This window comes from Giraffa tippelskirchi, chromosome 2 (assembly GCF_054371585.1).
Source record: "Giraffa tippelskirchi isolate mGirTip1 chromosome 2, T2T-mGirTip1v1.2.pri, whole genome shotgun sequence".
Lineage (NCBI taxonomy): Eukaryota > Metazoa > Chordata > Mammalia > Artiodactyla > Giraffidae > Giraffa > Giraffa tippelskirchi.
In genome coordinates this window covers 56,327,191-56,399,279 of record NC_137276.1, presented here as the reverse complement: position 1 = coordinate 56,399,279, position 72,089 = coordinate 56,327,191, and the positions used below count along the sequence as shown (strand labels likewise).

Below are 72,089 nucleotides of genomic sequence, written 5' to 3'. Positions count from 1 at the left end.
AGTACATAACATTTTTCAGTCAGTTCAGTTCAGTCTCTCAGTCGTGTCCGACTCTTTGTGACCCCATGAATCCCAGCACGCCAGGCCTCCCTGTCCATCACCAACTCCTGGGGTTTACCCAAACCCACATCCATCGAGTCGGTGATGCCATCCAGCCATCTCATCCTCTGTTGTCCCCTTCTCCTCCTGCCCCCAATCCTTCCCAGCATTAGGGTCTTTTCCAATGAGTCAACTCGTCGCATGACGTGGCCAAAGTACTGGAGTTTCAGCTTCAACATCAGTCCTTCCAATGAATACCCAGGACTGATCTCCTTTAGGATGGACTCACTGGATCTCCTTGCAGTCCAAGGGACTCTCAAGAGTCTTCTCCAACACCACAGTTCAAAAGCATCAATTCTTCGGCACTCAGCTTTCTTCACCGTCCAACTCTCACATCCATACATGACCACTGGAAAAACCATAGCCTTGACTAGATAGACCTTTGTTGGCAAAGTGATGTCTCTGCTTTTAAATATGCTATCTAGGTTAGTCATAACCTTCCTTCCAAGGAGTAAGCGTCTTTTAATTTCATGGCTGAAATCACCATCTGCAGTGATTTTGGAGCCCCCCAAAATAAAGCCTGACACTGTTTCCACTGTTTCCCCATCTATTTCCCATGAAGTGATGGGACCAGATGCCATGATCTTAGTTTTCTGAATGTTGAGCTTTAAGCCAACTTTTTCACTCTCCTTTCACTTTCATCAAGAGGCTCTTTAGTTCTTCTTCACTTTCTGCCATAAGGGTGGTGTCATCTACATATCTGAGGTTATTGATATTTCTCCTGGCAATCTTGATTCCAGCTTGTGCTTCTTCCAGCCCAGCGTTTCTCATCATGTTCTCTGCGTATAAGTTAAATAAGCAGGGTGACAATATACAGCCTTGACGTACTCCTTTTCCTATTTGGAACCAGTCTGTTCTTCCATGTCCAGTTCTAACTGTTGCTTCCTGACCTGCATACAGGTTTCTCAAGAGACAGGTCAGATGGTTTGGTATTCCCATCTCTTTCAGAATTTTCCACAGTTTATTGTGATCCACACAGTCAAAGGCTTTGGCATAGTCAATAAAGCAGAAATAGATGTTTTTCTGGAACTCTCCTGCTTTTTTGATGATCCAGCGGATGTTGGCAATTTGATCTCTGGTTCCTCTGCCTTTTCTAAAACCAGCTTGAACATCTGGAAGTTCACGGTTCACGTATTGCTGAAGCCTGGCTTGGAGAATTTTGAGCATTACTTTACTAGCGTGTGAGGTGAGTGCAATTGTGCGGTAGTTTGAGCATTCTTTGGCATTGCCTTTCTTTGGGATTGGAATGAAAACTGACCTTTTCCAGTCCTGTGGCCACTGCTGAGTTTTCCAGGTTTGCTGGCATATCTAGTGCAACACTTTCACAGCATCATCTTTGAGGATTTGAAATAGCTCAACTGGAATTCCATCACCTCCACTAGCTTTGTTCGTAGTGATGCTTTCTAAGGCCCACTTGACTTCACATTCCAGGATATCTGGCTCTAGGTGAGTGATCACACCATCGTGATGATCTGGGTCGTGAAGATCTTTTTTGTACAGTTCTTCTGTGTATTCTTGCCACCTCTTCTTAATATCTTCTGCTTCTGTTAGGTCCATACCATTTCTGTCCCTTATCGAGCCCATCTTTGCATGAAATGTTCCCTTGGTATCTCTAATTTTCTTGAAGAGATCTCTAGTCTTTCCCATTCTGTTGTCTTCCTCTATTTCTTTGCATTGATCGCTGAGGAAGGCTTTCTCATCTCTCCTAGCTATTCTTTGGAACTCTGCATTCAGATGGGAATATCTTTCCTTTTCTCCTTTGCTTTTTGCTTCTCTTCTTTTCCCAGCTATTTGTAAGGCCTTCTCAGCCATTTTAAATCAGTATATTTCTTTTAGTACTAATAATATGCACTTAAGATTCCTATATTCCATTGTCTGGACACACTATAGGTTATTTATCAATTACCTAAAGAAGGATATCTGGGTTGCTTCCAAGTCTTAGCTATTAAGAATAAGGCTGCTACAAATATTGGTTTATGGGCATACATTTTCAAGTCATTTGGGCATATACCACAAATTGTGGTTGTTGGATCATACGGTAAGTGTATGTTCAGTTTTGCAAGAAACTGCCAAACAAAAAAGTAGCTGTACCATTTTTCACTCCCATCAGTGATGAATAAAAATTCATTTTTTTTTCCTTTTGACATTCACACCAGATTTAAGAATTAAAGTACCTTAATCTATTTAATTGAGTAAGGCTATTTTATTCTATGTTTATGATATGTTTCTTTAGAACTAGCTAAAGATATTTTAGTGGTAAGAATATTTCTCTGAAGTTTCAGACCATGATGATTCCATAGGTGAGGTATGTTTAGCTAATTTGTAATTAATCCTTCATTCCTTCCTATTTCTCAATGAAAATATTCCATTTTCTAAATATTGTTATGTGCTTCTTACAAACTTTGACACATACATAGCTCAATATATAATATGTAATTTTCATTCATATCGGAATATTTTATAATTTTCCTCACTATATATTATTTTCTTAAATGTTATTAAGTAGCTTATGGTTTACTTTCCAAATATATAAAAATATAAGAATGATATATAGAAATAAAATAATTTTAAAATGTATTCATTATTTCATTTATAGACTTTAGAACGTAGTATTATGATGTTAATTATTTGTAACTTATATAAGCACTCTTTGCTGGCTAATATGTCACTGGATACTGTGATTATTCCATTTGTAGTTCTAAAAAATGCTTTTTTTGTTGTTTGTTTAACGAATATTATTGATAGTGTTGTAGACTGCTCCTTGTTTCATAGATACAGGAGACAGTCTACCAAGTTTCGTATCCCACTTGAATCTTTAATTCATGATTAAGTTTCTCATTTATCAGCAGAGATAATAACTATTACAATTTTAGAGGGCTTTCATGGGGAGCAAATCAGTTAGTACATGTTAAATACTGGTAAGTAGTCTTACTTATGATTATTATAAAAAATATTGCTATCCTCCAATAGAAACTAGCTGTTAGTACATATAAGAGTATGCAAGTCATTTATTTTCTTGATAGCAAAAACTGAAAAAAAAATTAGTTTTTTAATTGCAGTCCACACAATTAGATGATTGAATTATTCATAATCTTTGAGTCTCTCCTTTACTATTGATCTAACCAGTTTAATTTTGTTTACTTGTATTTCTGTATGCTATATTAAAATAATATTTTGGAGTTGTGTCTATAGTCATAAAGTACTTAGTATCTCTCCTCTTTGTAGACATTTAGGACATTCATCTAATTTTTTCATATTATATACCATTTGCCATTATACCAAATTGCTGCATATATTTATGAATAGTCTATCAGGATGATTTTTCCTAAGTAGAATTGTTAAGTAAAATTACATGAAAATTTTCAGAGCCTCTGATAAGTATTTCTAAATTGAAGTAAAGTAAGTTTCTAGCAATTAACATTCCTGTCAGCTGTGATTTCTCACAGTGCTCATTTCTCCTCACCTTCCACCTGGTGAATTAGATTTTTTAAATTCTCTTCAAAATCAACAGGCAAAAAATTAGTTTGCATTCTTTCTAAAATTGCGTTTTTGATTGCTAGTGAGTTTGAATATTTATGCCTATGTCCATATGCCATTTGTATTTATTTTGGTAAATGGCTTATTATAGGCTTTGTTAATAATTCCAGTTGCGTTTTCATCTTCTGATTAGTAATTTTAAGAGTACTTTATAAAAACCCCATTCTCTATCAGATATGCTCCATTTATTTATATATTTATTTTCATTTAAAATTTTTCTACATTAAATTTTGAATTTTAGATTTTTTTATTTGGAGTAGCAAGATTTATCATAATGTCTTAATATCTGTTTTTTCTCTAATCTTAGAGGTGCTTGTGATGTAGTGATTTAAGTATACGTCACTTCATTCTTCTTTTGTAAGACTTTAAAAATTGTCTTTTGTAATTTTCTTTTATGCTTTACACAAATTTCTTATATTTGTAACTGTGTGCTTTGTTTTTGTTTTAAAAAAATAATCTTATTTTTAATGAAAACAACTTCCAGAATAATTTCATGTCATTTTTACTAGAGTATACAAAAACTGTTGACCTTCTAATATATATATTTTACCATACCATTTAAAATCATCTAGCAATTTCTAAAAGGGTTCAAATTATTTGATTGGATGTTCCAGAAAAATAGGCACAACTTAGTGACTAAGCAACTACAAAAATATATAATATTATAGCCTCTACATAAAACTAAAATTGAGTTACCTCATTGAAAATTACAATTAAAAAAATTTTTATTTTCCCTCTTTCTGTTACAGAATAAGAGTTCTAAGATCTGTCAAAGTATTAAAAGTTGTTTGGATCATTGAAAAAAAATGGAGATTACAGAACATAACTCCAGAGATTCTGATTCATTGGCTCTGCTGGCATGGCACCCAAGACTCAAGTTTTTGATGCTCCACTAAGGAAGTCACTGAGTTATGCCTTCTAGAACAGTATTATGCAATAGAATTTTCCTTGTTCCTGAATTTAGGCTACTTTCATCTCACCATGGAACACTTTATCTCATGTACTTCATTATCTAAATAAAATTGGTCATTTTTAAAATTAAAAGTCCCACTGAAATACAAATATGATGTTTAAGTATTTGATTAGCATAGCTTATGTAACCTCTCCTTCCAACTGAAAGTTTTATTCATAAAAAATAGAAGATACAAATACAGAAAAAAAAAAAGACTTGTATCAATAAACTACCATAAGAATCTAGATGAAATCATCAATTGCTATAAAAAAATTAACAGAATTGAAATTTTTTCTGATGATGTTTCACTGGTTAAATAGAAATTATATCAAAATTTAGAAAGTAGGAGAAAATGTATCAATGGTTAATTGATATATAACCTCTCTTGCTATCCCAAATCCCTGAAAACAGAAAAGAAAATCACCCAGCTGTGTCTGACTCTTTGCGACCCCATGGACTATACAAGTCCATGGAATTCTCCAGGCCAGAATACTGAAGTGGGTAGCTGTTCCCTTCTCCAGAGGATCTTCCCAACCCAGGGATCGAACCCAGGTCTCCCCCATTGCAGGTGGATTCTTTACTATCTGAGGCACCAGGGAAGTTCACTAAAAAGAGTTTAAAAAGAGGGAAAAAAACATTTATTTCTGAAATACTAAAAATCACCAGTTATATTAGTTCATTGACCTTTAAAGGAATTAATAGATTTTTCACCTTTTTCTCTGATCAATCTGACTAAAATAATTCCCTTTCACTTTCAATAACACAAAAACATGTATGCAAGAGGCATTTAGTATTTATTTAGTGTTAGTATTTATTAGCATTCCATTAATAATCATTCTAGAAGCTTTAGCACAGATTTTTACTTTTCAAGTATTTCAAGGGTAAAGTAGCTTAATTACTTTTATTAAAATCCCATCACTGATATTCAGTTTCTCATGTATCCACACATCAAAACATTTTAAACACATAAAATTAAATTTCTGTTATATTTAAATGTGACTGTTCAAAATAGTAACTACTAACTACTCAGGCTGACTTGATAGATGAGATTTGTTGAAACTCTCTTACATAAAAGCAAAGGTGATTTTTTATTGTTGTTGCTCCCATTGCATTTCTGAGATCTTTTTTATATTCTTCTATGTTGTGCCAGAACTCAAAGGGGCATTAGAAATCATCTTATTCAACTACATAAATTAAATATCAAAGAGCTAGTGACTCAAAGAGCAGAAATGATTTGTCCAGGTCTTTCCAACCAAAAGAGGGAGGCAAAAACCAGAATTCAATCTTCTATCACTCAAATACTTGTTTTTTCCACTATTTAACCATGCCTCCTACAGAAATAGACAAAAAAAAAACAGGAACAAAAAACTTGCTTTAGATCTTGTAATCATAATCTGTGGCATAATATATAATATCTTAATGCATACCAATCAAACAAAAACTCCATCCCTTCAAATATGTTCCTGGTCACCAAATTCTGGACCAAACCATGCATTTGTTTTTCTGACTTCTTAGTGAGAAAGAGCAAGTTCACCACTATGTATTTGCTCAGTGTAATATTTTAACTGATGATATACATGAATTTTCTGATCTCTGGTTCCTCTGCCTTTTCTAAACCCAGTTTGTACATCTGGAAGTTCTTGGTTCACGCACTGCTGAAGACCAGCTAGAAGGACTTTGAGCATTACCTTACTAGCATGTGAAACGAGCACAATTGCACAGTAGTTTGAACATTCTTTGGCATTGCCCTTCTTGGTATTGGAATGAAAACTGACCTTTTCCAGCCCTGTGGCCATTGCTGAGTTTTCCAAATTTGCTGACATATGAGTGCAGCACTCCCTGGTGGCTTAAATGGTAAAAAATCTGCCTGCAGTGTGGGAGATCCGGGTTTGATCCCTGGATCAGGAAGATCCCCTGGAGAAGGAAATGGCAACCCACTCCAGTATTCTTCCCTGGAGAATTCCATGGATGGCGGAATCTGGTAGGCTACAGTCCATGGGGTCACAAAGAGTTGGACATGACTGAGTGTCTTCATCTTCTTTTCTTTGAGTGCAACACTTTAACAGCATCATCTTTTAAGGCTTGAAATAGCTCAGCTGGAATTCTACCACCTCCACTAGTTTTGTTTATGGTAATGTTTCCTACGCCCCACTTGACTTCACACTCCAGGATGTCAGGCTCTAGGTGAGCGATCACATCATCATAGTTATCTGAATAATTAAGACCTTTCATGTAGAGTTCATCTGTGTATTCTTGCCACCTCTTTTTCTTACCTGAGTCGACACCTTCAAATAACTGTCTTATGTGAGTCAAGTGGTTTAGTGGATATAGGATGGGCTTTGGAATGAGTCAAAACTAGATTTTCAGTATTTTATCTGAATCTATACCTATGTGAACTTGGGCAAATTGGGCCCATATAAATCACTGTTTCTTCCTTCCTAATTAGCTAGTCTTTTGGATAAAGTTCAATATATGAATGATGCAAAGAGAGAAATGGGGAGCAGAAGAAATATTGAACTGAAACCAAAAATATGGGTTTCATTAGGGGCTGATAGTGTGACTTTGTATGAGGATCTCCACTCCTCCAAAATAGTTGATTTTTAAGAATCTTGATGGAATCAGATGAGATACTGTGTAAGAAATGATTGAGGTTGCTGCTGCTGCTGCTAAGTCGCTTCAGTCGTGTCCGACTCTGTGCGACCCCATAGACAGGGGGTATAGATAAAAATGGTGGAGTAAGAAGATCCTTAGTTCACTTCTTTCTGTGGACACAAAACAATAGTTCCACATAAAATAGCTATCTCTGAGAATGAACTGAAGACTAGCAGAACAGATTTTCTACAACTAAGGATATATTAAAAAGGCCACATCAAGACATGTAGAAGGGGTAGAGATAGGATCTAGTCAGAACCCACAGGCCTGGTGCAGGGACCTAAAAATCTGAGAGATATCAGAAAAACATATGTCCCTCCTGAGTACTGAAGAGTATGAGCCCTTCTTCAGGCTCCCAGGCCCAGGGGACCTGCACTGGAAAGACAGGCCTCCATAATATCTGGCTTAGAAAACCATTAGGTTTATGTCCTGTAGAGCTGGAGGGCTGTGTGAAATCAAGACTCTCTCCTTGCAGAGCTTTCACACAAACTCAGTTGCTCCAAGTCTCAGTGAAGAGGCAGCAGCTTGGAAAATGCCTGGGTCATATGAGAATAGGATTAATTGATCAATTTTAGGGTATGTGCTGGGGGCAGGGATCTGGTGGAAGTTTCTCTGGGGATAGAAGCATTGGCAGGCACTTTCTTTTTAACTCTATATCTAGTTTGTCTGACACTGGCTGGCACAATTTCTGTCACTTTCCATCAACCTAGCTAGACACCTTGTACCCCGCCCTGGCATTCCCCTAAGGAAGCTCCCTACCCAAACTTTTTGTCCTGACTAGCCCCTCTGAAATTACTTCCATCCTGCCCTACCAGGTGGGCAGCCCCAGAAAGGATTAGCATGATATATTCAACATACTGAAAGTAAGGAACTTAAAACCAAGAAAAACCTACCCAGCAAGGTTTCCATTCAGAATGGAAGGAGAGATATTGTCCCAGACAAGCAAAAGCTAAAGAAGTTTGTCACCACTAAATCAGCCTTACAAGAAATGTTCAGGGACTTATTTAAATGGAAAAGAAAGACTGTAACTAGAAACAAGAAAATTATGAAAGAAAAAATCCCACTGGTAAAGACAAATATACTGAAAATGTAATGGAGCAGTCACCAGTAGAGCAAATATGAAGGTCAAAAGACAAAAGTAGTAAAATTAACTAAATCTACAATAATTAGTTAAGTGATACACAAAATAAAAAGATGTAAAATGTGACATTAAAAACATAAAACTTGGGTGGGAGAGTTAAAATGTAGTGCCTTTAGAATGTGTTCAAACTTAAAAACCCATCAATTTAAAATAGACTGCTAACTACATAGGTTGTTATACATGAACGTTATGGTAATCACAAACCAAAAACCAAAACAGAGACACAAAAAATGCATAGAAAGGAATATAAACCTAACACTAAAGAAAGTCATCAAATAACAGGGGAAGAGAACAAAAAAGGAAAGGAACGGAGAAGAATTAAGGAAACAATCAGAAAACAATGAACAAAATGGCAATAAGTACATACTTATCAATGATTCATTAAATTTAAATAGACTAAATGCTCACATCAAAATGTGGGAATTCTAGTTCTTATCTGAAATTTACATGAACCAAACTGAAGAAATATCTAAAAGCATATGTTATTGAAGCTGAAACAAGAAGAAATAAGGAACAGGATTAGCTTACTATGTATTAAAAAGTTTAAATTATTATTTCAGACAAAATGCCCACACACAAACACACCCTCCTACATACAAGTATAGGGCCTTGGCAGTTTAGTTGGAGATTTGTACCAAATATTTATGAAAAACAAAACCTGCTTTACATAGTTGTTCCAAAAAATAGAATGACAGAACAATCCTTAACCAACAACAACAAAAACACAGCAAAAGATTCACACAGCATAAAATATTCACTCGTATTTTAGGAATTCTACATATTAACATATTTCTAAAAAATTCCTATCATAAATATGCTACAAAAGGGGTGGAAAAATCCAAGACTATAATTTCTATCATATTATATTCTTTATTTCATGTTTAGTCTCCATTTTCTTTAGGTGTTTGTACCTATAAAATGCCCAGGAAAAAGATAAAGGAAGTAACAGTAATTGAGTGCCTTTATGATGCAAATACTGTTGGGTTATTTAAATTCAATATTTTATTTACTTAACACAATATCTCAATGTGGGTATCATTACTTCTTTTAATAATATGAATATTTATGGGTTTTTAATTTACAAAGTATCGTAAAAATGTTCAAAATAATAATAATCTATAAAATTTTGATGCACATTAGTATAATTTAGATTCTGGCATAAAATAATCTTATGTACCTATAAGAGGGGTATTAAAATAGATGGTGATTTTTTACAAATGACATATGCAACGATATTCTTGTAGAAAGAGAAATTTAAATGAGAAAAAGTACAGAATTGTTAAATAGTAGGACTTCCTGCATTGATAAATTAAACTGTGTTCTATAATCAATGTTAGCAATACATTTAAAAAGAAAGTGCAGTGTGTTACTAACCAGGTAGAAGAAAATATCTACAAAAAATATACCTACTACATTGCTTATTAACTAAATTACACAATAAAAATAAAGCAATTACAGCATCTACAACAATTTACCACTGCTTATCTCACAATCATTGGGATTTACTAATAAGTTACACTGAAATCACCAAAGCAAAACCAAATTTTTATACACAAACATAGATCACTTATTCTTTTTAATTTGACAAAGAGGTTGATATACTAGTGTCAAGATTTTACACAGGTGCCTCATATCTTCTACTTCAGATTTAAAAATTACTCAGTCCACAATAGCTGATTGTCACTAAACATTAGTAAAAGCACCATAATTATGATTTTCAAATCCCATTAAAAACATATTATTTCAATCTTGTGAAATTACTGCAAATGTTATAGAGACTCAACCATATGTGTAGAAACGTGTTACACAGAGATGGGTACGGTGACTCATCCATTCCTTCTTTGGCACACCATCACTGGGTACTATTTGTAAGTCAGAAGCAGAGCTGAATACTGGTTTATAAGGGTCTGAGCAGAAGCGAGGCGGCTGCGACGGTCTGCGCAGAAGCGTGGCCGAGAGGGGCTACCCCAGGCCGGAGGCCGGGGTCAGCGGCCGAAAGGAGTTACCCCAGGTCCAAGGAGTGGCGGCTGCGTGGGCACAGGAGGGCCGAGAGGAATTACTCCACATTCAAGGTCAGGAGGGGCCGTCGTGAGTAGATACATCTTGTCCAAGGTAAGGAGCCACGGCTGCACTTTGCTGGAGCAGCCGTGAAGAAATACCCCACGTCCAAGGTAACAGAAACCCAAGTGAGACAGTAGGTGTTGCGAGAGGGCATCAGAGGGCAGATACACTGAAACTATAACAACAGAAAACTAGCTAATTTGATCACACGGACCACAGCCTTGTCTATCTCAAAGAAACTAAGCCATGCCCTGTGGGGCCACCCAAGACGGATGGGTCATGGTGGAGAGGTCTGACAGAATGTGGTCCGCGGGAGAAGGGCATGGCAAACCACTTCAGTATTATTCCCTTGAGAACCCCATAAACAGTATGAAAAAGCGAAAAGATAGGACACTGAATGATGAACTCCCCAGGTCAGTAGGTGCCCAAAATGCCACTGGAGATAAGTGGAGAAATAACTCCAGAAAGAATGATGGGATGGAGCCAAAGCAAAAACTATACCCAGCTGTGGATGTGACTGGTGATAGAAGCAAAGTCAGATGTTGTAAAGAGCAATATTGCATAGGAACCTGGAATGTTAGGTCCATGAATCAAGGCAAATTGGAAGTGGTCAAACAAGAGATGGCAAGAGTGATCGTCGACATTCTAGGAATCAGCGAACTAAGATGGACTATGGGTGAATTTAACTCAGATGACCATTATATCTACTACTGTGGGCAAGAATCCCTTAGAAGAAATGGAGTAACCATCATGGTCAACAAAAGAGTCCCAAAGACAGTACTTGGATGCAATCTCAAAAACGACAGAATGATCTCTGTTCATTTCCAAGGCAAACCATTCAATATCACGGTAATCCAAGTCTATGCCATGAGGAGTAACACTGAAGAAGCTGAACTTGAACGGTCCTATGAAGATCTATAAGACCTTCTAGAACTAACACCCAAAAAAGATGTCCTTTTCATTATAGGGGACTGGAATGCAAAAGTAGGAAGTCAGGAAACACCTGGCGTAACAGGGAAATTTGGCCTTGGAGTACAGAATGAAGCAGGGCAAAGGCTAATAGAGTTTTGCCAAGAGAACGCACTGGTCATAGCACACACTCTCTTCCAACAACACAACAGAAGACTCTACACATGGACATCACCAGATGATCAACACTGAAATCAGACTGATTATATTCTTTGCAGCCAAAGATGGAGAAGCTCTATACAGTCAGCAAAAACAGACCGGGAGCTGACTGTGGCTCAGATCATGAACTCCTTATTGCCAAATTCAGACTTACACTGAAGAAAGTAGGGAAAACCACTAGACCATTCAGGTATGACCTCAATCAAATCCCTTATGATTATACAGTGGAAGTGAGAAATAGATTTAAGGGACTAGATCGGATAGACAGAGTGCCTGATGAACTATGGACAGAGGTTCCTGACATTGTACAGGAGACAGGGATCAAGACCATCCCCATGGAAAAGAAATGCAAAAAAGCAAAATGGCTGTCTGAGGAGGCCTTACAGATAGCTGGGAAGAGAAGAGAAGCAAAAAGCAAAGGAGAAAAGGAAAGATATTCCCATCTGAATGCAGAGTTCCAAAGAATAGCTAGGAGAGATGAGAAAGCCTTCCTCAGTGATCAATGCAAAGAAATAGAGGAAGACAACAGATTGGGAAAGACTAGAGATCTCTTCAAGAAAATTAGAGATACCAAGGGAACATTTCATGCAAAGAAGGGCTCGATACAGGACAGAAATGGTATGGACCTAACAGAAGCAGAAGATATTAAGAAGAGGTGGCAAGAATACACAGAAGAACTGTACAAAAAAGATCTTCACGACCCAGATCATCACGATGGTGTGATCACTCACCTAGAGCCAGATATCCTGGAATGTGAAGTCAAGTGGGCCTTAGAAAGCATCACTACGAACAAAGCTAGTGGAGGTGATGGAATTCCAGTTGAGCTATTTCAAATCCTCAAAGATGATGCTGTGAAAGTGCTGTAGTCAATATGCCAGCAAATTTGGAAAACTCAGCAGTGGCCATAGGACTGGAAAAGGTCAGTTTTCATTCCAATACCAAAGAAAGGCAATGCCAAAGAATGCTCAAACTACCGCACAATTGCACTCATCTCACACGCTAGTAAAGTAATGCTCAAAATTCTCCAAGCCAGGCTTCAGCAATATGTGAACTGTGAACTTTCAGATGTTCAAGATGGTTTCAGAAAAGGCAGAGGAACCAGAGATCAAATTGCCAACATCCGCTGGATCATCGAAAAAGCAAGAGATTTCCACAAAAACATCTATTTCTGTTTTAGTGACTATGCCAAAGCCTTTGACTGTGTGGATCACAATAAACTGTGGAAAATTCTGAAAGAATTGGGAATACCAGACCATCTGACCTGTCTCTTGAGAAACCTGTATGCAGGTCAGGAAGCAACAGTTAGAACTAGACTTGTAACAACAGACTGGTTCCAAATAGGAAAAGGAGTACGTCAAGGCTGCATATTGTCACTCTGCTTATTTAACTTATATGGAGAGTACATCATGAGAAACGCTGGGCTGGAAGAAGCACAAGCTGGAATGAAGATTGCTGGAAGAAATATCAATAACCTCAGATATGCAGATGACACCACCCTTATGGCAGAAAGTGAAGAAGAACTAAAGAGCCTCTTGATGAAAGTGAAAGAGGAGAGTGAAAATGTTGGCTTAAAGCTCAACATTCAGAAAACTAAGATCATGGCATCTGGTCCCATCACTTCATGGGAAATAGATGGGGAAACAGTGGAAACAGTGTTAGGCTTTATTTTTTGGGGCTCCAAAATCACTGCAGATGGTGATTGCAGCCATGAAATTAAAAGACACTTATTCTTTGGAAGGAAGGTTATGACCAAACTAGATAGCATATTTAAAAGCAGAGACATTAGTTTGCCAACAAAGGTCTGTCTAGTCAAGGCTATGGTTTTTCCAGTGGTCATGTATGGATGTGAGAGTTGGATGATGAAGAAAGCTGAGTGCCGAAGAATTGATGCTTTTGAACTGTGGTGTTGGAGAAGACTCTTGAGAGTCGCTTGGACTGCAAGGAGATCCAACCAGTCCATCCTAAAGGAGATTAGTCCTGGGTGTTTAATGGAAGGGCTGATGTTGAAACTGAAACTCCAATATTTTGGCACCTCATGCGACGAGTTGACTCATTGGAAAAGACCCTAATGCTGGGTAGGATTGGGGGCAGGAGGAGAAGGGGACAACAGAGGATGAGATGGTTGAATGGCATCACCGACTCAGTGGACATGGGTTTGGGTAAACTCCAGGAGTTGGTGATGGACAGGGAGGCCTGTCGTGCTGCAATTCATGGGGTCGCAAAGAGTCGGACACGACTGAGCGACTCAACTGAACTGAACTGAAACTATTTTCTGATTATAAATATGACTTGGTTCATATCAGCTGCTCAAAGAATATCTGCTGCTTGAATAACTATACCCCGACATTGTGGTCAGCAAAATAATCCAAATTAGACACTTTCTTAAGCCAATATTTTAACACACACAGAATATACTAACAAGACATATAAATAACATGAGCATAGAACAGAAAAGGATGTAAATAGTTTTGATGGGAATTGTGAAGGTATAAGGGGAAAAAATCAAATACTGTGTTACAGAATTATTCTACTTAATCAATACGAATGTATTAATTCACACATTCACTCCTTTGACAAACACATGCTAAGTATATAAACATAGGCACATAGGCACTATCCTGAATGAGTATAAAGTATGGTGAATATAAAATGATGAGCAATAACATAAATATGTTACCTGACCTAATGGAATGTATAATAAGGAAGGGTATAGCACAACACTGTATATCAATTATACCCCAACAGAAATTTAAGCAACTAGTGAATTTTGATTAACCTAAAAAATAAGGAAGGGTAAAACATGCAAAAATCACTCAAATATATAGTTATAAAATACTAAAATAAGTTAGGGTAGGAGGACAAGGAAGTGAGAAGGCTTAATGGGCTTTGTAGACAAAATGATTGATCTGCCAGGTAATAAAAGTGGAAAAAAACCACGTTTTGAATTCTGGGTTCCTGACCAAGTGTCAGGTTCATCAAGATGAGTAATGGTAGAAAATGTTGGAGAGAGGAGCAGAAATTAAACCATAATTTGTCACATATTCCATATTAAAGTGTTTAATTTGGAAATGAGAGTGAGTTTAAATAATACAACCTTTAAATAGGATTTTTGGAAGAAACCAATAGACCGTGAGAAATATTTAGACATTTAGACCAAGCAACCTCGAAACTTTTTTTCTCTTACACAGACTCTTCTGTCAGTCCATGCAAATTAAAAGGTAAAGCAGACTTTATTTAGAGTTGTCAGTGGTAAAAATAAAGTAGCCAATAACCAAAAGTGTGTCCCATTGATAGGCAGCAGGAATGTTCTGACTTTGGGTCTGATATGATGTATAGCCCAGACTGATAAAACAATACCTAGAATATATTTGTAATGCAGTAAGAATATGGAATATAACTTTTCAAAGTCCTTTACAGTAAATGTAAACAGCTTTGTTGTTTTCATCATGGACCAGCCATTTTCTCTAAGAATAAATGGAAAGCTTCCATTTGTGCTCATAAGTTCAGTTCAGTTCAGTCACTCAGTAGTGTCTAACTTTTTGCAACCCCATGGACTGCAGAATGCCAGGTTTCCCTGTCCATCACCAGTTCCGGGAGCTTACTCAAACTCAAGTACATCAAGTAGGTGATGCTATGCAACCATCAAATCCTCTGTCGTCCCCTTATCCTCCCATCTTCAATCTTTCCCAGTATCAGGGTCTTTTCCAAGCAGTCAGTTCTTTGCATCACGTGGCCAAAGTATTGGAGTCTCAGCTTCAACATCAGTTCTTCCAGTGAATATTCAGGACTGATTTCCTTTAGGATGGACTGATTGGATCTCCTTGCAGTCCAAGGGACTCTCAAGAGTCTTCTCCAACACCACAGTTCAAAAGCATCAATTCTTCGGTGCTCAGCTTTCTTTATAGTCCAACACTCACATCCATACATGACTGGAAAACCATAGCTTTGACTAGATGGACCTTTGCTGGCAAAGTAAAGTCTCTCTTTTTTAATATGCTGTCTAGGCTGGTCATAGCTTTTCTTCCAAGGAGTAAACATCTTTTAATTTCATGGCTGCACTCACCATCTTCAGTGATTTTTGGAGCCCAAGAAAATAAAGTCTTTCACTGTTTCCATTGTTTCCCCATCTATTTACCATGAAGTGATGGATGCCATGATTTTAGTTTTTTGAATGTTGAGTTTTAAGCCAACTTTTTCACTCTCCTCTTTCACTTTCATCAAGAGGCTCTTTAGTTCTTCTTTGCTTTCTGCCATAAGGGTGGTGTCATCTGCCTATCTGAGGTTATTGATATTTCTCCTGGCAATCTTGATTCCAGCTTTTGCTTCATCCAGCCCGGCATTTCGCATGATGTTCTCTGCATATAAGTTAAATAAACAGGGTGACAATATACAGCCTTGACATACTCCTTTCCTGATTTGGAACCAGTTTGTTGTTTCATGTCCAGTTCTATTGTTGCTTCTCTAACTGCATACATATTTCTCAGGAGGCAGGTCAGGTGGCCCAGTATTCCCATCTCTCGAAAAATTTTCCACAGTTTGTTGTGATCCACACAGTCAAAGGCTTTGGTGTAGTCACTAAAGCAGAAGTAGATGTTTTTTTTAAAACTCTCTTGCTTTTTTGATGATCCAACGGATGTTGGCAAATTGATCTCTGATTCCTGCCTTTTCTAAATCCAGCTTGAACATCTGGAATTTCATCGTTCACAAACTATTGAAGCCTGGCTTGGAGGATTTTGAGCATTACTTTGCTAGCGTGAGAGATGAGTGCAATTGTGCAGTAGTTTGAACATTCTCTGGCATGGCTTTCTTTGGAATTGGAATGAAAACTGACCTTTTCCAGTCGTGTGGCCACTGCTGAGTTGTAACTGAGAAGTTTAATTGGATAAGCACAGTACAAGGATCTGCTAAACTTTATTGCTATTCACAGAATTTTCCAACTTGGAAATAACTATAATATAGGCTTTTCTCAGTTGAAGAAAGTGAAGCATGGAGAGTAGAATTAATTTACTCAGAATCAAACAGAGAAAAATGACTGAATCCAGAATATAAGATAGGTCTCCCTACATATCAACTGCCTGTTGGAAATTTAGATCCTGAAAAAATATAAAAATAAACCAAATTTTACTCCTATTTTAGAAACATACATTCGAAGTTCAACTTTCAAGGAACATAAAGAATAACTCTTGTAAAGAAATGATTTGGGAAATAGAAACAGCTTCGGTTCAGGAACCATAAGATCTTTGGTCTTTTTTGTTTCAGTTTATCCCTGTAACACTGGGTACGCTCCTTCAAATGATCCCTACTTTTTGCATGATGGGAATGAGCCATGAAAAAACCAAATATATATATATATATATATATATAGTTGACCTTTGTTGGCAAATCTGACAAAGGTCCAGCTAATCAAAGCTATGGTTTTTCCAGTAGTTATGTATGGATGTGAGAGTTGGAGTATAAAAAAGCTGAGTGCTGAAGAATTGATGCTTTTGAACTGTGGTGTTGGAGAAGACTTTTGAGAGTCCCTTGGACTGCAAGGAGATCAACCAGTCTATCCTAAAGTCTATCCTAAAGGAAATCAGTACTGAATATTCATTGGAAGGGCGGATGCTGAAGCTGAGACTCCAATACTTTGGCCACCTGATGCAAAGAAGTGACTTCTTGGAAAAAACCCTGATGTTGGGAAAGATTGAAGGTGGAAGGAGAAGGGGACGACAGATGATGAGATGGTTGGAAGGCATTACGAACTCAATGGACATGAGTTTGAGTAAGCTCCAGGAGTTGGTGATGGACAGGGAAGCCTAGTGTGCTGCACTCCATGGGATCGCAAAAAGTCAGATATGACTGTGTGACTGAACTGACCTGACAGTTGACCTTTGAACTGTTGAACTTTCGACTGACAGTTGACATAAGCATTAAGATCACCTACCCTCCACAGGGTTGAAAATCTTACATTTGGCTTTCTGTATCCAAGGTTCTAACCCACAGATTCACACAACCATATTGTGCAGTTCTCAATATTTACTATTGAAACAAATTTGTGGATGACTGGACTCAATTCAAACCTATGTTGTTCAAAGGTCAACTGTATACACATATATGTGTGTGTGTGTGTGTGTGTGTGCATCTGTGTACACACACATATATATATTCCTCAAATGGTGTTTAGCTTTATATATATTTTTACATATATGTTTTATATGTGTATATATAGCAATATGTGTAATGCTAAACATCATTTTATGATACTTATATCCACTTAATCATGTACCTACTTATATCATTTAACTTTTATAAAATCATGGCAAATGAAGCACATGTAATGCCAGTGAAATATTTGGAGCACGTGAGTGATAGGATCTCATTGAAGATTAAACATCATGTGGTCTAAGGTGTTGATGATACACTCTGTGTATTGGGGTGATAGCTGGCAAAGACATAATCAAAGTGACAAGTCAGGAAACCAGGGCAATAACCCACTAGACAAACAATGGTCCTTAGATGAATGTGGTAGAGTGAAAGTGGTACCATATTGTTGAAGGGTTCAGGTTTCAATGCTTTGAAAACAATGCTGACAAATGTAGTTCATGGACTGGCAGCATCTCCTTATAGGGTAAACCTCCTTTCTAAGCCTTCTGGTAGCTATGCTAAAATGTGAAGCATGCAGTTTTGGAGTCAAGTGGCCTTGTACCATGTCCAAGCTTCTCCACTCCTCTTGGGGAAACTTAAGTCACTTAGTATCTCTGGTGTTCAGTTATTTCATGTGTAAAAATTGAAAGGTATTTTCAAAATCATAGACTTTTTGTGAATTAAATTAAATTATGTATAAACAAGTGCTTTAAGCCCCTTTTCACAAAAAACAAGCAATAAATAATATTTATTAGGTGTTTAGCGTGCACCAGACAGTGTACACATGCCTCACATATAATTAAATCCTCAAACTCTTCAAGGAAGTTTCTGCAATTATCTATTTTATTCACGATGAACCCAAGGCTTTAAGATTTTAATTAACTTGTCTAAGACCCTATAAATTATATATGGTGTAACTAGAGACATATAACATTCTACACATGGTAAAATTCAATGTTATAGTCCCATTTTATTTAAAATATAAAAATCACTGGAAAAAGCAGTACATTTGAAAGGCAAGAGATATGTAGCCACAAAACAAATACGCAACACCAAGTGTTTCAGAACTAGTCATAGGCTTGAGAAGCCATTTTGTTTCTCAAACTCATGTCTAGTTCTTCACAAAGAAGTTACCAAAGAAATCTTACTGATCCCAAAGTGCATTTTCTGACCATGTTTAAATACATCCAGAAGGAATGTGGACATCATTCAAGCAGCACAAGTAGAGAAAAGTAAGGTCCTTGCCAAGCGTCTTGGAAAGTTAAAGAGTTTTACCCAGCAGAGACTTCTGATAGAAATTAACTGATTATTTTGCAACGTCACTGTTTCTACTCATTCTAGGAAAAGGCATATGAATTCATTCTGAGAAGACAAAGTTCATAGTTTGCATCATTTTCATTCAGAAATGTTTTTAATAATTGTTGTCATTGTTGTTCAGTCACTCAGTCAAGTCTGACTTTACGACCCCATGGAATGCAGCATGCTAGGCTTCCCTGCCCTTCACCATCTCCTAGAGCTTGCTCAAACTGATGTCCATCGAGTCAGTGATACCATCCAACCATCTAGTCCTCTGTCATCCCCTTCTCCTCCTGCCTTCAATCCTTCCCAGCATCAGGGTCTTTTCTAATGAGTCAGCGCTTCGCATCAGGTGGCCAAAGTATTGGCACTTCAGCTTCAGCATCAGTCCTTCCAATGAATATTCAGGATTGATTTCCTTTAGAATTGACTGGTTTGATCTCCTTGCAGTCCAAGGGACTCTCGAGAGTTTTTTAAAATAATAATAAAGAGTAAGGCCTGATAGAGAAGGTCATTAAAACGATGAAGAAGTGAACTTCAATTTGGTTAGGTGGCGCAGTAGTAAAAGCATCTGCCTGCCAAGGCAGGAGACACAAGAGATGAGGGTTTAACTCCTGGGTTGGAAGATTCACCGAAGGAGGAAATAGCAACCTACTCCAGTATTCTTGCCTGAAAAATTCCATGGACAGAGGAGCCTGGCAGGCAACAGCCATGCAGTTGTAAGAGTCAGACACGACTGAGCAACTGAGCACACACAAGAGACAGAGGGTGGATTCAGTGTTGAGCCATAGACAGAGTTCTGGTACATAAGATAGGGAGACAATGCCTTAAATCTACTACAGATATTTTCCATTAAAATCAGTATTTCTTTGAAATTCCATGTGGCAAAACCAATATTGTGAACTAAATCTAAGCTGATGGCAATGCAAGAGGAATACTCCAAGCTGAGGGCTTCAGATCTCGCATAAACAAACAAATCAATAATTTTTTTGTTTTGGTTTCCTCTCTCCCCATCAGTACACATAAAGGAAAGTCTGACCAGAAGAGAAGGCATAAATAGTAGTAAACTTAAAAATAAGTGTATATAAGTGTGCTTGTGTATATACACATGCACATATGCATTTAGATGTATATTTAGTATATATATAATTATATATGCATATACATATTAATATCTAATCATGATTAATATCAATTGTGACATTTATTCATAATTCATAGAGAATTTTGTGTGCAAATACATGGTAACTCACTGAAAAACTGTATTTATGTCAAGAAAAGCAACAACACTTTAATCTAGGGATAAACCTTAGCTTTCTTATGGCAAAGTAAATCAAAAGCTTTGCTTGAGACAATCCTCATAAGTAGCTATTATCATAAACTATGCCGACTTTCTGATAAGGCAGAAAAATGGGGAAAAATAGATAAATGAGAAAGAAACTAAATCTTTCCAAACTCCACAGAAATACTGAAATACTCATTAGAACAACAAAAAAATTAAGACCTCCAATAACCCCAGTGGAAATAAAATGATGAGATAAATTGAATACACATCATGATCTCATTATCTGGCATTGAAAATGTAATCAGCATTGTATGAGCTGTATATATTTTATTTGTAAACAAAGTGAAAATGAAAATCGAGACTGGTTTCTGGACACTGTATGTCAAGGAAATTTTAATAGGTATACAAAAAAATGGAAATAAACACATCTGCCTTCATCTCCTATCTTATGTTATCAAGGTAGATGTTGTCAGAAATAGTCATTTGTACATTCATCTAACAGCTGACTTGCAAATTCCGTGAGAAGAAATACTGTCGGCAGACCCCATGTGCTTGCTGACCACCTCTCATACACACACATACACAGTTCTGTCTGCTGCATAATCAAGGTTAGCCCCGAGAATGCATCCTGCTGAGAGACTCTCCCTGGTCACAGGCAATAGGACTCACTGAGGAAAACAGACGTGCCTTCTTCCTACTACCAGGTGTTCTGCCCATGCAAAAATCTCATCTAGCTACAGGAGAACACTGAGAGAGCATGAAAGAAGTACTTAAATGTCATATTTACTGTCATATATATAGATACAGCACACATAGGTCGATATAAACAGATAAAGATACAGATATGAAAAATATGTACATATTTTTAATTTGAGATATGTCTTAAATACAAGCAAACACAAATATTCATACTGTCCTTAGCGGGAAAGGCCAGATGTTAACCTCTGCTTAACAGATTTTCAGACTATTGGATGCAGATATCCTAGTTGACTCGTCATATTTATGATAGAATTGTCCCCCTCAATTTCTCAAATAAGACTTTTAAAAGACACCTGCAAATTCAGAATAAATATTGTGATTTGGAAACATCACTTTCCTTCCAGAGTCCTGCTGAAATAAACAAAAGGATCATAAAATATGAAACTTTTCATCAGCTACGGATCTGGGCACCACACACACATTGGAAATTTTAAGTCTTTTCTACCTGAAGGAAAAATAAGTTGTGAATAAGAAGAGAACACTCAGCTATTCGATGCAAGTGAAAAGCAATTTCCCTAAGAAGTAAAAAGACATCATTTCCCACAACTACACTATAAATTAGAAATGGAAGGTTGGCACTAATAATACAAGGACCCTTTCAAGGTCTTTGGAGAAAACACTAACACCGTTAGGAACAGGACATGAGATGCCACCAGAGGCCTTTATCAGCTGATTCTTGATGAACACATCTGTGATGACCCCCATCATCCTCACCTGGTATTCATACCCTTGTGTGTTCCTCTCCCATTAAGTGTGGGTGGGATCTGCTACCTGTAAAGATGACAAGATATATGTGATTATGTTACATAAAACTGAAGCACCTGTCTGGTTGGAATCATTCTCTTTCTCTCTGTGGCTGGCAGAAAGGAGGCAGGTAGACATGGTAGGAAACCCTACATGGCAAGGAACTTCAAGGGACCTCTAGAAACTGGGGGTCCAGCTGACAGCCAGCAAAAAACATAAAGTCTCAGTAATGCAGCCACTAGGAACCAAATACTGCAAAGAACCACACAAGAAAAAAGGCAGGTTCTTCCCCAGTCAACATTCATAGACACAGCATTAATGTCACCAGTTTAGGTGGTCATAACAAATAGTTTGAGAACTTGACAGTTCTTGAAACTTCACAGAAAAGGCACAATTGATAGATTAAAAACCACAAATGATTTTGAAATGATACTAAAATTTCCTTGGGCGGTACTGATGCATTTATAAGTAATCTCTATCTCTATTTATCTATATGAATAGAAAAGTTCTGGGAATATATACACTACCAGTTGATTATGCTTCTCTCTGTGGTACGAATGTAAGTGATTTTTCCATTTGCTTTTGTATTTTTTATCAAATTGAAAGGTACATATTTCTTTTGTGGGTTCCCTATCACCCCCTCCCCTTTTTAAAGTTTTTTCCGTTAAAATTCCTTTTTTGTGAAAAAAGGTTTCGTGGGTTTTTACAAATGCATGTGTCATATATCATGGCCTTTTGTAGTCAACACATTCCTATAGCTTCAAGCTCTGACAACCACTTATCTGTTTCCATCCCCTTCGTGTTCATTTTGCCTGAACAGAAATGCCACTGGGATCTGGGCACTGTAACTTAGTAAAAGGCCTTTATGCTTCAACTACGGTGTTCATGAATAAGTAAACTTTTCTTTTAAAGTAGTCTACTTTATAGATGTACCACAGTTTTTTTTAACTCATCTTACTTAGATGGACATCTGAATATTTACTAGCTTCCCTTTTAAAATATTTATTTATTTATTTTAGTTTTGGCTACACTGGGTCTTTGCTGCTGCATGCAGGCTTTCTCTAGTTGTGGCGAGTGGGGGCTACTCTAGTTGCAGTATTTGGGTTTCTCATTGCAGTGGCTTCTCTTATTGTGGAGCACAGGCTCTAGACTAGCTCAGGGGCTTCAGTAGCTGTGGCCTGAGGGCTCTAGAGCACTGGCTCAGTAGTTGTGGTGCACAGGCTTGGTTGCTCTGCTTCATGTGAGATCTTCCGGGGTCAGGGGTTGAACTGGCGTCTCCTGTGTTTGCAGACAAATTCTTTACCACTGAGCCACCAGTAAAGCCTCTATTTACAAGTTCTCTAATTCTGAAGTAATAAGTTACCATTAAACTAATGACAGTTTATTGTGATCCACACAGTCAAAGGCTTTGGCATAGTCAATAAAGCAGAAATAGATGTTTTTCTGGAACTCTCTTGCTTTTTCGATGATCCAGCGGATGTTGGTAATTTGATCTCTGGTTCCTCTGCCTTTTCTAAAACCAGCTTGAACATCTGGAAGTTCACGGTTCACGTACTGCTGAAGCCTGGCTTGGAGAATTTTGAGCATTACTTTACTAGCATGTGAGATGAGTGCATATCGCCTGTTTTTAAAATTCTAAAACGTTCTAATATGTGTGTAGTGGAATCTCACTGTGGTTTTAATTTGCATTATCCTAGTGACTGATGATATTGACTATCTTTTCATGTGCTTATTTCCCAGATATATATACAATAAATGTCTGTTCAAAAGTTGTGAATATTCTTTATTGTGCTGTTGGTTTTGTATATTGAGTTCAGGGAGTTTTTATTTCTTCTCAGTACAAGTAATTCAACAGATAAGTGATTTGTAAACATTTTCATCATTCCATAGGTTGTCTTTTCATTTACATAACAGTGTCTTTCAAAGAGCAAATTTTTTAAAAGTTTGATAGAGTCCAATAAATCAGAATTTTCTTTTATAGATCATGCTTTGATTTCTAAAAATCCTTTAATGAACATTTCAACACAGGTTTCTTCTATGTTTTCTTCAAGGAGATTTATCATTTTACAAGTTATATTTTCATCCATGATCTATTTTCAGATTGTGTTTGTTTTGCATGTAAAGTATGAAACAAATTCACCTTCGGAAAAATCTATCTTTTCTCTACTTAATTACTTTTACACATTTGCCAAAAATCAGTTGAATATATTTATATGGTCTATTTGTAGGCTTTCCATTCTGTCTGATCTACGTGTTTATCCTTTTGGCAATACTACATATACTGTCTTATTTATTGTATTAATAGCTTTACAGTAATTTTTGAAATTGGGTAATGTGGGGCCTATGACTGATATTCTTTTTCAGAATTTGAGATCTCAGAATTGCCTATTTTAATTTCTATTTCTTTCCATAGAAATTCTAGTATTGGCTTTTCAATATCTAGAAAAATTTTGGTGGAGTTTCAGTTGAGCATACCTTGAATCTAGAAATCAAACTTTAACAGATGACACCTCAACAAAATTGAATCTTTCAATTTATAATCTCTTTATTTAGGCCTTTTTTAATTTTTTTTAAACCAGTGTTTTACAGTTTTTCACATAAAAATTATGCAGATAATGTTAGACTGATATATAAACACTTCATTTTTGGTGATATTTTAATGGTATTTTTAAAATCCTAATTTCCATAATTCATCACAGTTCTATAACTGTATGATCGTGTCATATATATTTTCAACAATATTGTTAAATTCCAGGAACTTACTAGTTCGAGACGCTCTTTTATAGATTATTTGGTATTTTCTACTTACACAATCCCATTTTCTGGAAGATTTTTTAAAATTTATTTTTTAATTGAGGTAATATTGGTTTGTAATATTATATCAGTTTTATATGTACAACTTTGTATTTCTACTGTATACCTCTCAGTATGCTCCCCAGCAAAAATTTAGTTTCCATTTGTCACATGTAGTTAATCCCCTTTAGACATTTTGCCCTCCCCCAACCCTTACCCTCCCCCATCCCTTACCCTCCAATAAACACAATACTATTCTCTGTAATTGTGTTTTTGGTTTGGTTTATTTGTTCATTTATTTTGTTTTTTTGTTTCCTTGTTTGTTTTTATTCTACATATGAATGAAATCACATATGCTATTTGTCTTGCTACATATGACTTATTTCACTTAGCATAATGCTCTCAAGATCCATCCATGCTGTTGCAAAGGGCAAGACTTCATCTTATTTATGACTGAGTAGTATTTCAGTGTGTGCATGTGTGTGTGTGCATATGTGTGCATGTGTATAGATTAGATATAGCTATATACCACATCTTCTTTATACATTCATTGGAATATTTTTTGAGTTGGTATTATCTATTTTTTAAGTGTATAGTAGAATTTACCCTGATATTGTGTGGGTGTGGAGGCTATTTTTTTTTAATTTAATGACAAATTTTACTTTATAATATATTGAAAACTATTCAGACTATCTTTATCCTCTTTAATGAGATTTTAAAGAATATTCTGAGACTCAATTAATTCTACTAGTAAATATGTATTATTAATATATTCTGTTCTGTGTTAATACTGATTACTATTTATAACAGGACCAAGGGATAGTCTCTCTCTTCCAAATTTTTCGAATATTTTATTAAAAAAGATCTACTGAAAGTGAAATTTTAGAGTGTGATAAAAAGAATTTTTCAAATATGAGTAATGTATTTGCTAGTATCAATGGCTGAAAGTTTAATTGGACAGTGTATATGTTAGAATCAAAACTGAAACCAATCATCAACATTTGAGCAAAGTTAGACAGAAATTAATAAACACTTGGTGAAAATTACCTTGATAGGAAGAGAATAAAAGTGTGTCTAATATGATACAGAAGAGATTTGGGATTTTTAAAATAGTGGAAAGGAACTGACTAAGCACCAATTTTCCAAGGTCCTGTGCTGTGATCGGCAGTTAAATGCTCAAGCAGAAACAGAAGCATAGTCAAAACGTTACCTCCATTTCACATGAAAAAAAGCAATTTCCTAAGGTACCTAGTAATTTGCCCTAACAACACAAGACCAAATAGCAGAAAAATTGATGTTTTAACATTTCTGTAGGGTTAAACCTTCTGCTCTTTATTTCTATGATACTAGTAGATTGTTTTTAAATGGATAAAATTCATTCACTTCTTAATTCTATTTGCCATTACTAAAAGAGAAGCATATTCACACCACTGTTACTCTACAGAAACTCACTGAAAAATATCTCAAGGTTATATACATGTGGTCAACTCAGCACAGTGACTGTGAGAGGAAGGCACCTTCCTATTTCACATGTGTGCATCCATCATGCATGTGCTATGATGCCAGAGCCAGTTTACGTCCTTCATGTCAAGTAGGAGAATCAAAACATTTCAAACAGGCCAAATTTCATTTCTAATGGTCTCCTGCATTGCAGGCAGATTCTTTACTGCCTGAGCCACCAGGGAAGCCCAATGTATTTCATTACCATGAGTCAAAGTATTGAAGTATTTTGAAGATATTTTAACATTTTTCATTTGTGTTGTGAGTGCCTGTGAATGTTTTGGATTTCCAAGGTGGTGGCTAGTGGTAAAGAACCCATCTGCCAATGTTAAGAGATGCAGGGTAGATCCCTGGGTCAGGAAGATCCCTTGGAGGAGGGCATAGCAACCCACTCCAGTATTCTTGCCTGGAGAATCCCATGGACAGAGGACCCTGGCGGGCTACAGTCCACAGAGTCGCAAAGAGTCGGACACAACTGAAACAAGTTCACACATGCATGCACGCACACAATTATGAGTGTTTCAGGATCTCCACCTTGATTGCTCAGATACAAACCTTAAAAAGAATATTCAGCAATTGATCACTGAAACTGGGTATTACATACTGCTAAAATAACCGAAAATTATAAAAATTGAAGAGGTTACTTCTCTGACTCAGTCTGCATCTTTTTGGGGGTTGTCTGTAGAGATCACTCAGTACTTTCATTCCTAGTGTGCGGGACTGGCTAAGAAAGTAAGTACGGTTCAACAGTTATAGGGGTAAGTTTCCCAAAGAAGTTGAAATAATGTTTCAGAAATGCACATATACACATTCCAGTTATATCAAGCATCTTAATAGCATTTTTGCAACATTCTCTTACTTCCCAATATCAAATGCAAACTTTAATTTCACTTTTTTCAATTTTGAGGTAGGTGTATACCTGTGACTTGGAAAATGACTAAAGAATTCTGAAATGCAGTTGTTCTGATTAATTAAAAGATTTTGCACAGCAAAGGAAACCACTGACAAAACAAAAAGACAACCTACTAAATAGGAGAAAACATTTACAAATGATATGACCAATAAGGGATTCATACAACAGTTCATACAACTCAACAACAACAACACAACAACCAGATTAAAAATGGGCAAAAGAACTGAATAGATATTTTTCCAAAAAGGGCGTACAGATGACTAACAGGCACATGAAAAGGTACTCAACATTGCTAATCATCAGGGAAATGTAAATCAAAACCACAATGAGATATGACCTCACACTTGTCAGGATGCTTATCATCAAAAAGAACACAAGTAACAAATGTTGGTGAGGATGTGGAGAATATAGAGCCTTATGCTGTCAGTGGGGATGTAAATTGATACAGCTACTATGCAAAACAGTATAGACATTTCTCAAAAAAACAAAAAAATAGAACTATCAAATGACTCAAAGATTCTACTGCTGGGTATATATCAAAAACAATAATTCAGAAAGATACATGCTCTCCCATGTTCACAACAGCATTATTTACAACTGCCAAGATATGGAAGCAACCTACGTATCCAGCAACAGATGAATGGACAATGAAGATGTGAGATATATATACATATACACACACACAAAATGGAATACTATCTGCCATAAAAAGAACAAGATTTTTCCATTTGCAGCAACATGAATGAACCTGAACATTATGCTGTGAAATAAGTCAGACAGAGAAAGACAAATATTTGTATGATACTACTTATCTGTGGAACCTAAAAAATATAACAAACTAAGGAATATAACAAAAAAGGAAGCAGACTCAGATATAGAGAACAAACTAGTGGTTATCAGTGTGGGGAGAAGTGGCAATATAGGGATGGGAGAAAGTGAAAGAGAAAGTCACTCAGTCATGTCTGACTCTCTGTGACCCCTTGGATTATACAGTCCATGGACTTCTCCAGGCAAGAATACTGGAGTGAGTATCCGTTCCCTTCTCCAGGGGATCTTCCCAACCCAGGGATCAAACCCAGGTCTCCCACATTGCCGGTAGATTCTTTACTAGCTGAGCCACCAGGGAAGCCCAAGAGTACCAGACTGTGTAGCCTATCCCTTTCTCCAGGGTATCTTCCTGATCCAGGAATCAAACCAGGGTCTCCTGCATTGCAGACAGATTCTTTACCAGCTGAGCTACTAGGGAATCCTGGGATGGCAGAAGTGGGAAATAAAAACTATTAGGTGTAAGATAAGCTCCAGGAAGTATTGCAAAAATAACAATACACACACACAACACAAAGTGCAGTTGTCCAGATTGGCTTGGATTTTTGTGTGCCGTTTATCAGTTGTTTTCATAGACTGTTAAGACATATTGTGGTATAATGGAAAGATTAAGGATTCAACTTCTAATTGCAACTTTTATTAGGTTTGCTTACATGATTGTGCTACATAACTTTTTGAAATTTCTACTTCCTCAAAACCAATTAGTATTTGTTTTTATTGTCACAATAATACTGGGTAAAAAAATCTCAAAGTCTCAGTTTCATATGTTAATAAGCATTTACTTTTTGCTTACAAGCAGTGGGCCATGTTGGCAGTTCTGCTAGTCTGAGCTGGTGTTTATCCACACAGCGGCTGCCTTTTACGTTCTTGGCTGAGTACTATCAGAAGTTCATGGCCTTAGCTGGGACCACTGAGCTGGTTTACTTGGCTCTGTTTTGTGATCTCTTATTCTAGCAGTCTATCTCAGACATAATATGTTGCTTAAGGGATCTGAGAAAGAGTAGAGGCATGCAAGATTCTTTGAAGTCTAGGCTCAGAACAATGTCACTTCTACCACATTCTACTACTCAAACTAAGTTAGAAGTTGGAAGTTTAGCCCAAGGTCAAGGTGTGAGAAAATAAATTCTACAATTCCTGGAGAGGACCAGCAAAATCATGTTACAAAGCTCATGAAAATAGAGATAAACAGATATTTGAGGCAATTTTTGTAATTAAGCTCCTAGCTCAAGAATTATGACAGGAATAATACTGAAGAGAATGGATTAGAATCTAATGAGTTAAACAAATAAGAGGGAGTGAGAGGTAGACCAATTTAGACTACCACAAATAGAATAGTTTTGAGTAGGGAGAAAGAAATATTATGGATGGAATGATGAAAAGCAAGGTGAAAAGTTATTCCACAGCTAGACCCTTTCACAGACTAGATGACAAGAAAAAGAGGAAAAAGTAGAATGAAATAACCAACTTTTGGGAGAGCTACCTCTATGTCTATCAATGTCCTTAGGGGGACTGGCAGCTCAAATAAAATATGAGATGAAGAAAATATTCAGAGAAGAAGCTAAAGTCTTGAATAAGTAAAGAAATAAGTCCTATTCTTAAAAGGAAAAATATTAATCTACAAGTTGAATACAAATTCTAAATTTCCAAACTGAAAGTTCTAAAATCCCAATCCATGGTGATTCTTTAGAAATATGATACATTATAAACTACATATAAACTTGTAAATATACTAAAGTTGACAAAAACTCTTAGAAAATAAATATAATTTATGACCTGAGTCATGATATTATCTTATTTTATAGATACGGAAAGTTGGGTTAAGACATGTTAAGCTGCCTAATTTCATATACTTTGGAAATGATAAAGTTAATAATAAATATTTCTATAAAACTGTAAAACTTTTTTACCGCATTTTAGTTTCGTCTGATAACACCCAGTGAAATGTAATATGTAGAATTTTTCTTTCTTTGAAGCTTGAATTAACTGGTATGGTAAACATGGTAGCATAAAATTAAAGATGCTCCTCCTGGAGCAGAAAAATGTATGTTACTTACTTGTTCCCAAGTATACAAAGCATAAGAAGCAAATACATGGAGCTTTATTTCTTATGTAACAGCTATTATTGCTCATTCAGCCAGTGCGTGGGCAGAAGATGAGTATGGTTGACTCACTGCAAGATAGATTCATAATGGTATGCTCTGCATCTAAAACAAGGGTAAAGTGATGATTTTAAGATTGACTCTGAGTCACAATATAAAGTAATCTCCAGGAGTGCAGAGGGCTTTGAAAATAAAGGTTTTAACACATTAGGAATACTCAGAGGTAAAAAATTGAGCTCTGTGAGGTTAAAATGTTTTTTGCAGAAGTCAATTCATTTCAAACAAACTAAAGGAAAGTCAGCATGTTGAGGTTTGTAAAGCAAGCTTTAATGACTGTTTCAAAGGTGTAAAGTATAAACAAAGAGAAAGTACTGGGTGCAGGTACTAGAAGGCAAAGAGCAGCTTTCTTTGTAATAAATTGGCAGTTCAGATAACCTGTAGCCAAGACTCATCTATGAGATTAAAACATATTGAACACTTACCTAATTAAAGACCAGGACAATTAATTCCTGAAGATTAAAGTGAGTTTATTTGTATGGATACAATGAAGACTAGACAGAGACAACTAATCCTGTTATAAAGCTGTTGAATTTTGTGAGTTATAGTAAAGGCCTAGCTGTGCACTATAACTAGAGAGAATATTTATGACCATGATGTTTATTGATGATATACATGGTCTAGTAAGATGTCCAGAGGAAACACAAACGTCATCAAAGATAGATCAAAATATGAAAAAGAAAGTGGTCAGCAGGAACAAATCTGGCTACAAAGCAATCATTTTTATATATCTTGTCTCCCATTTGTTAATAACTGGGTTTGGAATTCTCATCAATTTTCATGAATAAGACTGGCTTATAATTTTGTTTTCTGATTTCTTCTACATATAAAAAGACATGTGTAGGTCAAAAGGAGAGAATGGCTTTCCTTAAAGGGTTAATTAACAAATAAATAAGTAGGTATCTACCATACAACATTCACAAAATTTCATTAAAAGTCAATAAATACTTACATGTTAACAGGCAAAATTATACTACTTTAGAAGTACAATATAAACATTATCTTTATGATTCTGGAGGAGGGAAGGCCTCCTTAAATAAGACACAAAACCAAATAATAAAGGAAAATAGATAAATTCTACTGCATTAAAATTAAGAATTTGTTTCTTCAAAAATTATAACGATAATGGAAAGTTAAGACACAAACTTGAAAATAAATTTGCAAAATATTTAACATATTACTACCCTGATTATATTGGGAAGACTTTCAGATCAATAAGGAAAAGTAACCAATAAATTCTAAACACAACAGGAAATTAAGAGGAATTTCAAAGATGAAACACAAAAGGGTGTGTGTGTGTGTGTATATATATATATATATATAAATATATATATATATAAAATGATACATAATCTTATTGATAATTAGAAGAATTCAATTAAAATCCAAAGTGAGTTTTCATTTCCACCAATCACACTGACCAAAAATTCAAAAACTGAACCATATCAAGCATTGGCCAGTTTGTGGAACAAGAAGAATTTCCATTTACTCTCAACCCAGAAAAGAGCTTGGTGCTGTCCAGTAAACTTGAATATGCAGAGACCCTATGACCCAGCAATTTTACTGTTACATGTAAGTCCCAAAGAAATTCGTACAGATGGCACACATATGCAAAAATACATCTGCAGTTGTTTGTAATACTAAAAAAATAAAAACAAAACCAAAAAATGGAAGCCACCTGATATTCATTAACAATAAAGTGAATTAATTGTACAGTACAAAATTCAATGAAGATAAGTGTACTACAGTTACATAAATCAATATATCTCTATCTGGAAAACAAAATATCAAATAAAAGAACAAACCAACAAAAAAGTATACATAGTATCATTTCATATGTGAATTCTAGGAAAATGCAAAAATTAAACAATGATATTTTGAATGTTTTTTACAACTCTAAGGAAAATCAGGGAAATCACTAACAAAATCAGAATACTGATTAACTGTGGGATAAAAGAGGATATAATTGGGGAAGGTTACAAGGAGTCCTCTTGTGTTGGAATATTCTACATCTAGGTCCAGGAGAAGAGTACATATTGCTATCTAAAATAAAGATATCCATTATGTATTGCATATTGTATTGTGTTACATACTGTATTACTATCTAAAATAAAATATATTGCTTTAAAAGAAAAAAAACCTTCTATCTGAATCCCCTATTAGAAAGCTAGCTCCTTACAGAAAGGTATTTTTATCTCTCTTTTCAGTGCTATATCCCAAGTACCTAAACAGTACCTAGCATAACATTTATTGATTGAATAATTGAATGAATACTGTGAACAGGGAGGTATCTATACTAGATGAGATCCAATAATTTTTCATATAGCTCAGTCATATGTGAATTAAACTGCTCTAAATATTCAATCGAAAATGAAAGGATTAGTGAGAAGTCAAAAGTTAAATAACTCTTGAAAAAGACATTGACAGCAGGAAATTTTTCCAATTTTTTCCAATTTTCCCTAGAATAAGCTTCCAAAGGATCAAAAACTTGAGGCATAATTAAAGAAAATTTAAAAGATGTTGGTAGATATGAGGTAAGAAATGAAGAGATTGTGTAAAATTACAAGATCTTTAGCTATTAGATTCCTAGATCATCTCCCCTAAAGTATACAGAAATATGTGCCCACTATTTCTCCAACTTTTGCAAGAAATAGATGCTGCTGGGGATTTTTTTCTATAAAAAAAAAATAGATGTATTGGAATTAGGGACACTAGTCACAGCAGAAAACAGAACTGGGTACTCAATTGAAAACAAGGAAATCAAATGTAGATATGCATATTCAACTGTGAAACCTGCAGGACCATTATGGCTTCTGCCTCAGAAAAGCAAACAGCTAGAATTATCAGTGTCCAAACGGAGTTCTATGGGTATCCCAGGAGAAATCCAAGGTGCTCAGAAAAAATAACTCCATATCCTATCAACAAGGTAAACACAGGTACAACAACTTCCAACCAGAACTTTTTATTTTTGCTCTTCTTTTTTAATTTATTTGTTCATTTTTTAATTGGAGGATAATTGCTTAACAATGTCCTGGTTTCTGCCCTATAGCAATGCCTATTATACAGAAAAATAAATATCATATTTTAATGCATATATATGAAAAACTATATGGATGAACCAACCAGCGTTCTAACCAGCAGTGTCACTCTTAACATACAGAGCTAAATACAATGGAGTTTTGAGGAAATAAGCCAAAAATAGAGAGGGTTCAGGAAAACATACAGAGATAAAGGAATTTCAAAAGAATTTATATAAGTGTGGCAGACCTACATTAGGAGGATTTTGAGAGATGAAGTACCAGGGAAAAGTGCATGCAAATTTGACATAACAGGAAGTCAGAACATAAAGTCTAACATTAATTACTTGAGAAATATTAGTAAAAGCACATAAAACATGTACACAGGAAAATGTCAGAAAAATAGCAAATAAAGTTTGAAAGTGTTTATTTCAAAGTAGTTGGATTGTGACATTGAGGAGAGCAAATCCCTGTCATCTCTCTCAGTCTTAATATGATTCAACATTTTAAAAATATTTGCATGTATTATTCTGAAAACTATATATATCCCTGAATAAATATTAAGCTCTGGCTAAAAATATGATGGAATAGTCCTGAGTGGTTAGAGACAAGAAAGATATTTTTCTTGTTTTCGTTGCAAACTTTTTGTGGCCATACAATGCAGATTCCATGTTATAAAAAGTTGGCAGTCTCTTATGGGTGTTCAGGGTCAGAGTCAAGGTAGAAGTAGAAGGGTGGACAGAATTTAGTAGATTAGGATATATAAATGTTACAATAGATGTACCTACACCTGTAGCAAAAACCATATATAAATGTTACAGGATGTCTAGATTTCTAACTTGGACAGCTAAGAAGGTAAGTATGATTGGAATTAATTGAGATGAGAAAAAAAAGAATGAATTACATAAAAAGAATTAGGAGACAGATATCATGGTGTGTGTAAGGAACAGGCACATGACCAGACTAGATCAATAAAATTTAGCATTTGAATTTTGAATGAAGGCATAAAAGAAAAAACTTACAATTAAATTGAATGCACACATGTATTTCCATGATGATTTGTTTTGAAATTATTAATTAATTCTTTCTTGTGGGCTCCCTGGAGATTCTCTGAGCCCCGCCTATGTTTCAGCCTGTTTCTCAGACCTACTATTTGATTCTATGTCAATCAACAATTTCACAGTAACTTATCTTTTTTCCTTGGTCTGTCAACATCCATTCTTATTGCTTTAAATTGAAGAGCATGATAATAATATTATTGTTAATACTAATAATAACAATAGTCTACATTAGTTCAATAATACAAAGGACATTTTGTGACATCTCATAAGGGGTACTTTCAAATGCATTTTGAATTCCTAAAATTCATGCATTTCCAGATTAGAGAAATAGCAAAGGAAACACATATATTTTGGGCACTCACATTTCAGGAAAGAAATTCCCTACTCTTCAATTAAGTTCAACAAGCTCCTACTGGGTGCCTGTTGTGTTCTTAGGCATCAAACTGTGTGGACACCAGACTTGTGTTAAGGGAGAAAAAGGTCTGGATTTGAAATACTCCAGAGGCCAATAACAATTTGCATAAAAACCCTGTTTCAAAGGAGGAAAACAGTTCAACAAGGAAGAATATGTGACATGTAAATATGAATAACAGAATGAATAACCAAGTTAAGGGAAGAGAAGTTACAAGTAGCACTAGAACAGAGACACTAGTATAGCCTAACACATTTTAGTGATACTTAAGAACCAGTCAGTCCTAAAGGAAATCAACCCTGAATATTCACTTGAAGGACTGATGCTGAAGCTGAAGCTCCAATGCTTTGGCCACCTGATGTGGAGAGCCAACTCTGGAAAAGACCCTAATGCTGGTGAGGGAGTCAATTTTTAGGTAGGCTGGTGAGAGACTCAGTTCTTAGGTAGGTTGACAAGAAGGTGGCAGTGGTGATGGTGGTGGAGGAGGAGGAGGAGAAGGAGGTCTGGGGCTCTGAGGAGGAGAAAAAGACAGATTTTTTATTTCTACATTCCTTCATCTTAGTCACATAAAACGTTTTTTTTCTTTAAGCCCAGAGTTAATGATTACACAACAAAACAACTCTCCTTGCTCAAGGACATGTTTTTCCTTAAGCTCTGTAACCAAAACCCTGTTATCTTAAAATGAAAGTTGTGGGAGTGGGTCTAGTAAGATCTTTCTATTGTTAGTTCTAATCCCTTTATCTTAAAATGTAAATCATGGGAGTGGGTCTAATAAGACCTTTACAACCTTGAGACAGTCTTGATTTACTGTAATAATCAACTGAAAAAGTATATAGCTCCCTTGCTAAGACTAGTGAGGGGGACAATCTCCATCCCCCTTTTGATGACTATGTGCTTTTTCACTGTAATAAAACTTCAGCCACATAAGAGCTCTAAGTGGTCCCTGATCTTGAAGCTATAACTGGGAAAGATTGAGGGCAAGTGGAGGAGGCAACAGAGGATGAGAAGGTTGGAGGGCATCACTGACTCAATGACCATGAGTTTGAGCAAACTCAGGGAGATAGTGAAGGACAGGGAAGCCTGGCATGCTGCAGTTCATAGGGTCACAAAGAGTCGGACACGACTTAGCAACTGAACAACAAGAACATCAGGGCAAACGGATTATTTAATATCTACTGTCACCTATGCCACTCCCTGATTGGGATATTTTCTCATTGGTATCATAGTGAAAAGGTATTTTTTGCTGACTCCAAAGATGAAATCATCATTTCTGGAAAGATAAGAAGAAGGGCCTGAAACTAAGAGAAGAATATGTTGTTTGGGATCACTGTGGAGGTGCTTAGAATGGTCAGTAGAGTATATCCTATGATGAGTCATCCAAAGTTCTCCTTCAGATTTTCTTATTTCTTATCCCCAAAGTTCTTCTGAAGGTTGTCACCTAACAATTGAAAGCTAACAATTTCCTTGGAAATTATCTATGACTAAAGAAATCTGCCTCTTTCATGTCACTGCCACTTTCTGGGGCAGTCTTCATACAATGACTGGTCCATACAGGAATTGAAGGTCCAGCCCCCTGTCCACAATACAGGTCAGCTATACAGGTATTCTGGATGTAGACATCTCCGTGGGTTTGAATGAGGCTTTCAATATTCACAGTTCAGCTTCTCCCTCTGCCCAATCCTTTTGTCTTCCTTTCCCGTACATAAAGTTGATTTCAAGAGTGCTCCCTAATGGACATCATGCACACCATCTCAGAATCTGCTTCCTAGAGAATCCAAGCTGCCAGAGATGGGATGCTTCTCCAAATTGGAGAAGACACTTTTCCAAGGTGGTCACTACTATCTTACTAGATGATCAGTACAAACAATACACTGCAGAAATACCCTCACCCACATATCCTCTGTGCTTACCACCAGAACACAACTACCTAGTTTAAGTATTAACTAAGCTGATAATTCACATGCCTGTTGTTTTAAGCACTGCATTCCCTAAACAAGCGAAGCAGTGGAGAACAAAGGCTAGTTATACACAGTTTATGATGCATCAGAAGTGATTACAATTCTGATACAACCAAATGCCCTCCAAATGAACTGGATGCAGTAAGCTGACAGTTTTAGAAAGCTGCTGCTCTCAGAGATTCTCTCAGCTGTTTCTTCAACAAATCTGTCAAAGGTATTAAACTGCCTACAAGTTTGAAACCTTCAAGCAGGTACTGACAGGAACTGGTGAGTTAGAAACAGTTGCCAGGGGAACACCATCTGCTGCCACTTTCCTCACTGCTAATACTTACACAAGAAAGATGAAGGAATCTGGTTTATGAGCCAAGAGCTTGATGGTTTACAGTGCACATTGCACATAATTACAGAGCACCTACAGGGTAACAAAAATCTGTGTTTTTAAACTGTTTGAAGTTCAAGAAGTCTGAGAAAAAAAAACCATACATTATCAAATTGCTCAGGTCCTTCTTCAACTTGATAAAAGGATGCAGTCAATGTGGTCATGATAGATTACTAAAAAGGTGACTATAGACCTAATAAGATGGGTGGTAAAAAAGAAAACGAAGACACAGTAGTAAAATTATATATTAGAAAGAAGTCTAACTGCTGTATCAAAGAGACAACAATGGCATTTAAATGATATAGTAGTTTATTTTGCTCTCACATAACAGTGTGACAAGGCAAGGCTATCAGGGTCTTCCTACTCCGTTTGGTCATTCATGGACTTAGGATTCTTCTTTTTATGCTTTGGCACTTTTCCATGAGTTATATACATTCTTGATAGTTATCCCATGTAAACTTTTGTTTCCTAATTTTAAAATTGAGATAAAGATGCCTCATTAGGATATCATGAAAATTATCAATGATAATTAGTAGAAATAGTCTAAACAAAGTCTATAGCACAGAAAAAACACACAGGTTAATAAATATTCATTTTATTCACACTGAGATAATTATTTAGAGCCTATTTCAAATGCAAACTATTTTACAAAACCTTCTCAGACTTATCTTGGCCAATGTTTTTGGTGCCCTTTTGATTTCCCACAATAATTGGCACAGAGACTTAACTGCATATTGTTGTTTGTATGGTTGTACACAACTGTGATCTCCTGGAAGGCAGAGTGGATGCTTCAGTGGGCATCCTAGTCAAATCCATAGTGAGAACATACAAATATTTACCATAAATAAGTCCAGTAGGAGAGCTAAAGATGATTCAATCTGAATAATTCCTAGGTTGGTGAGAAATACATCAAAATGCAAAACTCATCTTTATATAAAAAGCAAAGCATTTATTGTTTTCACTTGGAAAATCGATTATAGCCACTTGCAATTAAATGGCTATAAGGCAAAAAAAAAAAAAAAGTAAGAATGGCTAATACCAAAGTCTATAAAGGTTTGCAAAACCTTGCTCATTGGCAGTATACAAATAGCAAAATATTCGCTTCTGAAGTGATGGGGTGAGAGATTTGTTTAATGGCAACACTTACTCCCTTGAGTGCAAATGGGTCTCAACAGGAGGCAACCTGTATTTTTAGAGACTGGACCTCTGTTGCCTTAGATGCTCTGCCAATCCCTGTTTGAGAGCTACTCAGGGCCGGAGACCTTTACAAACTAAAAGTGTCATGTATTTTTGGTTTTCTTTACTGCACATTTGTCACAGTACCTGCAAGAGCCACAAGTGGTGAAACTTGTACATTTCCAAGATTTTTGGTTGTTTCCATGTCTTCTTGGCAGAATTTCTATTACCTCTCTGAGCAGCAGGTGAGTTCCCTGGTCTGTAATCATTGCTGTCAGAGCCCCATCAAGTGAGAAAAGTTTCCTTTGCCTATTCACAAGGAAATTCCACTCAATAGCAATGTATTGCTGAAGTCATTTGTTTATAGTGACAATACAGCTTTTCTCAAAGTGTATTGCACTTTGGGTTTTACAAAGACATATTTTCTTTGACTATTTTAAACAAAAACAAGAAAATATTTATTAGCATGACTTATTTCATTATCCTGGTGTTGTTCATATGGATCTTTTGTTATTTTAAGGAATAAAGAATTTTCTTGAGTGTCTTTCTTCCAAGACATTTCATTCTAGGCAAATAAATGAGAACTAAGGTGAGCCGGCAAGAAATAGGCAGGATTGGTGCTGCTGTTCTTCTTTTTAGTCACAAATATTTATATTTATTGTTAAGGTTTAATGTTTTTTAATTAGTTCTAAGGATACAAAAAACAACATAAGAGCTCTTCCTGTTACACAGTATATTATATCATTTCTCAGTAATCTTGCTTAATGTTCCAAATGTTTTTATATCACTTCTAATAAGTGCAGAGAAATAAACTTTCCTTTGGTCTTGAATTGAAATAAATATTTTTTTGAGAATTTAAAATCTGTTTTCAAAGAACAAATAACAAAAATGAGATGATCATTTATCTGGCTTCAGAAAAACAAAATATTACCCAGTGGAATATATTATTCTTTACTAATGCTACAATCTCATAGATAATCTATGGACATCTAGTATTCTGACATAAAGAAGGAAATATTAATTTGGAATTCTTATTAATGAAACATATTTAATAAAATTAAATCCTATTTATTAGATCAATAGATACTTACTGACCATACTCAAGGAAGCCAGAAAAAAAAAAAAATCTGTTTAGAAAGACAGACTCCACTCTTAGCAATATTATCAGTCATTTGATTAATGTATTTTTTAAATCTAAAAATTGGGACTACCTTATGGTGCTTGGGACACAATAAAGCACATAAAATGCAAAGCTTCTGTGACCTCTCCATGTGGAATCAGGGCAAATCACCTTTCTGGCATATGGGTGTATTCATCAAACAGCAATCGTCAATAAGTTTTGATGTCCAGAGTTTGGAATTTCATAGCTTAGATGTGACTGACTAACTCACTGGCCACATGATTGAACTCAGTCTCTACCATCTATCCCTGGAGGTTAGGTTTAGCTCAAAATTCCATCCCCACAACCATACAGTTGATGTTTCTGGTGAACAGACTCCAACTGGAAGTTATCTAGGGGCCCATCATGAGTCACCACATTAGCAAAATCTCTGCTATTATCCCAGGGGCTCATGAATAATGAAGACAATAATTCACTTAAATTTCAGGGGTTTTAGAATTTTCTTCCCAGAAGCCAAGGGAAAAGGCCAGCCAAATTCTGTATCATACTGACAGTAACAAGTGTCTATGTATTTTCAAATGTCAAAAATTTTGTTTTAATTTTCTTCTCATTTTTTTTCCTATCCTAGGGAATTTATGCTTTTAAAAAAGAATCATTTTGCTGTATTGTCAGGTGGTTTTCTGGAGGAAATAAAATTAGATTCATGTGTTCATCTTACCACATTAAACTTTCTATAAGACTTCTTTTCTTCCAGATATTTGTCATAAATTTTGAGTGAAAGAGAAAGCTGAACAACAGAGGAAGTTGAGGTTCATCTTGCTTAAAAAAAAACAACAGTAACAAAAAGCTCTCTTTCTACTCTTAGCACAGGAAATGAATAGAAAGAGAATCTAGACCTTGAATCCAAGAGTGGAGGAAAAGATTTTGAGATGAAGACCATAGTGAAATACATGTGACTCCTCACTGAACCTCATTGTGGGTATATGCAGATGTACCCACAAGTCTCAGAGGCTCCAGCTCTCTTTAGCAAGGCTTATATCCCATAGGAGCAAGATTTAATGTAACAGCTTTAGCAAATACAAAGAAATACTGAGAGTACAAACATAGGAAAACTTTTTGAATTTTGCAATAGGTTTTGAGTCTATAGGGAAGAAATTTACTTACAGAGTTCTCCACTAGATATGCAAGTTGCCCACTAACTAAGCTAGTGAATGTAAATCTATTAATAGACTCTTACTAGTCCCATGGACAGAGGAGCTTGGTAGGCTTCAGTCCATGGGGTCGCAGAGAGTCGGACACGACTGAGTGACTTCACTTTCACTTTTCCTTTCATGCATTGGAGAAGGAAATGGCAACCCACTCCAGTGTTCTTGCCTGGAGAATCCCAGGGACGGGGGAGCCTGGTGGGCTGCCGTCTATGGGGTCGCACAGAGTCGGACACGACTGAGGTGACTTAGCAGCAGCAGCAGCAGTGAAGCAGGATGCAAAACTCTAGGAGAGAACAGGGAGGAAAACTGAGAGATTTTAAATATTTGGAATGGAAAATTAAGAAAGAAAATAGGGAAGATTGGGGAACTGACTTTTACCAATGTACATTTTAGAATTTCATCTAATGAAAGGGGATGCCAGAGGTCACCCTCCAAAGGAAGAGCCTAACTTCTGAAGCAGGTTGTGGGATAAATCTGTTTTATTGTTATGTAAATGTTACTCATCCCAATGAGCTTTTACCCAATAGATTATTTTAACATTTTGAAATAGCTTTTAATGTTTAATTACCTAAGCAACACATGATCGCTTTAAAGAAACAAATTTAAAGATGGAAAGAAAATCAACAATACTCTTTAACACCTATAGAAGATCTCTATTAATGCACTGCTGCAGATCCACTCCTATACATGTATTCATACACATTCACATACAAGATCACATACCCATAGCCATACTCAATGACATACATAGTCACATACCACACATGTATATGTTAAAATACATATTCCTGTATACGTATCTGTACACATGTACACATACTTTGTATGAGGCTCTCCTGTGTGTGACTACTAAATCTGAGGAGGACTGAAAGTCAATATCAGGGGAAGCTGAAGTTCAAAAATTTCTACCAGTATCTGCCTTCTACATTCAATCTGAATTTTTCCTCACTAGCAGAAAATCCCTTTGTTCTGGAAGATACATTTCAGTGAGCTCTTTTATTATGCAAATATAAAGAAAGGGCTCTTCGTTCCCAGTGAAGACCTGAATGCAGTAAAACTATCAGAGTCTGTATTCTTCAGACTGAAACACTGAATTCTGTTTATCAATTTAAATTGAATATATCTTTCAGCTGACTTATGTCTTGGAAAATTACACTTCCTTTAGAGACTTTTATTTCCTCAACTTGGATTTAGATGGTTCCCTGCTTCCTGGTGGCTAAGCTGGTAAAGACTCTGCCTGCAATGCAGGAGACCTGGCTTTAATCCCTGGGTCAGGAAGATCCCCTGAAGAAGGAAATAGCAATCCACTCCAGTATTCTTGCCTAGAGAATGCCATGGACATGGGAGCCTGGCAGAGGGACAGCCCATGGGGTAGCAAAGACTTGGACATGACTGAGCAACTAACACTTTCACTTTTTTCTGCTTATTACTAATAGTGACAGCTTCCCTGGTGGCTCAGCTGGTAAAGAATCTGTCTGCAATGTGGGAGACCTGGGTTTGATGTCTGGGTTGGGAAGATCCCCTGGAGAAGGGAATGGCTACCTACTCTAGTATTCTGGCCTGGAGAATTTCATGGACTGTATAGTCGTCTATGGGGTCGCAAAGAGTCAGACATGACTGAGTGACTTTCACACACAATAACAGTAATAATTATTATTACCTTCTGTTTTTAGGAGTTATATTCTTTGTTCTTAGAATAGATAGTTATAAAGCACGCTGGCTAGAGGAATTAAGGGAAGTGCTATATATAGATCCAACCTATTGTTTTCTCTTTGAATTGAGTTTCTGTGTTGGAATTTATCTACCTTGTGGCTAGCACAGATGGAGAAAACTTGAAGCTCATCTACTCAGTGAGGATACCTCTTTCCACTACATAGTGAGTAGAACCAAATCATAGCCAAAGACAAAGCAACTTAGGGAAAACTACTTTAAAATACCATTTCTTTTAGACTGTCTTCTCCTAGCTTACATACTGTCCATTCCAATTATCTTGATGACAATTTTTAAGGAAGTGAGGAATCAGTGTACTGCAGTAAGTACTGTTCAATAGCTTGATATCTTCAATATATATTTCTTCATATACTACCTGATCAATTCCGTCTTTCCATGAGCAAGACAAGTAGCCTTTTTAATACAAGTTTCTAGAATGATAAGGTTAATATAAGTGAAAACAACAACAGTATAATGAGTTGTTATCTGGTTAGAACTATGAAAGCACTAAATATAGTGCCAGGCACATGGTGGGTATTTGATATGCTGACTGATTATCATTGGCATTCTCTGCCTTCATTCTGGGAAAGAATATAGTGACTGACAAAAGGATGCCGACTCTTAAATATAAAAGTTGGGACAAGGAGTTCACAATGTCCTGAATGTAAATCTTAGTTCTAAACTATGATTGATGATGGTTTGTGCCAACCTGAGGAACTGAACTGGATTTGAAATAACTCTACCAATACTTTAGAGACACACATATAGAAAAAAAGAGAGAAGGGGAGAAGAAAACGAACACTTTTTAGAAAGGTAGTTACTTAAATAGCTTGAGGGCTTAAATATATAAAAATGATTTTTCCATCAGCAAAAGAAAATGTAATGAAAATATTATATATCTGGTACTTTCTGAATGTTTATGCTATAAAATAAAAACATTAATTGGAATCTTCTATCAGTTCAATCACTCAGTCTGTCAAACTCTGCGAACCCATGGACTGCAGCATGCCAGGCTTCCCTGTCCATCACCAACTCCCAAAGCTTGCTAAAACTCATGCCCATCAAGTCAGTGATGCCATCCAACCATCTCATCCTCTGTTGTCCCCTTCTCCTCCTGCCTTCAATCTTTCCCAGCATCAGGGTCTTTTCAAATGAGTCAGTTCTTTCCATCAAGTGGCCAAAGTATTGGAGTTTCAGCTTCAGCATCACTCCTCTCAAAGAATATTCAGGACAGATTTCCTTTAGGATTGACTGGATTGATTTCCTTGCTGTCCAAGGGACTCCCAAGAGTTTCCTTGAACACCACAGCTCAAAAGCATCAATTCTTTGGTGCTCAGCTTTCTTTGTAGTCCAACTCTCACATCCATACATGACTACTGGAAAAACCATAGCCTTGACGAGATGGACCTTTGTTGGCAAAGTAATGTCTCGGCTTTTTAATATGCTGTAACGTTGGTCATAGCTTTTCTTCCAAGGAGCAAGCATCTTTTAATTTCATGGCTGTAGTCACCATCTGCAGTGATTTTCGAGCACAAAAAAATAAGTTCTGTCACTGTTTTCATTGTTTCTCCATCTATTTGCCATGAAGTGATGGGACCAGATGCCATGATCTTAGTTTTCTGAATGTTGAGTTTTAAACCAACTTTTTCACTCTCTTCTTTCACTTTCATCTAGAGGCTCTTTAGTCCTTCTCTGCTTTCCGCCATAAGGGTGGCGTCATCTACATATCGGAGGGTATTGGTATTTCTCCTGGCAATCTTAATTTCAACTTGTGCTACATCCAGCCCAGCATTTCACATGATATGCTCTACACATAGGTTAAATAAGCAGGGTGACAATATACAGCCTTGACGTTCTCCTTTCCCTATTTGGAATCATTGTTGTTGTTGTTCTATGTTCTATGTTCTGTTGTTCTGTTGTTCTATGTTCAGTTCTAACTGTTGCTTCTTGACCTGCATACAGATTTCTCAGGAGGCAGGTAAGGTGGTCTGGTATTTCCATCTCTTTCAGAATTTTCCACAGTTTGTTGTGATCCACACAGTCAAAGGCTTTGGCATAGTCAATAAACAGAAATAGATGTTTTTCTGGAACTCTCTTGCTTTTTCAATGATTCAGTGGATGTTGGCAATTTGATCTCCAGTTCCTCTGCCTTTTCTAAATCCAGCTTGAACATCTGGAACTTCACGGTTCATGCACTGTTGAAGCCTGGCTTGGAGAATTTTGAGCATTACTTTACTAGCGTGTGAGATGAGTGCAATTGTGCAGTAGTTTGAGCATTCTTTGGCATTGCCTTTCTTTGGGATTGGAATGAAAACTGACCTTTTCCAGCCCTGTGGCCACTGCTGAGTTTTCCAAATTTGCTGGCATATTGAGTGCATCACTTTCACAGCATCATCTTTTAGGACTTGAAATAGCTCAACTGGAATTTCATCACCTCCACTAGCTTTGTTTGTAGTGATGCTTCCTAAGGACCACTTGACTTTACATTCCAGGATGTCTGGCTCTAGGTGAGTGATCACATCATGTGGTTATCTGGGTCATGAAGATCTTTTTTGTAAAGTTTTTCTGTGTATTCTTGCCACCTCTTCTTAATATCTTCTGCTTCTGTTAGGTCCATACCATTTCTGTCCTTATTGAGCCCATCTTTGCATGAAATGTTCCGTTGGTATCACTAATTTTCTTGAAGAGATCTCTAGCCTTTCCCATTCTACTGTTTTCCTCTATTTCTTTGCATTGATCACTGAGGAAGGCTTTCTTACCTCTCTGTGCTATTCTTTGGAACTCTGCATTCAAATGGGTGTATCTTTCCTTGTGCTCCTTTGCCTTTTACTTCTCTTCTGTTCTAAGCTATTTGTAAAGGCTCCTCAGACAAAAATTTTGCCTTTTTGCATTTCTTTTTCTTGTCAGTGGTTTTGATGATTGCCTTTTGTACAATGTCACAAACCTCCGTCTATAGTTCTTCAGGCACTCTGTCTATGTTTACCTTAATAAGATGTTAGACACTCAATTGCATTCATATATTGACCCTATCATTTAATCTTGATCAAGAAAAGAAAGAAAAGGCTTTATGAAAGATAAATAAGCATTTATAAAGCAGGCAAAGGAAGGTACAAAAGACACAAATTAGATGAAATGAAGAAGATCCAATCAGTTGTGGGAAAATTAAAAGCTGTATTTTATTTACCTCTGTGATTGTAACGTGAATTTAAGATCTCAGATGGGTGTCATAAAATCAGTACAACATGTTTTGGATTCCCAGTATAAGCAAACCTATAACCAAAATCAAAATCTAGAAAACTGGCATGGAATAAGGAGTAAGCAATGCATGTATGCATTCCATTTTCAGAACTCCCCGATGAGGTCAATAATTTCCACAAAGAGAACATGTTTCACTGTGCCACATCCACTGGAGTTATAGTGACGGCTCTGTTGCTGCTGCTGCTAAGTCGCTTCAGTCGTGTCTGACTCTCTGCGACCCCATAGATAGCAGCCCACCAGGCTCCTCCATCCCTGGAATTCTTCAGGCAAGAACACTGGAGTGGGTTGCCATTTCCGTCTCCAATGCATGAAAGTGAAAAGTGAAAGTGAAGTCGCTCAGTCATGTCTGACTCTTCGCTACCCCATGGTCTGTAGCCTACCAGGCTCCTCCGTCCATGGGATTTTCCAGGCAAGAGTACTGGAGTGGGTTGCCATTTCCTTCTCCAATTGATGGCTCTAATGACTCGTTACTTCTCTGACTTCTTCAATTCCATTCATACTTGTAGATTCAACAACAAGAAGTTCACAGGTAGTGGGACTTCCCTAGCAGTCTAGATTAGGACTCCACACTTCCATGGCAGAGGGCACAGGTTTGATTCCTGATTGGGGAGCTAAGATCCCACATGCTACACAACACGGCCAAAAAAAAATCTCATACGTAGTTTTGTCTTCGGCAGATTGTTTGTAAAAATGATTGCAATGCTCCCCTACCTATATCTACTTGCTTAGAAGGTCCTCTACTATATTGACTCTGGGCTTTTCATGTGACTTTGTTTTGCCAATAGGATATTAACAAACATGTCACAAGTCACAGTTTGAAAGAGATTATACACGGAGGTTTCCTTACTTGCTGTATTTAAAACCCTGAGGCTACCATGGGAATGGACCCAAGTTAGCCTCTGGAAAGGCCATGTGATGAAGATGTAGGTGCCCTCCCAACAAGCTACTCTACTACACCAAACATGTAAGCAAGACTATCCTAAATCACTTCGCTGCCATGGACCTACCATCTGACCCCAGATAATCAGTCAAGATGATCTAGACAAGAAAAATTTCTTACCTGACCCATGGAATGATGAGCTATATGAAATGATTATTGTTTTACATTTTGGTATGTTTAGTCACATAGCCAAAGCTAGCTGACACATTATCTTGACATTTGTACTGTATTGTCTGTTCTACTTACTATTCCAGTTATTGCTGCTTCATAATGAACGACCTTAGTAGAAAGCTCAAACCTAAATGTCCAAAACAGAATGCTTGATTTCCTCTTATCTGAAATTTGCTCTCTTCCCAGTGTTATCCATTTTGGTTAATATATTTTCTCTAATTTTTTGCTACCTCTGGACATGTCTAAAGGATTGAGTTAAGATAAGCAAAAGGGAATGAAAACATTTCCACTGAAGTATTAACTCCAGGAGAAGACCATTGAGAATTATAACTTTGACTTAGAAGCAATTCACAAGAGTTAGAGGGGACTAGTGATTCTCAAAACAGCCTTGTGTCTTTCACTGAACTTGGCTTCTAGAACAGTCCTATGCATTCATGTCTGATTTCTGAGAGTACAGCAATAAAACAACTGCAATAAAACAGCTGGGGAAAAACCAAAACAGCTGTTTATCTTCCAACTCTATGGGACATCCCAAGGCTAAAGGCATGCTTAGAGTTAAGAGTCATTTGTTCTATATGTATCAAGAGATGTTGCCTGCAACAGAAGCCATGCGATTGTCAGAAGCAAGATTGGATTGCCTTGGGCCAGACAGCAAGGGAAATTAACATCAGCATGGGTATCTCTTATGAATATTAGTGTTGTGACATTTAATGGGCCTCAATAGTATAGCCACCACTTTATGCACTGGTAAAAACAGAAGAAACGGAGATGAGAAAAAAAGGCAAATGCCAAGCCTTTGGCTGCCCCATGAGGCATAGTTCAGAAGAATCTAAAAAAAAACAGACTAGCACAGAGTGGCGAAGATATATTACTTTGCCACAGTCAAAATGACCCCATTCTTACTCTCACCAAGTATGAAACACCAAATGTCAGCTACAACTACCACATTTTCAAAGTTCCAAAAGCTCTCCCTAATGATATTTCCTTCAATTTTTAGTTATGTTGTCTTGACTAAGATCAGACTGTTCAAATGGCTTCAAGGGATCACATTTATATGTGCGATTTCCCCTAGGAAACTGATTAATTTCTATTGTATCCTACAAAAGCATTTGCTTTTGAGAACAATGTGCACAGCTGACTATGTTGGTGTTCCACACAAAGCAGAGTAAATTTAGACTTCTGATAAAAAGTTCCCAGTAAATGTCTATCTGTATCATAATTAAGAGTCTTGCTTGAACCTCTTCCTTCTAATTGATTTCTGGAATAATACTGAGGCAGTGACTGTTTTTATATATACCTATACATTTTCATTTTCTATCTGTGAGAACCAATATAATGTTTTTACAAGTATTTTGATTTATGCTTCTTTGTCATTGTAAGTCTCTCTTCTAAGTCCCACCCATCCATAATTATGGTGAAGCCACGAAGCCAGTCTCAGAAAGTATAATATAATCTGGAAAAGTATGAAACTTAAAATTTACCCTAAAATGTCTAGCCAGACTAGAAAGGAAAATAAAATTTCTTTCATGTTCTACCAAATGCCTTTATGAAAAAGAAAAGTGATAGAAAATGAAGGATTGTAATGAAGTACCTATTTCTATCTCTCATCTCCTAACTGAACTCCTAGAGGGTAGATGTATATCACATAGATTGATGAGAAAGGTAGGTGTGCAAAGGATGTCTAACTACTTACTGTTGAAAAATTTATATCCATCTACCAACTTGGAGCTGAGTTTCTTAAGAATAAATCTGGTAGCGCAAGACAATTTGGCCAAGGAAGGATCTAAGCATAGTTTATCCAAACAATCTTGGTCACCTAAGTGACAAAGAGAGGGCCCGAGTTTACCACATTCTCTTGAGGTAAGTCAATAAAGATAACTGAGCTGAGGACCATTGGACTAGTTAGGGTAAGATAATGGTACATAAGACACTGTGGAGTCCATGATTTACAAACATGCTTGGTAGAAAGTATGGCAGGATACATCCAGGAAAATCCAAGACATGAACAAATTAGTTCTAACAAATTAGAATAAATGGAAATACCACCTAGTATTGACTAAACCAAGAAAAAAAGTTATGAATTATATCAATCACAGACTTAATTAGAAGATGCTAGTGAAATAGCTACATATTATGGTCCCAGCTTAAAGAACATTTTTAACCTATGACCTCACAGGAAAGAAATGCAGAAATCCAAACAATGACATAACATCAAAGGATCCCACATTTCTTCCCACTATGATGAGGTTGCCTGAGCAATTCTCTTTCTTGATATATTCAGTGGTCATCTTAGAATGACACAGAGGAAAGTAGGACATATATATTCAGAGTAAAATCAGAGAGGATTTGTATCCAATAAAACCTGAACAGGTACCACATGAGAATCTTCAAAATGTTATTCTGATTAAACATTTCAGAATGAACTGAAATATAGATGTTGCACACACCCCTACTTCCTCCTAGCTACACAGCAGAAAGGGAAATCATAATGAAAATTAATTAAATTCACATTAACAGAAAATATCCAAAATTAAACAAAGAAATATAAACACTGGAGAAAGTTAACTTTGAATTATATTGTGGAGACAATTAAACCAGCATGATACATATCTATTAATAACTGGAGTCCCTGAAAGGTGAGGGGGGAGAAACAGAAAATTTTTTGAAGAAATAATGGCTGAAAAATTATAGTGTTGATAAAAACTACTAACTCACTGATAGAATAAACTTAACAAACCCGAAGTATAAGAAAGTACACCAAAACATTTGAGAAATGGAGTATTTCCTACCATGTCAATAAACAAGGATGACACAGTCATCAGTGATTCCAGCCTTCCAGGGCAAACAGGAAGGAGAACAATACCTGCAATCTGGCAGCCTTCTGGCTGCAGCCACTCCCTGTGGTGAACGTTGAGGAAAAGCACAGGATACTGGCTCCAGGTAGCTGAAATGCATATGAAAGAAAGGATTTCAGTGAGCCCAGAGTCTTCCATCTTCCCATACACAGAAAAGTGCTAAATTCTTTAACTTGAGCTATCTGGTTTTCCTTAATTACCAACAATCTTTTGATGATCAGACTACCTGCAGCCATGAAATTAAAAGATGCTTGCTCCTTGGACGGAAAGCTATGACAAATATAGACAGTATATTAAAAAGCAGAGACATTACTTTGCTGACAAAGGTTTGTATAGTCAAAGCTATAGTTTTTCCAGTAGTCAGGTGTGGGTGTGAGTTGGACCGTAAAGAAGGCTGAGTGCTAAGTGTCTGACTCTCTGCAACCCCATGAACCACAGCACACCAGGCCTCCCTGTCCAACACCAACTCCTGGAGTCCACCCAAACCCGTGTCCATTGAGTCGGTGATGCCATCCAACCATCTCATCCTCCGTCGTCCCCTTCTCCTCCTGCCCTCAATCATTCCCAGCATCAGGGTCTTAGGAACTGACTTATTCTCCCTAGAGACAGGGGAGGCAAGTGGGCACTGTTCTTTGCACTCTCTCTCTGGCCTATTCCAGCTATCTGTGTTTCTCGAAGAAGTTGTGCTGTGCCTGGTTTACAATCTTTAGTGGCTGTTGCACCAGGGACACACACCTTGGTCAACTGGGTTTTTGGTAAGTGGGGCTTGTGCTCACAGTGTGCTGCTCCCGGGGTTCAGCACAGAGGAAGTAGACAGAAAAGCCTATTTCAGAGTCTTTCCTTGAAACAGGTCTATTTGTATACTTTAAAAGTTTCTGCTTATGGATCTGGCTTCCAATCAGTTTACATTTAGATGCTGACTGAGATCCGATCCTTTGGGTGTGCTAAGTCACTTCAGTAATGTCTGACTCTGTGTGACTCTATGGACTGTAGCCTGCCAGGCTCCTCTGTCCATGGGCTTCCCCAACCAAGAATGCTGGAGTGGGTTGCCATCCCCTCCTCTAGTGGATCTTCCCAACCCAGGGATCATCAAGCCTGCATCTCCTGCATTGGCAGGCAGGTTCTTTACCACTAGCACCACCTGAGAAGCCCCTTAGGACTGAGCTGCTGCTGCTGCTAAGTCGCTTCAGTCGTGTCCGACTCTCTGCGACCCCATAGACGGCAGCCCACCAGGCTCCGCCGTCCCTGGGATTCTCCAGGCAAGAATACCGGAGTGGGTTGCCATTTCCTTCTCCAGTGCATGAAAGGGAAAAGTGAAAGTGAAGTCGCTCAGTCGTCTGACTCTTAGCGACCCCATGGACTGCAGCCTACCAGGCTCCTCCGTCCATGGGATTTTCCAGGCAAGAGTACTGGAGTGGGGTGCCATTGCCTTCTCCGCTTAGGACTGAGAGGTCTCAGCAAACTCTCAACTACCCCGAGCCACTAAAAACAAAGAAGGTAACTTGGACAATCACAAAGGCTTGAGACACAACCAGTAGTCCAGGTCAGTCTGAACAATAAGATTCACATCTTACACGATATTGCTCCAAGACTGGGAGAAGTGACTGCTTCATCTAATACACAGAAACCAACACAGACATTTATTTACTCATGGCAGGTGAAAGTGAAAGTTGCTCACATGTGTCCGACTCTTTGCGACCTCAAAGACTGTAGAGTTCATGGAATTCTCTAGGGCAGAATACTGGAGTGGGTAGCCTTTCCCTTCTCCAGGGGATCTTTCCAACCCAGGGATCAAACCCAGGTCTCCCTCATTGCAGGAGGATTTTTTACCAGCTGAGCCACAAGGGAAGTCCAACAATACTGGAGTGGGTAGTCTATCCCTTCTCCAGGGGATCTTCCCAACCCAGGTATCAAACCAGGGTCTCCTGCATTGCAGGTGGATTCTTTACCAACTGAGCTATCAGGTGAGGAATCTGTAATTAAAAAACACAGAGTGGCTTGATTAAGGTGTCACAGTTATAAGGGGTTAGAACCTTGAGCAGGTAAGTTTCCAAAGTTCATCATGGTAGAAAATATATGGAAATACTGAAATAGGAATTATTATAAACACTATAGGATTCTAGGCTATTAAAGCTATTGATAAAATCAACCATTGTTGTTACTGTTTAGTAACTGAGTTGTCCAACTTTTGTGACCCCATAAACTATAGCCTGCTAGGCTCCTCTATCCAGGGTCTCCTGCATTGCAGGTGGATTCTTTATCATATCTAGAGCCACAGGGGAAGCCCCAAATCAACAATAACTGACAGCAATTTACAATATGTAGAGTTATACAGAACTCACTATATGATTATTCACAGTAGTACTAACAGTTAAGTAGCATTACCATCACTAACTAAACAAAGGAATAAATTCAGGCTCAAAATTTTTAAATATAATCTCCAAGAATACATACCAAATTTATAATAGTACTAAGACTCAAACGGGTCTTTTTGATTCCAAAGCATATGCTCTTTTAAATTAAAGGAAATGTTAAATTTGGCATTTAGGACTGAGAAATGGAATTGTTTCTGCCATATCAGTAGACAAGGATATCACCGTCATCAGTGATTGCAGCCCTCTGAAGTGAGACAGTGACCACTAAGGGAACTCAGGAAGAAGAATATCTACTATCTAGCAGCCATCAGACTACAGCTACAGCCCTGAGGAACTCAGAATGTGAACAGAGGATACTGGCCCCCAGATAGCTGAGGTCCATGTGACAGGAATGATTTCAGTGAACCCAGACTCTGGCATCTTCCCATTCATAAAAAGCACTAAATTCCTTAACATGGTATATATGGTTTACTTAAATTTACAAAAAAAAACTTTCAAGGTTCAGGCTACCTTCCCTTTGTTGCAAAATCTTTATATAAACTGGCTCCTCCCCCTTGCTTTCTCAGAGCAGTTCTCTCAGGATTACTTGAGACGCTGTCTCATGGGCTTGAGGTCCTAAAAATTTCCACGTAATAAAACATAACTCTCAAATTTTAGGTTCAGTGTACTTTTTCAGTCTCTAGGATTAACATATACATACTACCAAGTATAAAATAGATAATCAACAGGACCTACTGTATTGCACAGAGAACTATACTCAATATTTTGTAATAACCTATAAGGGAAAAGAACCTGAAAAAAGATAGATACAGATATATAGATATAGTTAGGGCCTCCCCTGGAGAAGGAAATGGCAACCCATAGGATCGCAAAGAGTCAGACATGACTGAAGCACCACCTAGGTTGCGCAGTGGTAAAGGACTCACCTGCCAATGAAGACTCAAGTTTGGTCCCTGAGTCAGGAAGATCCTCTGGAGTAGAAAATGACACCCCACTGCAGTATTCTTGCCTGGAAAATTCCATGGACAGAGGAGCCTGGTGGGCTACAGTCCATGGGGTCACAAAGGTCAGACATGACTGAGCACCTACACACACACACACACATATGACTGAATCACTCTGCTCTACACCTGAAATTAACTCAAACTGTAAATCAGCTACACTCTAATAAAATAAATAAATGAATGAAATAAATTAGAGAAAATGTTATATATACAAACATGGTGCTAATAGAAACTTTCTATTTACTAGGTTCCCAGATCCTTCATAACTGTACTCTAGACTAACAGACATCCAAAACATTGTCATCTCCACTAGTACATTTATATGAGTACAAATTCGACTCTCTTACATTTCCGGATCAATATTGCTACAACCTTTTTATGACTTTGATATACCTAAATTGAATTGTCTATTTAAAATTATTTATTCTCTTGTCAAAAGTGTTAGCAATGCAATAGCTTGCAGTGATGACAAGAACAACTGTCAGGAACGATACTGATTTGAGACCTTCCTATTTGTACAGTTTGGAATGTCCCTCACATTTCTGACATTTAGTTTTAATATTTTTTAAACACTGTATATAAGATGACCTATTTCAGGAATGACAGGATTGCTATTGTTGCTAGATGAGCTTTATAAAGTAAAACATTCTACATTAGTACTGAAGAGTCAATATCTTTGTCTCTGTCTTACCATCCTCAAATGGTAATCAGGGTGTGAATTGCTGAGGCCAACAGAGTAGTTTAGTGGATGTTGTTGTCTCTATCCTGTCTAACTACATGTAAATCTGGAAAGAGTTTTGTATGCGTCTAAGATTAAAACATTTAACTTATATTAACATGCCATCTGTCTTTCTCTTTTATTTCTCTTCTTTTTCTTTCTTGAAATATTCTAAATATTTTAGAATCTTTCATTCTTCCTATCTTGTTTAGAATGGACTGAGGTTAAAATATAATGGCAGTTAAAGAGATAGACACTTGGAAACGCATACAAGTAAAAAGTAGCAGAATGTGCCACCACAAGATATGTCACTTTGGCACATGCATTATTTTGAGTTGAGGGCAACCAACACTCAGACAACTCAGGAAAAATGTTTTCCCTCTTCCTTAACTGCCTAAAAGAAATTAGAAAGGGGGCTTATATAAGGAAGAGAACTATTACCAGAGATAACATTTTCATCTGAAAGACTTACCTGCTTGGCAGGCAAACATTTATTTACCAAATATTTTCTCTTCTCACCATGTGAATTGCCTTCTTCCTTTGAAGTTTCTCTGTCCCTCTCCTCAGCTCAGGATAGCATATAGCCTCACTTGTTTGGCTGTTTTGGAGTCTCTTATCTGTGTGGGGCTCCCATATGTACATGGGGCTTCCCAGGTGGTGCTAGTGGTAAAGAAGCCACCTGCCAATTCAGAAAACAATTCCCTGGGTTGGGAAAATTTTCTGCAGGAGGGCATGGCAACCCACTCCAGTATTCTTGCTTGGGAAATTCTATGGACAGAGGAGTCTGGCAGGCTACAGTCCATGACGTCACAAAGGGTTGGGCATGACCAAAGAGAGTTAGCGAGCATGCTGGCATATTTACATAATTAAATTTGTTTTCCTCCTATTAATCTGCCTTTTTATTAAAGGGGGGAAGTCTTAGCCAAGAACCTAGAAGGGTAGAAAAAAATTACTTTTCCTCCCCTCTACAAGTCCCTCCCAAGAAAGCCAAATTTTTCAACATGAAAGAAAGATTCCTCAAATTTGATGTTAATTAATGGACAAGAAAACTTTTAGCCAAACAGAAAGAACCCCCAGCATTTTCTTCTAGCCTATTAAGTTCATGCTACTAAAAAAATACTCTCATTCTTTGATGGCTTCTGATTGCAGAATAAAAGTGATACACAGTGAAATAACAAAATCAATTTGATTCAGAATTAGTTTTGTTTGGGCCTTAAAGAAAATGGTCACCAAACTGTTTCCTGAGACTGGCATGTTCATTGTGTGAGAAGATGCAAGGTTTTTGGACACAAAAATGCCTAAAATCTGGAAAACATGCCCCAGCTATTAATAGTTTTCCAAGGAAAAATACCTGATATTGAAACCATACAATTTTTAAATACTATGTATATTAACATCAAATGGATAAGTCTTTTCCATTTAAGTGTGATAGTATTTGTACTTTCAAAATAGGATAACAAAAAATCTGAGTCTCATTCCTCTGGGTTTACTTTGCCAAGGTTGAATATGAATATCATTATACAGTTCAACCACATCTTTGCTATTCACCTGAAGGCAGCATAGTCTAGATAAAGCAAAAGAAATGAGTACAGCCTAAACTGCAGCATCTGCATGTCTACAGTCCAGAGGGTGTCATATTCATTCACCTTTTCTACATTGAGAAGGTAGGAACTCATCCTGTTTCTCGTCCCACAGCCTGCTGGGACATCAGCCTTTCTATGGTAGCATAGGATTCCTATATTTATTATAAATTATATTTTCTTAATGTATCTTCAGGCTTCTCAGGTGGCACAGTGGTAGAGAATCCTCCTGCCAATGCAGGAGATGCAGGAGACATGGGTTCAAATCCTGGGTCAGGAAGATCCCCTGGAGGAGGAAATGTATCTTCCCAAGAATGGAAATCCTCATAGCTTTAGAACAAAAAATTATGACTCACAGTCTTTATCTGTGACTTTAAGTATATCCAATTTAAGCAAGTTAAGAAGCCTAAGGGCTTCCCAGGTGGTGCTAATGGTAAAGAATACACCTGCCAATGCAGAAGACATAAGAGATGTGGCTTTGATCCCTGGGTTGGGAAGATCCCCTAGAGGAGGGCATGGCAATCCACTCCAGTATTCTTGTCTGCGAAATCCTATGGACAGAGGAGCCTGGTGAGCCACAGTCCATAGGATCGCAAACAGTCAGACATGACTGAAGCGACTTAGCATGCACGCATGCAAGAAGCCTAAATGAAAATATAAACAAAAAATACATGAAGGTTTACTTATACTCTTCAATGATAATAGTTATAGTTCAGTTGCTCAGTCATGTCTGACTCTTTGCGACCCCATGGACTACAGCACACCAGGCTTCCCTGTCCATAACCAACTTCCAGAGTATATTCAAACTCATGTCCATTGAGTGGGTGATGCCATCCAACCATCTCATCCTCTTTTGTCCCCTTCTCCTCCCACCTTCAATCTTTCCCAGCATCAGGGTCTTTTCCAATGACAGTTCTTTGCATCAGGTGGCCAAAGTATTGGAGTTTTAGCTTCAGCATCAGTCCTTCCAATGAATATTCAGGATTGATTTATTTTAGGATGGACTGGTTGGATCTCCTTGTTGTCCAAGGGACTCTCAAGAGTCTTCTCTAACACCACATTTCAAAAGCATCAATTCTTCAGCACTCAACTTTATTTATAGTCCAACTCTCACATCCATACATGGCTACTGGAAAAACCATAGCTTTGACTAGACAGACTTTGGCTGGCAAAGTAATGTCTCTGCTTTTTAATATGCTGTCTAGGTTGGTCATAACTTTTCTTTCAAGGAGCAAGTGTCTTTTAATTTCATGGTTGCACTCACCATGTGCAGTGATTCTGGAGCCCCAAAAAATAGTCTGCCACTGTTTCCATTGTTTCCCATCTATTTGCCATGAAGTGATGGAACCAGATGCGATGATCTCAGTTTTCTGAATGTTGAGATTTAAGCCAACTTTTTCACTCTCATCTTTCACTTTCATCAAGAAGCGCTTTACAGCACTGTTTACAATAGCCAGGACATGGAAGCAACCTAGATGTCCATCAGCAGACGAATGGATAAGGAAGCTGTGGTACATATACACAATGGAATATTACTCAGCCATTAAAAAAAATACATTTGAATCGGTTCTACTGAGATGGATGAAACTGGAGCCCATTATACAGAGTGAAGTAAGCCAGAAAGAAAAACAACAATACAGTATACTAATGCATATATATGGAATTTGAAAGATGGTAACGATAACCCTATATGCGAGACAGAATAAGAGACACAGATGCATGGAACAATTTTATGGACTCTGAGGGAGAAGGTGAGGGTGGGACGTTCTGGGAGAATAGCATTGAAACATGTATATTATCATATGTGAAACAGAACACCATTCCATGTTCGATGCATGTGACAAGGGCTCAGGGCCGGGGCAATGGGATGATCCAGAGGGATGGGATGGGGAGGGAGGTGGGTGGGGGGTCCAGGAAGGGGAACACATGTAAACCCATGGCTGATTCATGTCAATGTATGGCAAAAACTATTACAATATTGTAAAGTAAAAAATAAATAAATAAATAAATTAATTAATTAATTAAAAAGAAAAAAAAAAAACAATGTACATAGCATGTTACTCACAATTGTCAAAAATAAAAATAATCTAATTGCCCAGCAAAAAAAAAAAAAAAAGAAGCGCTTTAGTTCTTTGCTTTTTGCCATGAGTGTGGTGTCATCTGCGTATCTGAGGTTATTGATACTTCTCCCTGCAATCTTGATTCCAGCTTGTGCTTCATCCAGCCCCACATTTCTCATGATGTCCTCTGCATATAAGTAAAATCAGCAGGGTGACAAAGTACAGCCTTGAGGTACTCCTTTCCCGATTTGGAACCAGTCTGTTGTTCCACGTCCAGTTCTAATTGTTCAATGATAAAACCCTTCACAAAAAGCAACGTGAGAAAACAAGAATAACCTTTGCATAAAATGTTATTTTACTTTCTTATTTCTAAGCAAGAAGGCAAAATGAGAGCAAATGATTAACCCCTCTCCTGATTTCCACTTAAATGATACATCAAAAAACTCTATTAGAGTTACTAATAGAAAACTCTATTATTCCTATAAATTATTGTAGAGCTGAAATCAAGAAAGTTCTAAATATTTTTCCTAAATACAGAATTTATTTTTGCAAGAAAAAGTCTAATGTTTGTCTCTAAACTTTGAAAATGGAGTATGCTGAAAAGTTAGAGGGCAGACCGCAAAACAACTAAGACAACCACAAGCGATGTACAGCCATTGGAAACAACAAAGTTTGGAAGTTAGGGGTGGAAAGTATTTGGGAATCTTTCAATTATCCATGTAAAGTATATCCTTAGGTTGAGGCTCAATGAAAAGAATCTTTTACAGTGAAGTTTATAAGTAGAAGGCAAGCTCAGGGTAGCACCTGACTCCAGTATGTATTGGTGCTAACAGATATGAAACCCACACAGAAGATGATCAATTTCTAAAGAGGCTATATAAACTATATGCTGTATAAACTATAATAAAATATGCTGGTAAGTATTTCCCACAGAATCATGTTCTATTTCTGGGAATGCATGTGGACAATATTTCCCAGTCTCTTCAGTTCAGTTCAATCACTCAGTCGTGTCCGACTCTTTGTGACCCCATGAATCGCAGCACGCCAGGCCACCCTGTCCATCACCAACTCCTGGAGTTTACCCAAACCCATGTCCATCGAGTCAGTGATGCCAACCAACCATCTCATACTCTGTCGTCCCCTTCTCCTCCCGCCCCCAATCCTACCCAGCATTAGGGTCTTTTCCAATGAGTCAACTCTTCGCATGACGTGGCCAAAGTATTGGAGTTTCAACTTCAACATCAGTCCTTCCAATGAACACCCAGGACTGATCTCCTTTAGGATGGACTGGTTGGATCTCCTTGCAGTCCAAGGGACTCTCAAGAGTCTTCTCCAACACCACAGTTCAAAAGCATCAATTCTGCGGCACTCAGCTTTCTTCACCATCCAACTCTCACATTCATACATGACCACTGGAAAAACCATAGTCTTGACTAGACGGACTTTTGTTGGCAAAGTAATTCTCTGCTTTTCAATATGCTATCAAGGTTGGTCATAACCTTCCTTCCAAGGAGTAAGCGTTTTTTAATTTCATGGCTGCAATCACCATCAGCAGTGATTTTGGAGCCCAAAAAAATAAAGTCTGAATCTGTTTCCACTGTTCCCCATCTATTTCCCATGAAGTGATGGGACCAGATGCCATGATCTTAGTTTTCTGAACATTGAGCTTTAAGCCAACTTTTTCACTCTCCTCTTTGACTTTCATCAAGAGGCTCTTTAGTTCTTCTTCGCTTTCTGCCATAAGGGTGATGTCATCTGCATATCTGAGGTTATTGATATTTCTCCTGGCAATCTTGATTCCAAAGTCTCTTACAGTCAGCTATTACACATGGAATTTGAGCAGATATGTGTGACTTCTATATCTGACCAAAAAAATCTTCCTGTGCTGCTCCACATCATGCGCTTTCTTGTTAACTGCTAGTAACCCAGAAATGCATGTGTTTAAGATAACAGAACTACTGCTGGCATGGATCCTCTAATGGTACATTGAGTGTAACTTCCCCGCACTCCCCACTCTTCTTCTCAAGAATGGAACCACACTGGACCTTAATGTGAACAATCAAAAAGTATCTATAATGATGTCAAGTTGCACATTTGAGTCTGTTTGTTATTTGTTCTACCCTATGGTAACTAACCCACCTCCTGCTGCCTCCATTTAGGATGGTAAAATTTAAATAACAGTTTTTACCAACCCGTGTGTTAAAACACGTGCAAACAGAAAAAGTCACTTGAAACTATAAGGCAATCTTGCAGTTATCTCTTTCATAAAATATTTTACTGTGAGGAAGAAGAAGAAAATTCAGTACAATCTAATTAGAGTCTTTAATAAGCTTTAATAAGCAACAGGACAGGAAACTTTGATTTTAGGAAAAGATGGGGCATAAAAGCAGGTGTCCTAGCCCCTCATATGAAAAGTTACTAAAATTACCAGAATGAAATAATAATATGGTGGAAAACACATTGCAACCACAACTAGCAAATGAAAACACCCACAGGAAATGTGCAGTTTGGGAACCAACTGAGGCAAGTCTTGAAGGTATGGCAAACCATGAGGGAAATGGAGGATTTACAATTGGAGCCAAGAGACATACTGCACATTCTCAACAGAGGATACTGGTGTTAGCATAAAAGTAACAGGGTGATGTTAATGATAGTGATGGTAATGATGATGACGATGATGGTAATTCAGGAAACAGGAGAAAAGAAACTAAGAGAAAGCTGCAGCTTTCCACTCTTAAGGAAGTAATTTGAAATGAAGCTGAAATGTTAAATGAAGTAAAGGAAAATGTGATGTCATCAAAGATTTTCAATTGTATAAAATTCAGAATATTGAATTCGTATGTGGAGGAAAAGTTTAAGTTGGTGTGTAACAACATAGAAGAAAAGTACTAAGCCTTAAAACATATTCCAGATAAGTTAATAAATGTAGAAGACAGATAATGGAGACATAAAAGGCAGATCTTTGTGTCCTTGAAGAGAACATACAAGCAGTCAAGCACTAATAAGAGCACTAGACAATCTAGGTTCAAGTTTGGCCTCCGCTTGAACGACCCTTATCATTACCCAAAGGGTAGTAACATTGAGCAACATACTGATCCTCTGCATACCCGTCATTTGAGAAATAAGTATAATAGTCATATCTCTCATATAATTATTTGGAATAATACTAATACAAATAAAACAATCACAACATCCTGTTAGTTCATGCTTAAAGCATACTAAATATTATATATTATTAAATGCAATATTTTAAATTCAAATATTTTCATGAAAGAATAATTTTATTATCTAAAGTTACAAATCTAAAGATCAAACAAATTGCTATAAATGGAAACATTAATGAAATGTGACCACTACTTGGATCAGTTTATTTCAGATTTTTGAACATCAAGGAACAAAGTGAATTTGAATTATCTGACACTAAATAATGGATAATGAAACCTGCAGTCCCTATAAAGCACCATCATTTCCCTTCCTGACCATATTACAGAGAATAAACAGGGAAATATTTCACTTCCAGGGCCTTCTACATCCTGCCTTATCTTTTTTGTTTGCTGATACTGTTACTAAATATTAGCAAAATGGAAAGTGATAGAATTGGGGCAAATGGCCAAGAATTACATCTGGCCACACACTTGCACACACACACACACAGACACATATGCATCCAACAGATTAGGCAGGTCCAGTTTTCAAACTGGTGCAATTCCTGAACCCTTACTACAGAGTATAATAGAGGAGTTAAGCCTGTTCCACCAGAGGGTTCATGTGGCAGAATTTCTCTCTCTATGAAACACTGTGAATACTGTATTACCTATATAAGATTTTAGTTTAAATTTTTTAAATAAAATCTTGCAAAAGGTATTCTTAGTGTTTGTTAAAGTGTTCTTTCAATAAGTTATTATGGGTGTTTAAGGGGAAATTACAAAAGAGTGATTCACAGCATACTCACTCAATGACAATTTTATTTATTCTAATTTGTTTAATATTCATGTTTAATAACTTAGTGAAATAAAATGTTTAAAGCTAAATTCCCAGTTAAAAGTTGGAATTATTTTGAACAATTATTAAGTTTATGGAAAATAATACTCTCTCTTAAAGTCCTATAAATGAACAGTTGATTTCTAGAAGATGAAAAATGTTACACTAATGAATGATTCAGACAGTCTTTCATTCTTCATTAGGAGTGAATTAATTTCTTGAAGAAACAAACGATCTTCTTCAGTTGTCAAATGTGTAAGTTTCATTTCAAATATGCACAGTCCTCGATCTGTTAAAAGACTGATATGATGATGAAATATAAATTGAAGGAACTAATCAGGTTTAGAAATCCTGAGCTCTTGGCTGTGGTTACTGCTGTGATGCTCTGGCACAAGCACATCTCGGCCTGATTATGAGAGATCAGAAGGAAGAGGTGGCATTTGGAGCAAACAGTTCCCACATAAATAGGAGATGTGATTTGTTATGAATTATGGAAAACAGGGTGAGAATTTTGAAAGGATAATCCTTAACAGACGACTCATAATCGAATAAAATGTCACAATTTCTCATATTTGAAAAGGCTGATTATGGAATTGCAAAGAAGATAAGTTTTAACCTACAGTCTTTCTCTTAAAAATTTGCTCATTGTATAATGCAGTATGCATCGTTAAACTATATACTTATTTCATAGAAAATGAAAATGCTTTTCTTAGTCCTGCTTTTGTGTTTTCCCCTAGACTGTTTCTTAGATTTTGTCAACTTCTGTGTATAAAAATAGGATGCATATTAATGTTTCATAAATATTTGTTAAATGTCTTTTCAGTAAATGCTGAAAGTCATAAATATTGGAAATAATGGTAATAATAAAAGTGACAAAAATGGCCTGTGCATTTATATTGTACTATATAATTGAAAATTTATTTCTACAACTGCTATATTTATCCATAATTAATCATTTGGATAATACTCTAAGGAAGATATTTCCCAGTTTACTTGCAATTGAGGAAACTCAGCACAGTTAGTTTATCATAGTCGGAGAGGGCCACAGCCAGAAAGAGTCCCAAGCTTTCTGATACTATCGACCAGGTTAATAAAATCCTACAATAGCTGTGTGATTAGGTTTCAATATCTACAAAAAGAGCAGAACAATTTGGTAAAAATACATAGATTCTTCATTGTCTTTCAACCCATGGATGGCCTCTCATATTTAGTTTCAAATTCTAGGGAAGAAAAAAATCATATGTAGGCCACTTAATATCTGTGCAATTCTGCAATGGATCCTTTAAGAGCAATATTTTAAAAAATTATCATTCCTAAATCTGCAAGATCAAAGAAGTTACTTAATTTATCAAAGTACACACAGTAAGCAATGGCAAAGCCAGCACTGGAAGCTAGGTCTACCTGATTACTAAACACTTCTCATTATATCACAACTTATAATATCTCTCATTCCAAGTAGCATGTAGTTTTCTGGCATCTATCATATACAAAAAAATAACTACTGTCTAGAAATGCCGATATGCCTGCTCTTGTTTAGTCACTAAGACCTATCCAGTTCTTTTGCAACCACGTAGACTGAACCTGGCAGGCTCCTCTGTCCATGGGATTTGCAAGGCAAGAACACTGGAGTGGGTTGCCATTTCCTTCTCCGGGGCATTTTCTCGACCCAGGAATCAAACCCACATCTCCTGCATTGGCAGGTGGATCCTTTACTGCTAAGTCACCAGGGAAGCTCCATGATTGCTCCCCTTATCCCGTAAGACAGCATTTAAAAATTAGTAAGTTCAGTCAGTTCAGTCACTCAGTTATGTTCGACTCTTTGCAACCCCATGGACTGAAGCATGCCAGGCCTTCATGTCCATCACCAACTCCTGGAGTATACTCAAACTCATGTCCATTGAATCGGTGATGCCAACCAACCATCTCATCCTCTGTTGTCCCCTTCTCCCACCTTCAATCTTTCCCAGCATCAGAGTCTTTTTTCCAGTGAGTCAGTTCTTTCCATCAAGTGGCCAAAGTATTGGAGTTTCAGCTTCAGTATCAGCCCTTCCAATGAATATTCAGGACTGATTTCCTTTAGGATGGACTGGCTGGATCTCTTTGCTGTCAAAGGGACTCTCAAGAGTCTTCTCCAACACCACAGTTCAAAAGCATCAATTCTTCGGTGCTCAGCTTTTTTTATAGTCCAACTCTCACATCTATACATGACCACTAGAAAAACCATAGCTTTGACTAGACAGACCTTTGTTGACAAAGTAATGTCTCTGCTTTTTAATATACTGTCTAGGTTGGTCATAACTTTTCTTCCAAGGAGCAAGCGTCTTTTAATTTCATGGTTGCACTCACCATCTGCAGTGATTTTGGAGCCCCAAAAGATAAAGTCTGTCACTGTTTCCATTGTTTCTCCATCTATTTGCCATCAAGTGATGGGACCAGATGCCATGATCTTAGTTTTGAATGTCAAGTTTTAAGCCAACTTTTTCACTTTCCTGTTTACTTTCATCTAGAGGCTCTTTAATTCTTCTTCGCTTTCTGCCACAAGTGTGGTGTCATCTGCATATCAGAGGTTACTGACATTTCTCCTTGCAATCTTGATTCCAGCTTGTGCTTCATCCAGCCCAACGTTTCTCATAATGTACTCTGCATATAAGTTAAATAAGCAGGGTGACAATATACAGCCTTGATGTACTCCTTTCCCGATTTGGAATCAGTCTGTTGTTCCATGTCCAGTTCTAACTGTTGCTTCCTAACCTGCATACAGATTTCTTAATAGGTAGGTCAGGTGGTCTGGTATTCCCATCTCTTTCAGAATTTTCCAGTTTATTGTGATCCACACAGTCAAAGACTTTGTAACTTATCTGCTTTAGTAACATACATAGTAAACCAAACTGCTCAAGAGTTTTCTTAGATTTAGGTGGAAGACACTCATATAGAAGGTCCAACTCTGTAAACTCTTTACATCTATTTTTTTAAAAAATAGGTTAGTATTACGCAAAACTTCAATAGTTTTGATCACTGCTAAAAATTTGTCAGTTTTCATACGACTCAAATATAATCACCATATATATAAAGTAGGAGACTTAAAGGGATGAAAACAATAAACAGTCAGTCACAACCCTCCTTGGAAATATATTAGGTCCTTGACTTCTAGACTTAGGAATTATCACTAAAAGGATAAACTTCTGGATTCAGAACACTGGTGTTTGACTTCTAACTTCTTTCCATTACGGCCTTAGAGAAACTAATCTCTCTGTGATGCTCCCACATCTGTAAAAGTGGATTACAATTTCAGATATAAAAACCAAATGAAATATTATTTCAGTGAAATATTTTAAATAACTAAATATAATAATTCCAGCTTCCAATGACCTCTGAAAGGAATATTAAAGATTTGGTTAAAAATACAGAACATAAACATTAAAATATTCTAAACTATATAAGGCAAGAGGAAATAATCAACTCAGATTCCAGCTTTAAGAGTAGAAACAGTTTGAGGATGATTAAGTTGCTACAATACTATCATATAATCATATCTAGTTCTAGTTAATCAAATGTCAGTCATTTTTTGTATAATCTGTAGAAAGCAAACTCTCCTAATTCAGTTCAGTTTTCCCCATGCAAAATTCAGCACATGTGAAATAGGGACTGCACACATTTCAAGTTCCTTTCAATTTTTTACACAAAGATCTTAATTCACTGTTTATTGATTTATGTAAATCCTCAGACTTCTTTATGTTCACATCCTATCCAAAGTTAATAGCATTAGCTTTCTTCATATTATATAAACTAAATAGCCAAATGTGTTTAGAGTCTACATGAGATAATTTATTATAAAATTTTCTTGTGATAAGCTCTTGTAAAGTTTTTTGTTAAATGATAAAGTGTAATCAATGATTAAATGAGTATTTGCTCTCGTTTATTATCACAGGGCTAGAGATAATCAATATGCAAAAGAAAAATAAAATTACTGCAACCAACTTTTTCTCAGAATAAGCCATGATGATTACTATAAGTATTTTTTTCCAATTAGTTCAACACTTCCAAGAAGGAGAACAATTTTCTTCCTGCTTTACCAGAAAATTGGACCTATTATTTTATTACTATGCCATTAGTGACTGTCAAAATTCTTAGTTTAGTATAGAACACTGTGAATATAAATTCTCTACTAAAGGTCCCAATAGCAGAGTAAATTCCTTTAACAGAACTGTATTTGGAAAGATGTACTTCAATAAATTAAACAAAGCACAGGAAATAGCATTTTCACTTTTTTCCAGAAAAAAGTAGAGTCTACTACTTACCTCTAAAAATATGGGACTCCCCAAGCATAGTAGCAGTTAATACACGAAAATTAGAAATCCCCCTTTATTTAAGGGAATAACATTTGACACAATAGATTGTAAGTTCTCCAGAACATACAGCTGGAGTAAGGCTTTAGAATACAGTCTTCTAAAGGTGGAGTGGTACAATTTACTTAAATCACTAGGTTCCAAGTCCAGTCATCAGTAGTACAAAGAAGTGAGTGGAAATGAATTCCTATTTGTTAGTTTAGATTCTTTATTAAGTGCAGGGTTAAATGTAACTGAATAAATGGATGAGTGCCTAGCCCACCTGCATTGACCAGTTTCAAACGCTTACTGTGAAGGAATGTAGAAGACAGTTTGAGGTCTCATTATGTCAGTGTTGTGGGATTCCTGCCCCTTTCCATATCATGTAGTCACCTTCTGAGAGTCACAACTGACTTTTTTCTCCTTCTATATTCTGCAAGGGAGGAAATGAGGCGCCTTTTACCTGTTTTGGAGCTTCCTTGATTAAAAAGTACTGGGTCTTTTTGTCCTGTCCACATGCTCCCCAACAAGTGAACAGAAATAGGAGATGAATTCAGTGTACCAGCTTGACTGCCTCCCCGTTGGCCATTAGCTATACTTCATAGACAAGAATGCTAATGACTTCACTTTCAAATATGAAACTACTTTTAATTTGCTAGTTTGTTTGTCTGAAACCACTAAATTCTGTATCTCATGACACTGAATCTAAATGTTATGGTGATTTTTTTTTTTTTAATGCTGAGTATCATAACCCCCAATCAATTAGTCTTTCAAACATACTCTTAGAAAATAATTACTTTCTTCTATAATTGTCAGATTATCAGTTCAATTATTAAATTTGAGATCAAAATAATGTGTTGCAGCTTAAACAAGTGGAAGTTTGTTTCCTTCTCACATAGGAGTCCAAGACTAGGAATCTAGGACTGATATTGTAGAGTAAGCTCTTTTTTGCATTTTCGCTTTGCAATCCGTAACATGTGGATTCCCTCTCATGGTCTAAAATGATTGCTTCAATTTCTATCATTGTAGTTGCTTTCTAAACAGGGGACAGAGACCAAGGAATTCATGCCTGTTCTCTTCAAGGGAAGGACTTAGAAATGGTACACATTATATATTTACTCATATTTTATTGGTCGAAACTTAGCTGTAGAGCTATATATATTATCAAGCAAGGATGGGAAATAAAGTCTTCACTTTGGTGACCATGTTCTACTGAGAATTTTACTACAAAGGAAGGAGAATGGCAGTGAGTACTAATTAGCACTAATCATTTTTTTCATATACCTAAAAGCAGAAAAAATGGGCAACTGGGACCCCTACCTTTCACTATGGGCAAGACAGTAAAAGAAATGCTGTATTTTCTATTGTCACAGACCAAGAATACCAACTATCATCTCTACTCTATCCTCTGTCTGAGTTGAATGTCCTTGGTAGATTTAACAAAACACTTTTAAATTAAGTGGATATTTAGAGATAATAAAAGGAACTCTAAATCTTTTATTTCTGATAATTTAAACATTTCTTACTCTTTATATCTGTCTTAGCTATGACTTCAGGGCTTCCCAGGTGGCACTAGTGGTAAAGAACCCATCTACCAACGCATAAGACATGAGATGAGGGTTTGATCCCTGGGTAGGGAAGATCCCCTGGAGGGGGAAATGGCAACCCACTCCAGGATTCTTGCCTGGAGAATCCCCATGCACAGAGGAGCCTGGAGGGCTACAGTCCATGGGGATGCAAAGAGTCAGACATGATTGATGCTACTTAGCACAAATAGCTATGTCTTCTTGATAAAAATACAACCAGAACAAGAGAATCTGCTAAAGGACTGTGATTGATTAATTCATGAGTTACATAGTCACAGCCATCGGGAGGTGACCAAGACTCATAGCAGATCATATTCCATCATAAACACACTCTTTGTACCTCTAAATGATCTGTTTCCCCTTCTTGGAGATAATGTCAGTGGCCTGAATGTGAAACAGGACAATTTTCTCAGCACCTCTTTTACTAAGCCCAATCAAAAATTAGTCCTGAAATTATAATTTGATAGAGTTGCCACACATTTCCATCCCTAGCATGCAGTTTGGTAACCATAATCCTGTGAAGTAATGATCAGTTCACATATGAATGAGAGCAAACACAAATGCCTTAAATTTATCACCAAAATTTTACCAAGTAATAGTGTAACAGTTTATGAATGGAGCATCTAGTCTCCCCATCAAAGAGACTCTTAGTAAGGAATACCACAGACTTCCTTTCCTTAAAGTGTCAACCCCTAGGCCTTCCTAGATTTCATGTCAGCAATAATTTTCAGCTTCTCACAGGTTTTTCCTATTGATTCTTAAATAAAATAAGAAGTCACTCTTTCCCTCTTTCAATATCCATGGCTCCCCTGACTACTTTCTTGTTGGTAGTTTGTCCTAGTGTTACTCTGATACTGATAAGTCAAATTGATAAAGTGTTGACAGAACCAGGCATAATTTTCATCAAAATGCTCATAAATGCTTATTTAGTCAGGAACACTTCTTTAATTCACTATCATACATTGGGCACTGGAAGGAGGAAGGGCAGAAAGCTGAGAATAATCTGTTGTCATAGTTGATTGGAAAAGTATGTACCACTTGCTTCAGAGGGGTGTGGAAAAAGTGACACGTGTTTATGGAAAGACTTAATACAGTATGTGATTTGAATAGAGACACTATCCAGTTTAGAATAAAAACACTAAATTTCATATAAGTTCAGAGAGTATTCTAACCTAGAGGCAAACTCTACTAAGCATTATCTTCTATTACTACCTCCACTTCGTTTTATCCCACTTCTAGATCTACTACTGGGATCCAGAATAAGGAGAAGACATTGAAAAAACATATGAGCTGGGTTGACAACCTTCTGGATGGCCAATCATGACACAAAGAAAGGGAACATGAGGAGCAGAGACTGTGAAACAGTCCTGTTACCTGGAATAATAATGAAGATTCACAAATGTCTATAGAACTATCTATGTGCCAGGAAGTTACAGGGGTTCCAGATAGCCAAGTTAGCTACATATAATGCCTAAGATTTTTTTTTCCTAATGATAACCCTAATATTAACTCTTTGCTATTTCAACATACATGTAAAAGATTCTTATCATAGCCTAGTTTTCTAATATCTTGAAATGCCTTCCTCAAATGATCTTGTCTTTCAACTTATCTCAGCCACTCATTCCCTTAAATCATCCCCAAAACCATATGTATTGTATGCCTAAGACCATACATTTGCCTTTTTCTCTTTCAATACCTTCCTATAGTGGTATGTATTTCTGCATGGGCGTTAGAAAACCCCAAAGGAAGGGAAAAGGCAGTACTGATGTGGTAACATAGAACTGGACAGTAAATCAGAAATAGTGCTTAATTTGACTGGGAAAAAAAAAAAAAAAACCTGCTGAATCAGACTGAGTATTCCTGAAGGTGTTGAAATTAAAGTGTTCACTGCCAAGTGGAAATGAGAGCTCATGAAGAAAATTAAATTCTGTTAGAAAAATAGAGTTTCAGTTGAGTACACATCTGTTTTGTAGCTGACTATTATTTATTTTTGTTATAAATTATATCATCCAAATTAGCTAATTGGACCAAATAGTCCATATCCCCAACTACCCTCTTCATCAGCTACTGATGAATTACATAAGACTTCAGAGATACTCTGTAGCATTCTCTCAAACAGAAAAATTAAAGAAAGAATGAAAAGAAAAGAAATACTAATGGACAAATGTTGACTGTCTTCTTTTCTCATTAGCCATCAGTAGGTAAAATAATTCAGGTCTTAGACTTGACAAAGAAGATCATCAACTCCCCTAAGAACCACACAGGGATTCCTAAAATCTGAGCAGAGAGTTTGGGTCCAAGATGCATTAAAGCCAATTATGCACAAATAACCAAATTTCCCCATATTTCTTAAATTCATCTTAAATCAAGAATCCACACAGACACCGAGACTCAGATGTAAAGTCATTAAGTAACTGTTCTTTAATATAACTCATAAATCATTGCGGTGTTTTTTTAGGTTGTGAATAATTTTAAGTTTTTATTTTATATTGGGGTATAGCTGATTAACAAACAATGTTGTGATAGTTTCAGGTGAATAACAAAGGGACTCAGCCATACATATATATGTATCCATTCTTCCTTGGCCCAAAAAATCATTTTTCTATGATAGAACTTTCCTCTCAGAATGGTCCTAAAGGAGTCTGGGGTCCTTTGGAATTATTATTCTCCTCTTTTATTAATACCCATTTCCCCTAAAGGGCTCAATGAACTTAGTATCTTGCTTACTGCCAGTTTTTGCTAACATCAATTCTGTCTTAATTGTTTGGAATTCCAACCTAAAGGTAAATGATGCTTTCAGTGGCTTTACCTGCTACTTCCTTAACATTCTCTCCTCCAGTGATCCTCTGGCATTACACCTCAGTCACTCATACCCTTGGTCATACATGTTAGATCTTATCATTACAATACCAGTTACCCCTCCATAATCTGTGTTACACTCTGAGCACTCTCAGCAAGTACCTTTTCTCTTTTTACAACTCATTAACTCTAGTATAATGGTTTACAACTATCCTTAACCCTCCTTTCCTAGATATAGTGCATGGTCAGGTATATTGCATATACACTATTTTCTACCTCTCCCTGTTAGAATGTAAGTGTTACAAGAACAAGAATATCTGTCTGTTCTGTAATAGATCTCACCCAAGCAACTAGAAAAAAATGCCTGGGACATACTAAGCACTGAATAAACATTTCATAAATGTATGATTAACTGAAAGAAGAAAATATCTTAGTTCTAGAACATGGCTTCCCTTTTAATTTTTCCTTTCCTTTCCTTGGACACTAAGGAATAATTAAAATCAAAGCTATCTTAATGTTTCTCCCTAGCTAATCAGGACACTTCCTGTAGAAAAGTGACAAAAATGTAACTCAAAAAAACGAGTGAAAAAAGAGTGTATTGGCTTCAGTTAAGTGGGAAGCTCCTGGAGGAAGTGTAGGAAATGGTTTCGAACACAGTTCCATTTAGGGTTTCATATAAAGTTATTAAGTTTCTCAGTTTCTTGGATCTATTTCTTTCCGAAGGTTGACCTAATTCTTTGCTAAGACATATGGACTTCCTTCATGTCATCAGGGAAGCTGTCTCTGGCAGCTCCAAATTCACATCCTGTCAGCCTTATGTCCCCAAAGCAGGAAACAGTTGTTCCCACTGGCAGTCTCAGAAATGTCTAGTGAAGTGCTCTGCCTGTCCAGAGCAGAGCTACTGTCTACCTTTTTGCTGGGCTGTCCGAGTTCAGGATAGTCTTCATAGCTTTACCAGGACTATGGATTTGGAGAGAGGTGGTCCCTTCAAGGAAGAAATGCTAAATAAATACCACAAAGCATTTACTTTATATCACATTTGCTTCTCTTTTCTCCTTACCCTGTCAACTGGGATGCTTCAGAGGCCAATTTCTATCTGATGGTACAAATCAGCCAAGAAGCCATGTATAGGGAAAGACGATTAGGTAAGAGGATTCTAACTGGAGCCCTTTTAGGCCAAAGGGTTTGAACACAGTGAACTTCGTCCAATCAATGTTGTTCAGAGATTTCAGGCTAGCTATTTTTTTTTCAATTTAGTATAATAAATATTCTAAAAGGAGAATCTTAGTTTTAGATAATTAATAAATAAAATAATATTTTTTAATTATTGTAGTCTTACTCATTTATATTATAATTTCAACTGCATGTTCATATACTGTTTTTATTCATCCATCAAATAATTCATCTGTCTGATCAACAGATAAGAGGAATTATTCCCTACATACTATATGCAATGCAATGCACTATGCCAGTAATGAGAATGCAATGAGTAATAATATATGTTTGATTCAAATTAACATAAATACTTAATTACATTTGCAAAATTCCACTTATGTAATCAGCTTGCTAAATCCATGATTATAGTAGATAGATTTTGTATTTAGTTTCAAAATTACCATAAATAACATTTATAGAAAGTTAACTGTGTCAGGCACTCTATTAAATACTTATATGAATTACTTCATTTAATCTTCACAATTTTATGTGGTAGGTACTATTATTATCTCCATGTTTATATAAGTAAACTGATAAAAACCCAGGAATCTGTGATTTAGGTCTTATGGTTCAGAAGAGGTGGAATTAGAACTCAAATTCAGTGACCTGATTTCAAAGATAAAATTTTTCAACACTCTGTACTCTATCTTAGCAAAAGAGTCAAATGATATTTAGTGCAGAGTGACCCATAACCCACAAAGAAGAAGCAGTCACAGACAAGAGTGGTGCTTAATTAGATGTGGTGTCCACATCAAAAACCAATCTTAATACAAACAATAATATCTTCTTTCTTTAAAAAAGTAGTTTAATATGACTTACATAGACAATTTCTAACTATAAGGGTCCAAGTGGGACTTGTGAAACTGTCAACTTATTGTTGGTGATACTGTAGTCAGAAGCAATTATAGTAGAGTAGATTCTTGTTACAAATGTTTTGTATTCAAGGGTCTTAATTACAGCCTACTTAGGAGTACAAAAAAGATAATTCAAGTAAAAGGAGAGCAGGACACAGAAGAGATTGGGTCGTATCATGGAATCAATAGTAATAAGGCTGCTGCTGCTAAGTCGCTTCAGTCGTGTCCGACTCTGTGCGACCCCATAGACGGCAGCCCACCAGGCTCCCCCGTCCCTGGGATTCTCCAGGCAACAACACTGGAGTGGGTTGCCATTTCCTTCTCCAATGCATGAAAGTGAAAAGTGAAAGTGAAGTCGCT

General features: G+C 36.8%; 1 long non-coding RNA gene across 1 annotated transcript; it reads right to left on the bottom strand.

The window, feature by feature from the left end:
* Positions 1-37,085: 37,085 nt before the first annotated feature.
* On the bottom strand, positions 37,086-54,073 carry LOC145539720 (uncharacterized). The gene is made up of 3 exons (XR_014077921.1): positions 53,802-54,073; positions 49,167-49,321; positions 37,086-37,262 (listed from the first exon to the last, which is right to left on the bottom strand). It is a non-coding gene; the product is annotated as an uncharacterized LOC145539720 (long non-coding RNA).
* Between the last annotated feature and the right edge of the window lie 18,016 nt (positions 54,074-72,089).